The sequence below is a fragment of the Mytilus edulis genome, chromosome 5 (genome assembly GCF_963676685.1).
Source record: "Mytilus edulis chromosome 5, xbMytEdul2.2, whole genome shotgun sequence".
NCBI classification, from domain to species: domain Eukaryota; kingdom Metazoa; phylum Mollusca; class Bivalvia; order Mytilida; family Mytilidae; genus Mytilus; species Mytilus edulis.
The window spans coordinates 71578203-71650291 of NC_092348.1; the positions used below are offsets into that span (position 1 = coordinate 71578203).

Genomic DNA, 72089 nt, shown 5'->3' on the forward strand with positions numbered 1-72089 from the left:
CAACAGCCGAAGGCAACCAATGGGTCTTCAATGTAGCGAGAATTCCCGCACCCGTAGGTGTCCTTCAGCTGGCCCCTAAAATATGCATAATAGTACAGTGATAATGGACGTCATACTAAACTCCGAATTATACACAAGAAACTAAAATTTAAAATCATACAAGACTAACAAAGGCCAGAGGCTCCTGACTTGGGACAGGCGCAAAATTGCGGCGGGGTTAAACATGTTTATGAGATCTCAACCCTCCCCCTATACCTCTAGCCAATGTAGAAAAGTAAAACAATAACAATACGCATATTAAAATTCAGTTCAAGAGAAGTCCGAGTCTGATGTCAAAAGATGTAACAAAAGAAAATAAATAAAATGACAATAATACATAAATAACAACAGACTACTAGCAGTTAACTGACATGCCAGCTCCAGACCTCAATTAAACTGATTGAAAGATTATGTCTTCATCATATGAATATCAGGTACAATCCCTCCCGTTAGGGGTTTAGTATCATACTATCATAAAATATATGAGAAGAACATAACCCGTGTCATGCCAACAACTGTTTTTTTTAGAAATAAATGTGTTTAGTTCCGATGCAAAGACCCTATCAGTGAATCAATGTTAAAGCCAAAATATGCAATCTTTAATGACCTGACAACAGTATCGTAACTATATCCCCTTTTAATAAGTCTATTTAAAGGTTTTGTTAGTTTCTGAGGAGAATACTGACATTTTTGTGCTTTATAAAGAATATTTCCATAAAATTTTGGATGTGAAATACCTGAACGTATAAGATGTCTGCATGTTGAGTTATATTTACGAATTATTTCCTTATACCGGTGATAAAATTTAGTAAATGTTTTGACCAGTTTGTGATATCGAAAACCCTGGTGTAATAATTTTTCAGTAATACATAAATTTCTCTCGCTAAAATCTAATACATTGTTACATACACGAGCGAATCGTACAAGTTGAGATATATAAACACCATAAGATGGTGACAAGGGAACGTCACCATCTAAAAATGGATAATTAACAATAGGAAATGAAAAATCATCTCTCTTATCATAAATTTTTGTATTAAGCTTCCCGTTAATGATATAGATATCAAGATCGAGGAAAGGGCAGTGGTCATTGTTATCATTAGCTTTATTTAAAGTAAGTTCTACAGGATAAATTTCTTTAGTATACATACTGAAGTCGTCATTATTTAGAGCCAATATATCATCCAAATATCTAAAAGTATTGTTAAATTTTTGTATCAAATGTTGTTTTGATGGGTCTTTGCTAATTTTAGTCATAAATTGTAACTCATAACAATACAAAAACAGGTCCGCAATAAGTGGTGCACAGTTAGTCCCCATTGGAATTCCAATAACTTGACGATATACGGAATCTCCAAAGCGAACAAAAATGTTATCAAGTAAAAATTCAAGTGCATAAATAGTATCAAAGCATGTCCAATTGACATAGTTCTTTTGTTTATTGCTACTAAAAAATGATCTAAAAGAGTTTGAACATATGTACTCGCATTCCGACTTTTTAAATGCCCAGTTAATTAGGGATGTGAATTTTTTCTTAATAAGAATATGAGGCAAAGTGGTATATAGGGTAGAAAAATCAAAACTTTGAACAGATTCAAAATCACCAATATATGCATGCAATTTATCAAGTACTTCCAACGAGTTTTTGACACTCCAAAAGTAATTAATTCCACTATTTTCAAAGGCCTTATTTGAACAATTTATTATCAGGTTTTTTATTGTACCAAGTGTACTAGTAAGTAAAACAGACAATTTAGTAGTTGAACAATGGCTGGAAGATGAAATAAATCTATATTTGTAAGGTTTTTTGTGCAGCTTCGGAAGCCAGTACATAGTTGGGACTTTCATTGTGTTTGGTTCTGCTTGTAAAGAAGTAGCTAAAAGTTTATGTTTGTTACAGATGTCGTTTTCTGAAAATGGAGTCAGTTGGAATGTTGGTGAATTGGTGATTTCCTTTTGCAGAACCTCTATATAAAATTTACGTCAAACAATAATGATATTATTAGCAGCTTTATCAGCCGGGACAAAAACAAATTCCTTGGCTAGTTCTGTTAGTTTATTTTTGATACGCGAAATAGGGTTTTTATAGTTTTTGTTGAGGGTAAAATGTTCTTTAAAATGTTGTATTCGAATATCAAAGATTTTTTGTCAGCTTTTTCCCGTTTTACCCATTTCAAACAGTAGGCGCGGAGTGAGTCGTTGATGATATTACGACACTCATTCCAGTTAACAGTTGACGGGGGACGATATTTAGGTCCTTTACTGAGGAATGATTTTAACTCTCGGTCGCGAACGATGTTAAGGTCTCCTGTTATAACATGGGAAATTGGTCCATAGGTGTATTCTGAATTACTGCAATTACACGACATAGGTGTATTTTCAGTGATATTTACATCTTTACACAATTGGCTATAATTAAACACATATTTTCGGGTAGATTTCTTGTAAATATAACAAATGAGAGGGAGTTCAGTATTATCAAAATATCCAGGAATTTGGTCTTTAACAGAATGGTCGTTAAAAATACCGGCAATATTTACAAAATCAAAACCTTTATTGACATACTTTATTTTAATAAAATGTTTTTTATGATCTTCAGGGCGATCAATTTTTGGAAACAGTTTAGAATAACAATATGCCATTATAATTTGGACAATTTCATACTTAGGACTGTAATATGAAATTGTGTTGCAATCCTCTAAAATTTTATTTAATTTATTTATAGGTAAAGAACAAAGCTTGGTTAACAGATAATGTCTGCCGTTGTTTTTTGAAATGGAAATTAGGTCCGAAATATTTGTATGGTTGGTCCGAAATTTTCTTTGATTGCGATTTTTTCTGCGTCCATGAGAACGATTTTTACGAACAGTTTTAGAAACTATATCCAAAATGTTAACAGAATCGGTTCTTGATATATTGCCAATTCCCATGATATTATCATTAAGACCGAGAGGGTAGACTGTCTGTAATTTTTTAATCCAATTTAATTCATTTATTTTTCGTGATCGTACAAACTTGGAATGAGATTCACCAGGCTGCTTATTTACTACTTCTAAAGGTTGAACTGTTAAATATTTAATAGGATGACTGTGCTTCTTAAGATGTTGATAAATGATACTTTTGAATTTATTGGGTCTTTTAAAACGATACAGGTGTTCTTGCGTGCGTTTAGATAAATATCGCCCAGTTTCACCTACGTACTGAATACCGCATCCCGGTTTGTTTCATGTGAGTAAATAAATAATACTGTTAGTTTTTCAAGTAATATCAGTTTCAAAATTTAGAGAAAATGTGCGACCATTAAATGTGGACCTTACTGTATTGTTGGTGGAAAGACGGGGACACGTAAGTCATTTTTTGGCATGACACTTATCGATAGAAGGGTAACCACGATTTTTATTGTTAAAAACGTTAGCTATTGTAGTATTTTTAGATAAGCGATTCTGAAGATTGAGACGTGTAGATACCCTTTGAACGAGTTTAGTATTTAATATTTTTCCATTTCTAAGCTTCATATTTGTTTTTTGGTATGTAGATTTATTACAAAGGAGCAAAGACTGGCGTCCAGAATATGAACCATGTCAACATTGCCTATATCGAAGATCTTGATTTATTGTTACATCTTGACCATGATTGACTCACATGCATCATCTAATCAGGTAAACTTTGTGCTATTCAATTGTATATGTATCTGGGGATGTTCAAAGCATTTCGGCATACAGATTTTTTTTCACGACCTAAAGCTTTGCCACCTGGGTATTTAGGCCCAGGCAAGCTCAGGCAAGTGCCTATCATTTGTATCTAGTGGGCAAATAAGCTTTGCCGTAGGGAAAATTTTATGAACGAAAGAAGGGGGAGGGTAGGGTCACCCTACCCCAACTTTGGACCTAAAAAAAAGTTCCGTAACTTTAACCACCTTGGTATTTGGTCCCAAGCAAGCTTAGGCAAGTGCCTATCATTTGTACCTAGTGGGCAAAAAAGCTTTGCCGTAGGGAAAATTTTATGAACGAAAGAAGGGGGAGGTTAGGGTCACCCTACCCAAACTTTGGACCTAAAAAAAAAGTTCCGTAACTTTACCAACCTGGGTATTTGGGCCCAGGCAAGCTTAGGCAAGTGCCTATCATTTGTTCCTAGTGGGCAAAAAAGCTTTGACGTAGGGAAAAATTTATGAACGAAAGAGAGGGGAGGTAGGGTCATCCTACCCCAACTTTGGACCTTAAAAAAAAAATTTCCGTAACTTTACCCACCTGGGTATTTGGTCCCAGGCAAGCTTAGGCAAGTGCTATCATTTGTACCTAGTGGGCAAAAAAGCTTTGCCGTAGGGAAAATTTTATGAACGAAAGAAGGGGGAGGGTAGGGTCACCCTACCCAACTTTGGACCTAAAAAAAAAAAAGTTCCGTAACTTTACCCACCTGGGTATTTGAGCCCAGGCAAGCTTAGACATGTGTCTATAATTTGTACCTAGTGGGCAAAACAGCTTTGCCGTAGGAAAAATTTTATGAACGAAAGAAGGGGGAGGGTAGGGTCACCCTACCCCAACTTTGGACCTAAAAAAAAAGTTCCGTAACTTTAACCACCTGGGTATTTGGTCCCAGGCAAGCTTAGGCAAGTGCCTATCATTTGTACCTAGTGGGCAAAAAAGCTTTGCCGTAGGGAAAATTTTATGAACGAAAGAATGGGAAGGGTAGGGTCACACTACCCCAACTTTGGCCCTCAAAAAAAAAAGTTCCGTAACTTTACCCACCTGGGTATTTAGGCCCAGGCAAGCTTAGGCAAGTGCCTATCATTTGTATCTAGTGGGCAAAAAAGCTTTGCCGTTGGGAAATTTGATGAACGAAAGAAGGGGAGGGTAGGGTCACCCTACCCCAACTTCGGACCTCCGAAAAAAAAATTCCGTAAATTTACCCACCTGGATCTTTGTGCCCAGGCAAGCTTAAGCAATTGTCTATCGAGTGTACCTAGTGTGGTTAAAAGCTTTGCCGATGGGACTTGGCTATGAATTAAAGAAGGGGGAGGTTAGGGTCACCCGACCCCAACTTTGGACCTCCGAAAAAAAAATCCATAACTTTACACACCTGGATCTTTGGGCCAAGGCAAGCTTAGGCAATTGTCTATCGAGTGTACCTAGTGTGGTTAAAAGCTTTGCCGTAATGACTTTGCTATGAATTAAAGAAGGGGGAGGGTAGGGTCACCCGACCCCAACTTTGGATCTCCGAAAAAAAAATCCCGTAACTTTACCCACCTGGATCTTTGGACCCAGGCAAGCTTAGCCAATTGCCTATTGAGTTTACCTAGTATGGTTAAAAGCTTTGCCGTAGTGACTTGGCTATGAATTAAAGAAGGGGGAGGGTAGGTTCACCCGACCCCGACTTTGGACTCCCAAAAAAAATCCGTAACTTTACCCACCTGGATCTTTAAGCATAGGCAAGCTTACGCAATTGCCTATCGAGTGTACCTAGTGTGGTCAAAAGCTTTGCCGTAGTGACTTGGCTATGAATTAAAGAAGGGGGAGGGTAGGGTCACCCGACCCCAACTTTGGACCTCCGAAAAAAAAAGTTCCGTAACTTTACACACCTGGGTATTTGGGCCCAGGCAAGCTTTGGCAAGTGTCTATAATTTGTACCTAGTGGACAAAAAAGCTTTGCCGTAGGGAAAATTTTATGAACGAAAGAAGGGGGAGGGTAGGGTCACCCTACCCCAACTTTGGACCTAAAAAAAAAAGTTTCGTAACTTTAACCACCTGGGTATTTGGGCCCAGGCAAGCTTAGGCAAGTGCCTATCATTTGTACCTAGTGGGCAAAAAACCTTTGCCGTAGGGAAAATTTAATGAACGAAAGAAGGGGGAGGGTAAGGTCACCCTACCCCAACTATGGACCTCAAAAAAAAAAGTTCCGTAACTTTACCCACCTGGGTATTTGGGCCAAGGCAAGCTTAGGCAAGTGCCTATCATTTGTATCTAGTGGGCAAAAAAGCTTTGCCGTTGGGAAATTTGATGAACGAAAGAAGGGGGAGGGTAGGGTCACCCTACCCCAACTTCGGACCTCCAAAAAAAAAATCCGTAAATTTACCCACCTGGATCGTTGGGCCCAGACAAGCTTAGGCAATTGTCTATCGAGTGTACCTAGTGTGGTTAAAAGATTTGCCGATGGGACTTGGCTATGAATTAAAGAAGGGGGAGGTAAGGGTCACCCGACCCCAACTTTGGACCTCCGAAAAAAAAAATCCATAACTTTACACACCTGGATCTTTGGGCCAAGGCAAGCTTAGGCAATTGTCTATCGAGTGTACCTAGTGTGGTTAAAAGCTTTGCCGTAATGACTTTGCTATGAATTAAAGAAGGGGGAGGGTAGGGTCACCCGACCCCAACTTTGGATCTCCGAAAAAAAATCCCGTAACTTTACCCACCTGGATCTTTGGACCCAGGCAAGCTTAGGCAATTGCCTATTGAGTGTACCTAGTATGGTTAAAAGCTTTGCCGTAGTGACTTGGCTATGAATTAAAGAAGGGGGAGGGTAGGGTCACCCGACCCCGACTTTGGACTCCGAAAAAAAATCCGTAACTTTACCCACCTGGATCTTTAAGCCCAGGCAAGCTTAGGCAATTGCCTATCGAGTGTACCTATTGTGGTTAAAAGCTTTGCCGTAGTGACTTGGCTATGAATTAAAGAAGGGGGAGGTTAGGGTCACCCGACCCCAACTTTGGACCTCCGAAAAAAAAAGTTCCGTAACTTTACCCACCTGGGTATTTTGGCCCAGGCAAGCTTAGGCAAGTGTCTATAATTTGTACCTAGTGAACAAAAAAGCTTTGCCGTAGGGAAAATTTTATGAACGAAAGAAGGGGGAGGGTAGGGTCACCCTACCCCAACTTTGGACCTAAAAAAAAAAGTTTCGTAACTTTAACCACCTGGGTATTTGGGCCCAGGCAAGCTTAGGCAAGTGCCTATCATTTGTACCTAGTGGGCAAAAAAGCTTTGCCGTAGGGAAAATTTAATGAACGAAAGAAGGGGGAGGGTAAGGTCACCCTACCCCAACTATGGACCTCAAAAAAAAAAAAGATTCCGCAACTTTACCCACCTTGGTTTTTGGGCCCAGGCAAGCTCAGGCAAGTGCCTATCATTTGTATCTAGTGGGCAAAAAAGCTTTGCCGTAGGGAAAATTTTATGAACGAAAGAAGGGGGAGGGTAGGGTCACCCTAGCCCAACTTCGGACCTCCGAAAAAAAAATTCCGTAAATTTACCCACCTGGATCTATGGGCCCAGGCAAGCTTAGGCAATTGTCTATCGAGTGTACCTAGTGTGGTTAAAAGATTTGCCGATGGGACTTGGCTATGAATTAAAGAAGGGGGAGTTTAGGGTCACCCGACCCCAACTTTGGACCTCCGAAAAAAAATCCATAACTTTACACACCTGGATCTTTGGACCAAGGCAAGCTTAGGCAATTGTCTATCGAGTGTACCTAGTGTGGTTAAAAGCTTTGCCGTAATGACTTTGCTATGAATTAAAGAAGGGGGAGGGTAGGGTCACCCGACCCCAACTTTGGATCTCCGAAAAAAAAATCCCGTAACTTTACCCACCTGGATCTTTGGACCCAGGCAAGCTTATGCAATTGCCTATTGAGTGTACCTAGTATGGTTAAAAGCTTTGCCGTAGTGACTTGGCTATGAATTAAAGAAGGGGGAGGGTAGGGTCACCCGACCCCGACTTTGGACTCCGAAAAATAATCCGTAACTTTACCCACCTGGATTTTTAAGCCCAGGCAAGCTTAGGCAATTGCCTATCGAGTGTACCTAGTGTGGTTTAAAGCTTTGCCGTAGTGACTTGGCTATGAATTAAAGAAGGGGGAGGTTAGGGTCACCCGACCCCAACTTTGGACCTCCGACAAAAAAAGTTCCATTACTTTACCCACCTGGGTATTTTGGCCCAGGCAAGCTTAGGCAAGTGTCTATAATTTGTACCTAGTGGACAAAAAAGCTTTGCCGTAGGGAAAATTTTATGAACGAAAGAAGGGGGAGGGTAGGGTCACCCTACCCCAACTTTGGACCTTAAAAAAAAAAGTTTCGTAACTTTAACCACCTGGGTATTTGGGCCCAGGCAAGCTTAGGCAAGTGGCTATTATTTGTACCTAGTGGGCAAATAAGCTTTGCCGTAGGGAAAATTTTATGAACGAAAGAAGGGGGAGGGTAGGGTCACCCTACCCCTACTTTGGACCTCAAAAAAAAAAGTTCCGTAACTTTACCCACCTGGGTATTTGGGCCCAGGTAAGCTTAGGCAAGTGCCTATCAGTTATTCCTAGTGGACAAAAAAGCTTTGACGTAGGGAAAATTTTATGAACGAAAGAAGGGTGAGGTAGGGTCACCCTACCCCAACTTTGGACCTAAAAAAAAAAGTTCCGTAACTTTACCCACCTGGGTATTTGGGCCTAGGCAAACTTAGGCCAGTACCTATCATTTGTACCTAGAAGGCAAGCTTTGCCGTAGGGATAATTTTATGAACGAAAGAAGCTAGGGGGAGGGTAGGGTCACCCTACCCCAACTTTGGACCTAAAAAAAAAAGTTCCGTAACTTTAACAACCTAGGTATTTGGGCCCAGGCAAGCTTAGTCAAGTGCCTATCATTTGTTCCTAGTGGGCAAAAAAGCTTTGACGTAGGGAAAATTTTATGAACGAAAGAAAGAGGAGGGTAGGGTCACCCTACCTCATCTTTGGACCTAAAAAAAAAAATTCCGTAACTTTACCCACCTGGGTATTTGGGCCCAGACAAGCTTAGGCAAGTGCCTATCATTTGTACCTAGTGGGCAAAAAAGCTTTGCCGTAGGGAAAATTTTATGAACGAAAGAAGGGGGAGGGTAGGGTCACCCTACCCAACTTTGGACCTAAAAAAAAAAGTTTCGTAACTTTAACCACCTGAGTATTTTGGCCCAGGCAAGCTTAGGCAAGTGTCTATCTTTTGTACCTAATGGGCAAAAAAGCTTTGCCGTAGGGAAAATTTTATGAACGAAAGAAGGGGGAGGGTATGGTCACCCTACCCCAACTTTGGACCTCAAAAAAAAAATTTCCGTAACTTTACCCACCTGGGCATTTGGGCCCAGGCAAGCTTAGGGAAGTGCCTATCATTTGTACCTAGTGGGCAAAAAAGCTTTGCTGTAGGGAAAATTTTATGAACGAAAGAAGGGGGAGGGTAGGGTCACCCTACCCCAACTTTGGACCTCAAAAAAAAAAGTTCTGTAACTTTACCCACCTGGATCTTTGGGCCCAGGCAAGCTAAGGCAAGTGCCTATCATTTGTACCTAGTGGGCAAAAAAGCTTTGCCGATGGGAAAGTTTGATGAACGAAAGAAGGGGGAGGGTAGGGTCACCCGACCCCAACTTTGGACCTCCGAAAAAAAATCCATAACTTTACACACCTGGATCTTTGGACCAAGGCAAGCTTAGGCAATTGTCTATCGAGTGTACCTAGTGTGGTTAAAAGCTTTGCCGTAATGACTTTGCTATGAATTAAAGAAGGGGGAGGGTAGGGTCACCCGACCCCAACTTTGGATCTCCGAAAAAAAAATCCCGTAACTTTACCCACCTGGATCTTTGGACCCAGGCAAGCTTATGCAATTGCCTATTGAGTGTACCTAGTATGGTTAAAAGCTTTGCCGTAGTGACTTGGCTATGAATTAAAGAAGGGGGAGGGTAGGGTCACCCGACCCCGACTTTGGACTCCGAAAAAAAATCCGTAACTTTACCCACCTGGATTTTTAAGCCCAGGCAAGCTTAGGCAATTGCCTATCGAGTGTACCTAGTGTGGTTTAAAGCTTTGCCGTAGTGACTTGGCTATGAATTAAAGAAGGGGGAGGTTAGGGTCACCCGACCCCAACTTTGGACCTCCGACAAAAAAAGTTCCATTACTTTACCCACCTGGGTATTTTGGCCCAGGCAAGCTTAGGCAAGTGTTTATAATTTGTACCTAGTGGACAAAAAAGCTTTGCCGTAGGGAAAATTTTATGAACGAAAGAAGGGGGAGGGTAGGGTCACCCTACCCCAACTTTGGACCTTAAAAAAAAAAGTTTCGTAACTTTAACCACCTGGGTATTTGGGCCCAGGCAAGCTTAGGCAAGTGGCTATCATTTGTACCTAGTGGGCAAATAAGCTTTGCCGTAGGGAAAATTTTATGAACGAAAGAAGGGGGAGGGTAGGGTCACCCTACCCCTACTTTGGACCTCAAAAAAAAAAGTTCCGTAACTTTACCCACCTGGGTATTTGGGCCCAGGTAAGCTTAGGCAAGTGCCTATCAGTTATTCCTAGTGGACAAAAAAGCTTTGACGTAGGGAAAATTTTATGAACGAAAGAAGGGTGAGGTAGGGTCACCCTACCCCAACTTTGGACCTAAAAAAAAAAGTTCCGTAACTTTACCCACCTGGGTATTTGGGCCTAGGCAAACTTAGGCCAGTACCTATCATTTGTACCTAGAAGGCAAGCTTTGCCGTAGGGATAATTTTATGAACGAAAGAAGGGGGAGGGTAGGGTCACCCTACCCCAACTTTGGACCTAAAAAAAAAAGTTCCGTAACTTTACCCACCTAGGTATTTGGGCCCAGGCAAGCTTAGGCAAGTGCCTATCATTTGTTCCTAGTGGGCAAAAAAGCTTTGACGTAGGGAAAATTTTATGAACGAAAGAAAGAGGAGGGTAGGGTCACCCTACCTCATCTTTGGACCTAAAAAAAAAATTTCCGTAACTTTACCCACCTGGGTATTTGGGCCCAGACAAGCTTAGGCAAGTGCCTATCATTTGTACCTAGTGGGCAAAAAAGCTTTGCCGTAGGGAAAATTTTATGAACGAAAGAAGGGGGAGGGTAGGGTCACCCTACCCAACTTTGGACCTAAAAAAAAAAGTTTCGTAACTTTAACCACCTGAGTATTTTGGCCAAGGCAAGCTTAGGCAAGTGTCTATCTTTTGTACCTAATGGGCAAAAAAGCTTTGCCGTAGGGAAAATTTTATGAACGAAAGAAGGGGGAGGGTATGGTCACCCTACCCCAACTTTGGACCTCAAAAAAAAAATTTCCGTAACTTTACCCACCTGGGCATTTGGGCCCAGGCAAGCTTAGGGAAGTGCCTATCATTTGTACCTAGTGGGCAAAAAAGCTTTGCTGTAGGGAAAATTTTATGAACGAAAGAAGGGGGAGGGTAGGGTCACCCTACCCCAACTTTGGACCTCAAAAAAAAAAGTTCTGTAACTTTACCCACCTGGATCTTTGGGCCCAGGCAAGCTAAGGCAAGTGCCTATCATTTGTACCTAGTGGGCAAAAAAGCTTTGCCGATGGGAAAGTTTGATGAACGAAAGAAGGGGGAGGGTAGGGTCACCCGACCCCAACTTTGGACCTCCGAAAAAAAATCCATAACTTTACACACCTGGATCTTTGGACCAAGGCAAGCTTAGGCAATTGTCTATCGAGTGTACCTAGTGTGGTTAAAAGCTTTGCCGTAATGACTTTGCTATGAATTAAAGAAGGGGGAGGGTAGGGTCACCCGACCCCAACTTTGGATCTCCGAAAAAAAAATCCCGTAACTTTACCCACCTGGATCTTTGGACCCAGGCAAGCTTATGCAATTGCCTATTGAGTGTACCTAGTATGGTTAAAAGCTTTGCCGTAGTGACTTGGCTATGAATTAAAGAAGGGGGAGGGTAGGGTCACCCGACCCCGACTTTGGACTCCGAAAAAAAATCCGTAACTTTACCCACCTGGATTTTTAAGCCCAGGCAAGCTTAGGCAATTGCCTATCGAGTGTACCTAGTGTGGTTTAAAGCTTTGCCGTAGTGACTTGGCTATGAATTAAAGAAGGGGGAGGTTAGGGTCACCCGACCCCAACTTTGGACCTCCGACAAAAAAAGTTCCATTACTTTACCCACCTGGGTATTTTGGCCCAGGCAAGCTTAGGCAAGTGTTTATAATTTGTACCTAGTGGACAAAAAAGCTTTGCCGTAGGGAAAATTTTATGAACGAAAGAAGGGGGAGGGTAGGGTCACCCTACCCCAACTTTGGACCTTAAAAAAAAAAGTTTCGTAACTTTAACCACCTGGGTATTTGGGCCCAGGCAAGCTTAGGCAAGTGGCTATCATTTGTACCTAGTGGGCAAATAAGCTTTGCCGTAGGGAAAATTTTATGAACGAAAGAAGGGGGAGGGTAGGGTCACCCTACCCCTACTTTGGACCTCAAAAAAAAAAGTTCCGTAACTTTACCCACCTGGGTATTTGGGCCCAGGTAAGCTTAGGCAAGTGCCTATCAGTTATTCCTAGTGGACAAAAAAGCTTTGACGTAGGGAAAATTTTATGAACGAAAGAAGGGTGAGGTAGGGTCACCCTACCCCAACTTTGGACCTAAAAAAAAAAGTTCCGTAACTTTACCCACCTGGGTATTTGGGCCTAGGCAAACTTAGGCCAGTACCTATCATTTGTACCTAGAAGGCAAGCTTTGCCGTAGGGATAATTTTATGAACGAAAGAAGGGGGAGGGTAGGGTCACCCTACCCCAACTTTGGACCTAAAAAAAAAAGTTCCGTAACTTTACCCACCTAGGTATTTGGGCCCAGGCAAGCTTAGGCAAGTGCCTATCATTTGTTCCTAGTGGGCAAAAAAGCTTTGACGTAGGGAAAATTTTATGAACGAAAGAAACAGGAGGGTAGGGTCACCCTACCTCATCTTTGGACCTAAAAATAAAATTTCCGTAACTTTACCCACCTGGGTATTTGGGCCCAGACAAGCTTAGGCAAGTGCCTATCATTTGTACCTAGTGGGCAAAAAAGCTTTGCCGTAGGGAAAATTTTATGAACGAAAGAAGGGGGAGGGTAGGGTCACCCTACCCAACTTTGGACCTAAAAAAAAAAGTTTCGTAACTTTAACCACCTGAGTATTTTGGCCCAGGCAAGCTTAGGCAAGTGTCTATCTTTTGTACCTAATGGGCAAAAAAGCTTTGCCGTAGGGAAAATTTTATGAACGAAAGAAGGGGGAGGGTAGGGTCACCCTACCCCAACTTTGGACCTAAAAAAAAAAATTTCCGTAACTTTACCCACCTGGGCATTTGGGCCCAGGCAAGCTTAGGGAAGTGCCTATCATTTGTACCTAGTGGGCAAAAAAGCTTTGCTGTAGGGAAAATTTTATGAACGAAAGAAGGGGGAGGGTAGGGTCACCCTACCCCAACTTTGGACCTCAAAAAAAAAAGTTCTGTAACTTTACCCACCTGGATCTTTGGGCCCAGGCAAGCTAAGGCAAGTGCCTATCATTTGTACCTAGTGGGCAAAAAAGCTTTGCCGATGGGAAAGTTTGATGAACGAAAGAAGGGGGAGGGTAGGGTCACCCGACCCCAACTTTGGACCTCCGAAAAAAAAATTCCGTAACTTTACCCACCTGGATCTTTGGTACCAGGCAAGCTTAGGCAATTGCCTATCGAGTGTAACTTGTGTGGTTAAAAGCTTTGCAGTAGGGACTTGGCTATGAATTAAAGAAGGGGGAGGTTAGGGTCACCCGACCCCAACTTTGGACCTCCGAAAAAAAAATCCATAACTTTACACACCTGAATATTTGGGCCAAGGCAAGCTTAGGCAAGTGTCTATCGAGTGTACTTAGTGTGGTTAAAAGCTTTTCCGTAGGGACTTGGCTATGAATTAAAGAAGGGGGAGGTTAGGGTCACCCGACCCCGACTTTGGACCTCCGAATAAAAAATTCCGTAACTTTACCCACCTGGATTTTTGGGCCCAGGCAAGCTTAGGCAAGTGTTTATCATTTGTGTATAGTGGGGACAAAAGCTTTACCGTAGCTACTTTTTTATGAATTAAAGAAGGGGGATGGTAAGGTCACCCTACCCCTTCCGGGTCTTTGCCGTAGGGAAATGTTTACGGATTAAAGTTAGGTTTGATTCTAAATAAATTGTTGTTTAGATTAACCAAAATATTTATGTCAAATCGTTTTCATTCTATTTGACGTAATTGGTGTATTCGTGTGTAACTCTTACACTTATCGCTCTTATCGAAATGTAATAAATAAATTACAAGAGTGACTATTTACTTTTGAATAATTACGTGAACTAGCTATTTCTTTGGCGAAAAGTGAATATAATGGTTATCAGTTTTTCTTTTTACTCGTATAATTATATAAGCTTGAAGATCTTATTGTTTCGCTACAGTAGTATAGTGTAACCTGTTGTTATCAATTGTTATTATTATTATACAGACAATAACCAATCCCTTATCAAAGAGAAAGGAGAAAGGTGTTTTTTTAATTCCCGGCCTTAAAAAAAAGTTATTAAATACACAAATAAATTATTAAACTTTTCTGTGTTTAAATGGAATTGCATTTCATCTTCCTGTTGGAAATTATTTGTCATCATTTTTATTTATTTGTCATCATATTTATAAGTACGTGTCGTGTCATTGCAAATCTTCGGTTTTTAGGCATGATCATGTGGGTGCGTTTTCTTATTGTTCGCTGGCTTATTGTTCGCTAGCTTGATTCATCTTATTGTTCGCTGGCTTATTGTTCGCTAGCTTGAGTCTGGTGCTTTTATGGCAATGTTAACTATATAACTAAAATGACAAATTACAGTACACACAAGTAAAACTGCTAGCTACAGCTCACTGATGATACCCCCGGTGAAATATTTCGGTAGACAGGAAGTTGTTGAGTGTTAAGACTGAAAACGCATCACACGGTATAACTGACTATTATAAACCCTGAAACTAAATTTCAGAAATCGTTGTATTGTAGTACCTGAGAAAAATGCGACAAAATATTCACTGGACGGACTGACGGATGGACTGACGGACGGAAGGACAGACAGAGGTAAAACAGTATATCCCCACTTTTCAAAGCGGGGGTATAACCATTTTTTTCAAAGCGGGGGTATAATAAATGCAAGAACATTTAGGACCGAGAAATATACAATATAACATTTCGACAATTGTTTTGATGACAATTATCAAATTAAAACTTAAAACTTAATAGCACTTCATGTTATGTATTGCTAAGCAGTTATAAACACTTACAGTTCTACATCCTGTCAATACTCGTAATTCAGCATTGCATAATGTCATGTTTTCCAAGGCTATACACCAAAGTCATCAGATGTAAAATGATTGATACTTTGTGAATACATTATTTGTCAGTAGTTCTTATTGGCTTTTAACTAGCTTTTCGTAACAGCGAATACTTTCTGACCGGTACTTTGTGTCTGGCGTGATGCTTGTTTGATTGTTGTTTTGTGCTTTGTGCTTTGTGCTTAGTGTAAGTTTTATTTTTAAATCCTTTTTCAGATGATTTTTGTTTTGTATACTGTTGTTTGTCTTTTGTGAGTTTTTCATTTTTTGACTTGGCATTGTCAGTTTGCCATCGACTAACAATTTTGAAATTTTTAACAAACTTAGATATGGCATTAGACAAGCAATGGTGAGTAAATTTCTCAGAAAGATATGTAATGGCGTTACACTAAGTTTTTAGAAAAGTACACACTTATTCTAATGTCGACCAGTATACTTTCAACGGATACATCAAAGAAAGAACGATACAAATCAGCACATTAGAGAGTTTGAAATAACGATATATTATATTATATCATTATAAAGGGAAAATTGACCTTTACATAAAATTAAAACAAACAAAATTATACCATATCAATGAATGATTGCAGTATATGCAAGCAAGATAAGAGCTCTAAACCTCCTGATCTGAAATCCTGATGCCTTTTGCTCTAAAATGTATTGTTCTACTTGATAATTACATGATAATTACAGTATTTTTCAGAATAACAATCATTAAAAACAGACCAAGAACAGCTACCACGGTTATGGTACATAGGCATAATACCAAGTTCGTCAGATTTTCTATAAAAGTTGTAACTGAAAAACAGCAATCATGAGGATACTGGTTTTTTACCCTTTCCGATATTAAAAAAAAATACAATATCCAGGATTGCATACATGCGATCCAATATTTTCTGCCTGTCGATCTCCAAACATTAGGATCAAACTACTACAAAAAGTTGAATGAACCAGAATGTTTTCTTTTTTGGTGGATGATAATTGTTTCAAAACATTTAAATTAGAGCCAATAGTGGTTAACTGATAATCAAATCTCATAAATTTATTGAAAACATGCAAACTTATGTGAACAAAACCTGAGGTAATCAGTTGAACTCAAAATAGCGCGAGAAAGTGTGCGTCGACAGTGTTAGCGGCTTCTGAGAAGTATGCATCATTTGCCATTTAGTTTGAGAAAGGATAATGTATGATGAGGCCACGTGTTTGGACCCACGCATTCGAAAATCAAAAGTATCATAAATGAAGAAATTTTACACCTCAAAAGTACACAATGTATTGTTGTTTATGCCATCGGTATTTCTATTTTAAAATTTTATCTTACAGTTTAGTGTATGGGTTGAAACTTCTACCATACTTCCAACAATTGCAAAAAAATAGCTTTATTTTATAATCTCGCATCAAATATGTGGATATTAGTAACAGCTTTGCTCATGAAGATATTTTATAGATGTATTTTACTAATAGGTTATTCAGTGTTTGATATTATTGTAAGTAAAGCTGAACCTTATATTTATAAATATGTTGACCGGACTTTTTGGTATTGCTACATAAATTATATTAAAAAATACTATTTTTTTCCTAAAATACTTTATTGTATTAACCTGTCTATTTGGAGGTAGACATTTTTTTTAACAAATTGTCGGCATTCCTATGGAAATGAACTGAGCGCCTTTCCTTGTCGACCCCTTCTTATTTTCTTATGAATCGGAGTTCTTCAGTATTCAATGGTATTCTTATATTTGTCTTTATGGATCTAACTTTACCTGTTTAGTCTGTTTTGAGTGGTATTCATTTGACGTGGCTCTGTACTTATACACCCCGTCATTGTGTTATTGTTCTATGATAATATTCGTATTCTTATCTTTCATTTTTGCGTGTATGCTTTGTCTATATGCCTTCTTGTTTTTCTGTGTTACATATATGGCGTGGCTCTTTACACAATGCTTTACTTGTACATCCCGTCATTGTGTTATGGTGCCATGGTAAATGTTTGTTAACATATTTGTTAACATATTTGTTTGATTTTGTAGTGATTAGGAGAATAACACAATGTTGACTGCTGTACCCCTATGTTAGACATGTTTACCTTTTATGTCTGTTTGTTTTGTTCACACATCGTTGTCAATATAATAGAATTTCATGAGACTGTCAACAAGTGCGAGGTTTCGTTAGCTTTAAAACCAGATCTAGGCCATTTCTTTCTCCTTAAGAAAATGCCTGTGCCAAGTCAGGAATATGACAGTTGTTATCAATTCGTTTGATGTGTTTGAACTTTTGATTTTGCCATTTGATTAAGGACTTTCCGTTTTTAATTTCCCTCGGAGGTCAGTATTTTATTGTGATTTTACTTTTTAATAATAAAAATAAAAAAACTGAATTTTCAACAGCTTTGATGTGCTTACTCTTATTTTAGAATTTTAGGGTCCGAAAACATGTGCTTCTCACTAGTTGAGTAGTCTGCACTTCTTTGTTGTCATATTTCTCAATTTGCTAAAAAAAACAACTTTGTGTTGGCTAAGTTACTATTTCCAGTTACTTTTGATTTCGAGCTATTCAAACAGTGCGTACATATAGTGTAAACTAATTGCAACTTGCATTTTCACCTTTTATGTCACATGTATTCATGAAACCCTCTATGTTCATAAGACTATATATTTATCAGTGCAAAAGCTAGCATTTACAAAAAGACTATATTTACACTTTACCCTTATTGTAAGTATATTCACAAAAAAGGAATAGTCATTCATAAGTAATAATATAATATTGATACAATATATTGGTGTATACTTTCATTTAAATATTATCTTGTTCTGCAAATTTTTGTGTTGCTATATTTTCATCAGAATCTTTCATGTGCATACACATTTTTTATTGGCCTGCAATAAAATCAAACAAATAGAAAATAAGAGCAGTGCATCAAAATTGTAGTATTAAAGCAAGCTTCTATAAATGTACAAAAGATACCAATCATTAGTTTTAAAAGCCGTAGAATAACGTTCACCATTAATGTTTTAACATTCAAAATGAAAATGGCAAAGGACTAGATCTTCTAAAATTGAAAATCAGAAAGATAAAGTCAATTGTTCCAATTAGAAAAAGATAACGAACTAATTTGTAACATCTGTATTAATGATCATGTAATTGACAAAACATATGTATTAATCTAGTTATATTCATTAACAACAATGGTTACATTTTGTACGATGCATTTGACAGTGTTTCTTCTCTACAAGTATCGAGAAAAATAATACACTTACATGCGCCAATTCTGATTTTATGCATAATACAATAATTATTAATTCAAATGTTGAAATATTAACAAAAACAGGGGACAGTATAGTTTGACTTAATTGTACAGACTGTTTAATTCAGACAGATTGATTATTACACAAAACAAAATTACCGAACTCCGAGGAAAATTCTAACTGGAAAGATCCTAAGCAAATGACAAAATTAAAACCTCAAACACATCAATAAAATGGATAACAACTGTCATATAAATAATCATAATCACAATAAACATTGAAATTACCAGATATCACTACGATCGACAGCTACGAAACCTATTCACAAGTTTCGCATATTTAAGGAGTTTTGACGACCTTATTCTTACACTTTCACATACCTTTGGCACAAATTAACACTTACATACTATGCTTATTGTAACTCAAAATTTGCAAGAAAATATGAAAATACGTAGTTAACATTATTTGTTTTGGTTATTTGGATGAGAGACATAGGTTTAAGCTCTCGAGTTATGTATGGATGGACAGCAACTCAAATTAAACCTAATCAAGTAGAGAGCTGTGCTCCACTTGTGTCATTTGTATTAATATATCGTTCAATCAATTGCTAGTTATTTCTTTGAAAAGAAAAAATGGAGTAATCATTTTTTGTTAAATTATTCGATTATTGATAAAATAACATAAAATAACCAAAGGGTGATTAAGAATTTGTATAACTTTAATTAAACTTGATCTTTATATTTACAATACATCATTTGTACATACTTATATATAACGCATGTGCATTTCATTTTTTATTATTCAGTGTAATAACGTATGAACAAAACCTATCACAAGCCAAAAATGTATACTTTTGTAATGATGTTACAGAAGTGATAACAAATATTGAGTGCATATAAGTATATTTTATAAATGAGTCTATGATGAGTCATTGAAAGTTCCTGTACCTAGTCAGATGAACTTCAGTCAATTAAAAAACGTTCTTTTATCATCGTTCGAATACATTGTAAATGTATTTTTTTTCATGTTTATATGTTGTAAGAATTTTCTACAAAAATCTCAAAAACAGCTGTAACTTCTAGTAATCCTTTGTTAATTTATTTATCACTGTCATTTTGCTTAGTTTTACTTTTGTTACCAATTCTGACATCGCACTCGGACTCGGACTTTACAGTGTGCATTCCAGTGTGTTTTTTTTTTCTACATTGGCTAGGGGTATAAGGGGGTTGAGTATATAAGTTGTCATATGTTGTACTGTGATATAAGTTGTGTTGTATTATTCTTACTTGAGGATATTTTGTCTTTTTATAATAGGGTTTTGTCATAACGTACTGATGTTTTGATATAACATGTATAACTCAATATTGAATAGTCATTACTTAATGATATTTCGATATTACATGATATGGTTTCGTATGGACTTGATATAGTTTTGTCATTACTTAATATGGGTTTGTCATTACTCGATGTAGTTTCATCTTTATTAAATGTGGTTGTGTTATTAGGCAATGTAGTTTTAACATTATTTGATGTGTATGTGGTTTAACGTAATGTAGTTGTTTCACTACATGATGTGTTTTTGTTATTTCGAAATGATGATTTGTCAATTCCTTATATGACTTTAAAATTACAAAATGATGTTTTACAAATTGACGATTTCACACTACCTGATGTGTTTGTTCCAGTATTTGATGTGGTCGTGTCATTCTTTGATGTGATCACAATACTTAATGAGTTTAAACCACGTGACTATTTGGTGAAAAACAGTTCTATTTTTTGCCCGATTTCCATGAGTCGTTTGTTTAAATGTATTTCGGATTAGTGTCTCTACCCATTGAGTTAAATTTCAAATCAATTTATAAGTTCCAATAACTGTTCGAATTAAACTGCGAGGTACTAGTAGTTTTCGATTTAAACTTCGAGTAATTTTCTATATCGAGTTAGAATTCATGTCATAGTAAGAATTTAAGTATTAAGCATTGAGTAATGAGTTTTGAGATGAACTTCGAGTTAGGGTTATCTTTTGATGTAGAGTTTGATTTGAGACTATTAAAAGATTGGTATGTGTAAATGTTCAAATAATAATACACGCTAAAACAAAAAGAGAGAGAATTCTTATTTTAAATAATTGATGCTTTCTGGCTTAGTCCGGTCCCTCCATTTCCCTGTAACTTTAGTGTGAGTTGATTTAAAGTGTCTTATCTGTTGAAAATAGCAAAGTACAAGTCATTTGATTTGTGTTCAGCCTGCGACATTAATATCGCGGAAGTGAGACAAAACAAACATATATTCTGTTGTCGACGTCTTCATCATTTAGATCGTTAGGTTTCTTTTTGAATTGTTTTTACATTTGTCATTTCTGGACCTGTTATAGCTTACTATGCAGTATGTGATTTGTACATTGTTGAAAACCATAGAGTTTAATTAGTTTAAACATATTTATTTATAGTGGATTGGAAAACAAGGTATTACAATTTATATCAATCCCTTTCCACTTTGCGGGTGCGAGTGCTGCCTTGTAGCGGCATAAGCCTGCTCTTTTCCGAAATCTACAAGAGTGTCTTTTACGTGCAAGACCTAATAACACAACCATATTAGATATCGATGAAACCACATCAAGTAATGACAAGACCATATTAAGTAATGACAAAACTTTATCAAGTCCATACGAAACCATATCATGTAATGTCGAAATATCATTAAGTAATGACTATTTACATATTGAGTTATATCCAAACATCATTACTTAATGTCAAAACCATATTATGTAAAGACAAAATATCATCAAGTAAGAATAATACAACATAACGTAATATCAAAGTACCACATAAGACAGCGGTGTTGTTCCATAGTTCAGACCTTACAAAAAATGTAAACTCCGCCGCATTTTGGCGTCCGTCCTTAGTCAGGAGCCTATAACCTTTGATAGTCTTGTTTGTTTTTTTTTTTAATCAAAGATCATATACAAGTTTTAGAGTTTAGTATGATACTTACGGTTTTGGTGTTGTCAGACCTAAAATTACAAAATATATTTTAAGATTTAAGACAGCTTTCCGATCAAATGTCAAATGATCTTGAGTTATCGGTATAATGAATGAAAAGGGCATTTACTCATGAAACATGAGATGACTTATGAATCAAATTTGATTTCCTATTTGCATGAAACTATTGAATGAAATATTAGGTTTAGAGGGTTAAAAAATATACCACACTACATCTAACGTAACCTTGTGGTGATGTATTCCACTCCTTATCACACATGTTTCATGTAAAATGGGCTATTGCTGTTCACTGTTCGTCTTTGTTTCCTATATCTATATATAACAAACAGAATCACATAAAGTATAAGAATGTGAAACAGACCTCGAACAACGCAAATACTGGGCTCCTTTGGAAAAAAAGACGTACACGCAAATGAATTTAAACAACAAAAAAATGGTTCCCATTGCATGACTTGGTAAACGCATAGACAGTTTGGGTGGTCAACCCATTATATGCACACACATATTCTCAATCCTGTCTAGAACTAACGATTAGTTTGAAAAGAAATACCTACACGGTCTAGTTACTTACCATTTAAATAACCACAAAGGAGAAGGTCCGATAAGGACTCATTTTGGTCTCAAATTTCAGTTTATCTGACGAAAGATTTTGACCACTTTTTAAACACTTAAGTGTCTATTTTACTTGATTCAATTAGTTTATGTGAAAGATTTTAACTGATTTAGTCATTAAAAACGATCCGATTCCAGCTCAAATATGAAATATCTACCGAATATGCTGAAAAATGTCACTTTACAGATGTTTTTTGTCAAAAATGAAAGTGGCCGCATCCGTGTTCATCCACAACCTTTATATATGTTATGTATTATCATAACATACAACTTACATTTCAATATTAAGGATGAACACGAGTGCGGCCACTTTCGTTTTACACGGAAACCGTCTAAAATTTAACTCAAATGCTAGAATTTTGAAGATTTCAGTAATTTAGCATGACTTAATGACGCTACAACCCGATATATGTGCATTGTATAGTCCAAAACAGCCCATATTTATGTGGCAGAAGCATTCAACTGTCCAATAAATAACTAAAAGTTTACATTTTAACAATTTTGTAAAACTGTTATATTTTGGGGCCAAAAAGGGGTCTTACCGGACCTACTCCTTTGAACAAGGAAATAAATTTAAGCAAATAATTCAAAACGAAAGCTGAACTATGATCGGTGCTGCAGTTAGTTGGCCACCTTATGGCTGATAAATACCGCCTAAGATAACAAATAATAAACAATCGTGAGGCGCAAAGGGGACCGAATCAGTCTAGTGGTAAAAGATTTTACAAAAAGAAGTATTTTTTATACAGCAGATCTATTTGTTATTATCTTACAAAAAGGCAAACATGCTTTTATTTACTTAATTAACAACAGTATGTTATAAAGGTTCATCATAAAATTTAAACGTAGTTGGGACTATTTGTGAGGGATCATTTTAAAATCGTCAGACGTTAATTTCCCTGAACGATTCGGTTGTTACTTTTTTATTTGGCATGAATCACTGTCCAGTGTACTTGCTATTGATTTACCATGCTTGGTAATATGTTCTGCAGTAATTTGGATCGTACAGCATTGTATAGCAAGCCTGTCACAAAAATTATTACTAAAGATAACTCAATATATAAATGCTATAAACAAACCCGAATGACTAAAGTAACGATTTTAGTGGCCATTTTATGTTTAAGGTGTTAATATGTTAGTTCATTGGTAAAAAAACAAGCCATTACAAAGATTCAAACAAAAGGCGTGATCGTTTCATATACCATTTATTGGTTATTTGAAAAATAGCATGACTTTTTTTTGTGCATTATATATCCTGGATATTCAGTCATTGTCCGTAGATACCATGCATCTTTTGGCATATGAACAAGGATATATGATCATAAATACTGCTATTGATATATGATTGCTTTGGCTGTAATAACATAAACGATACCGATTTTTTTGCACCAGACACTCATTTCAACAATTTATGTATATTCAGTGATGTACGAGGCTAAAATATTTGAAAATCTGAAACTTCTAAATAATATGAATAGATGTTTACCACAAAATACCAAAAAGTACAGCCAAAGCTGGGGAAATAATCAGAGCTGTAAATTCAAATGATATAGGCCACTTAGCAACTAAATTTTAGTATTTCTTATTCTTTTAAACTGACATATCATCTACTATTTACACAAAGTCATTCTTTTTTTGACATTTCAGATATCTGCTTTATTTCATAGCTGTCGTCAGTACTCACCTTTACGATTCTCTAAACCATCATAAACGTTCAACATGTCTTTGACACCAAGTGATTCATAGGTTGTATTGGATCTATAATACATAAAATCGAAATTTTTCTAAAGATATTGTACATTCGAAACATGGGTTTCAAAAAGTGTTAAGAAAAAAGAAAACTCCTACGCAAAAATTGATTAAACTTAATGTAATAAAAATAAAGGCCACCGTGGTTTTCCAACGTTCACCTAACCTTGTCTTGGTAAGAAAAAAAGAACAACATACAAGATACTAGGCATAGCATTTAGTACACAAGACGCATGTTTCGTCTACATCTAAGTCGCTAGTTTAGTTCGAATGAAAAGAATTGGAACCCCGAATTAAATACGAAGTTGATGAGCATTATACAATTCAATGAAACAGACGCAAACTGCAGTTCATATATCCGACTACTAACAGAATGAAATCAGGAAATGGAAATAAGGTGAAACAGTTGTCTTGATATATTCACTTCTTGTTTTTAAAAATGCAAAAAATCCTCAAATGGTGTTTTTGATTTATGCTTTTTGCTTTTTTTATTTAAATGTTTTCAAAACATTTTTGTATTGGTTGAACAATCAGATGGATACAAACGTTAGTGTAATTTTTTGAATCATATATCATGTAACTTTGGCACATTATTGCATTATTTTATTTTTTTATAACTAAGCAAATCATCATTCAAAAAAACAGATAACCATACAAACTCATTTTTTTTTTTTTTTACTGTATTGCATTTTTTAAAGATTTTAATTTGTTTTGCTAAAAATTGAGATCGGATGTTCTTTCGAAATATAAACAGTTCAATGTTTTGAATTATGATTTTTTTATTGAAACATTTTGTAAAATTTGTAATATTTTCACTACTGGGTATTGCTAATTTAAATTGATATAAAAAGGCTGTAAAAGGTGACATAGCAAACGAAAAGCTTGTCTCAAGTATTGGTTAATTTCAAAACCAAATAAATGTAAGAATAACAAAAGAAACAGAAACAATTTTGTGAGGTTTTTGTTTTGTCAATTTTGAATATGTGAAAAATATATATATATTTGTTTAGTGCACTTAACCAATGTTTGTGCTTTGTACAGCAGACGATTATTGAATAAAGTTGTAAAATCAATTGAGTTACTAAAGGTTTGGAAAGAACAGTATTTGTCAAAATGCTTTTTTGCCAAAACAAAATATTTTACCACATAGAGACTCTATGGGGTGCGAAAAAATTGCAACAAGATTTCAATTCGTATCCCAAAAATGTACTATAAAAATGACGCGGCTTTGAAATAAGCCATCAGACTAATCAAAATTGTTTTATATTGGCAGAGACATTGGAAAACAATATTAACAAGAGGCTGTCACAACGACAGCAAACTGGATTTATTAACATTTATTTGTGTCCCGGCAATATCACAAGAACCATTACTGATGAATGGTGAAAGTGAAAATCGTCAATATCAAATTTGACCTCCATTTTGTCATCAGTATCAACATATTAAAATTTGAAAAGCTTAGATTGAATGGTTCATGAGTAAATGCAACAACGTGAATGGAAACGCCATTTTACGATCTTTCAAGAACCATAACTCCTGAACGGTAAAAGTCGAAATCGTCATTATCGAACTTGACCTCTATTTTGTCATCAGTAACAACATATTAAAATTTCAAAAGCTTTGGTTGAATGGTTCATGAGAAAATGCACAGACACGAAGGGAAACACCATTTTTCAATCTTTCAAGAACCATAACTCTTGAACGGTAAAAGTCAAAATTGTCATTATTAAACTTGACCTCCATTTTGTCATCAGTAACAGCATATTAAAATTTCGAAAGCTTTGGTAGAACAGTTCATGCATAAATGCACGGACACGACTGGAAACTACATTTTTCAATCTTTCAAGAACCATAACTCCTGAACGGTAAAAGTCAAATTCGTCATTATTTAATTCGACCTCCATTCTGTCATTAGTAACAACATATTAAAATTTGGGAAGCTTTGGTAGAACAGTTCATGCATAAATGCACGGACACGACTGGAAACTCCATTTTTCAATCTTTCAAGAACCATAACTCCTGAACGGTAAAAGTCAAAATCGCCATTTTTAAAGCTTTGGTTGAACGGTTCATGAGTTAATGCACGGACAACATTTGATTGCCGCCCGCCCGCCCGCCCGCCTGCCGTACATCCCCAAATCAATAACCGACATTTTTGTCACAAAAATCCGGTTAAAAATAGCTTCCATGAAATTAATTGCGCTGACGACGATGATATCACACTTAATAATTCAAAATTTGGTGACTGTGTTTAACGCATGTATTCCATTGAACTTGAGATGAGGATACAACAGATACATACAAGTCTAATGTATATATTAACTTACATCAAGAAATTGACAATGAAGGTTGAAAACAAACTTTCAAGAAATAAGAGATGATTTCAGTTTCCAAATTGTGAACAGTGGATATGTTCCAAATGTATTTTTTCTCTGACATTAACCATCCAAATTAGACTTATTATCGGGTTTGTTATAACATGAGCAGCATGGCGGGTTACACGTCTGGGGCAGGATATGCTCACCCTTCCAGAGCTCCTCAGAACGCCTCCGTGTTTTGGTGGGATTTGTGTTGCTCAGTCTTTAGTTTTCTATGTTATGTTTTGTGTACTATTGTTTTGTGCGTCGGTCTTTTTCTTATTTAGCCATGGCGTTACCAGTTTATTTTGAGTTTAAATGTCTGTTTAGTTTTTTTCTCCCCTATTTTGACAAAAAATGTAAAATTAGATGTTCTCAAAACGATTGTTCAATTCTTAATCCAATATAAAATATACTCACTGTTTTTGCTGCATATCTGAAACTATAAACATCAATGCATAAATTTACCATGATTGACAAAATGGTGTCTTGAAAATAATGTACTGGCATTTTTAGGAATTTTGATGTTTCACTTTATTTTTCGGTATTTATTATTGCCAACTATTTTGGGTTTTTCAAAAATTCACTTACCACATTGGTTTCCTACTTCTTCATACTCATCATTGTTTTGCCTCTCCTGCAAGCCAGAGTTTTCATAGGATGTATCATTTCTAGAAGAAGAAAAAAGATATTCAAGGAAATAAGTTAGCACTGTTTATTATTAGTGCGCTTGCATTTTTTTGTTCAGTTATAAAAAAGATAAGGAAATGTGATTTGATTTTCAAGTGACAAAAAATATCCACCAGACCAACGTACGTGAATGTAAGCAACTATATGTCCATCGTATAGTCTTCCAAAATAAGCAAAACCTTTACTTTAAAGTAAGCTTTACCAGGTTATGTCATGAAAAAATGTTAAACAATTCCAATGAAGGCACACATTACCTTATTATTGAAGAAAAACAAATCTTTGTTGTGAAGTATTTCAAAACAGGTAAAGTGGTATCTGTACTCGTTTTCGGTTAACGTTTCTTATAAGTTATGTTTATGCTTTATTTCGTAAATTTATTTTTCTATCTATTCTATTAGCAAAAGCATTTACATTTACAATACAGCAAAATCACTGAATAGTTTATAAGCACACATGAAGTAACCCATCCACACTCGTTTGAAAACCAATAATATCGTTTACAACTATATATTTTTGGCTCTATATTTGGTACCGTTATAATTTATAATAAAAACTGAACAACATACTTGTCTGTTTGATTCTGTCCTGCAAATAAAAAGAAAAGTATATGTGTTTATAAGTTGAATTTACTCAATAACATTTTATAAATAACACATAGCTGAGAAGGTGTCAAAGCAGATAGTTACACCAAGAAAACTTTGCCGACCGAGGCGAAGACAGGGTTGACAATGTCTTTTCGAAGGGTACCAATCTGCTCTATCACCCTCTTAGCTAAGGTTTATCTTATTTATCATACTGACTGTTCTATCATAATTGTTTTTTTTTTAAATTCCATATTTTTTTAATTTAAAGTTTCTGAACTATAGCGTCATGCTCATAACAACACGCCAGAAAAACAACAATAGTAAGTAACACCAAATGTGTTTTTAACAGTATATTAAAGTTCTGACGTAGAAATGAAGCAATGTCTTAAAATAAGTGAATGTAAGTTGACTTAATTGACCTTTAAATTATCGAGTTTTGGTTGGTCTGCAAAAGCGGGTGACATTCAAAATATTTCTCCCGCTGAGCCATGGTTGGAGTAAATTATCTCCCTCGTATAATCCAATCAAATCTTGCATTTTAACGTGAAGTATAACATGTATAAATGATATAAAACCTTTAGAACTAAAAGATAATTGATTTTGGCATTGAAGGTCAAATTATTGGTTGATTATTATATAATTTGCATAAAACGTGTTATTCTGTCCTTTGTATGACTCCTTTTAACTGTATTTGACTTTTAATATAATTACTAGTACTCTTTCTTTTTTTTGCAGTTGTCCGGTAAGATTTTGAATCACAAGTCTCGGAATAAACCACATATATCGAAAATACTGCATATTAAAATAACTGTCGTTTTTTTCTGCGGAAAGGCGTTACTGCACAGCAAAATGAAGAGACTCTTTACTGATAACTTAATACTGAATAAAGATATATGGTATCCATACCGGTTGCTTATGACAAATACATGTGTATCCCATCGTAAACAAAAGACGAAGTTGTAGACTCAAACTAGTATAGCATTAAAAAATGAGCATAACAAATATCGTGAAATAAGCTGGAATGAAAGTTATGAAATATTTTCAAAAGGAGAACACACAGTCTCATTTCAATTTATTTTATAAACAATTACAGAGAAACAAATGTGAAAGACAGCAACCAACGACAACCACTGATTTACATACATGCTCGTTACCTAAGACTGACAATAAAATATGGTGGAACTTTTTTGTGGGCTAACTGTCTTCCTAACCTAGGACATTACAACGCGTTTTTTTTTTTGTAGAACAAACTGCAAAGTCCTGTGTTTTGTGAGAATACATCAAAACAGAAACAAACAACTTACAAATAGAGCATAATCACTACTAAAGCCAAGCCCGTTTTCAACTTATAAATAAAGCATGATGACAAAATAGAGAAGAAAACGGGCTTCCAAAAACAGTTTCTGATTTTTTTTAGATTTAATCATATATATATTCATAGGTTTTTAATTTTCACATGTGACTGAATTTAATGTCATTTATCATATTAAATGTGTTAGATAAGTATATGTGGTATACCAATTGGTCAACAATCTACCAAAGTTCAAATGAATTGATTGTAGGTAATAATACGCAACCATATGTCTTTTAAAACTGCGAACAACCCCAAAGAGTATAGTCGGCTATTAAAAGCTATGATATGAAAAATGTAAGACAATTAAAACAAAAAAATTAAAGTCATAGTCCATAACAAAACAGTATACAAAAATGTGTCATATAAGAACCATCGACAAACAATGAACTGCAGGGTCCTGATTTTAGACAAGTACATACAGATTGTAGCGGATATTAACATGTGTGTGAGCCCTTGACCTTCTCGTTAAATGTGGTGTAACAACCCAACATAAAAAAAACTTTAAGATTCAGTAGAAATTGTATAAAGTCAGAAGATCGGTACTATGTATGAAAACAACTAACATAATTAATAACAGTGGACACTAAGCACCGAAACAATAGAATAAAATTTTGAAAGGAAATTGGGATTGTGACAAATAAACTCATCATAGATACCAGGATTGAACTTTTGTATTTGTGCCAGACGCGCGTTTAGTTTACAAAAGACTTATTAGTGAAGTTCAAATAAAAAAAAAGAGAGACAACAACCCGACCAAAGAGCAAATAACAGCCGAAAGCTAGTTCAAAGCCAATTACAACAAATAAATGAATATATTGTTCACTGAGACTTAATTACCTATAAATACACACCCAATGAATTAAGTGTAAAGACGTCATTAACAATTTGAGAAACTCATGACCATATGCAATACACGTGAAGTTATAAGTTAACACTAATTGTAAAATAAACCATGGCAACTGTTATGTAACTTTTAGTATTCCGCCTTTGAAATAGTGTAATGTCATTTACTAATTTTAGCTAAAATTAACTACGTTGCATTTCTTTATACCTTTTCTCCTTTTCAAGAACAAGATCACTATAACAGCAGCACACACAATCCCTAACGTAACAACGGCACCTACCACTCCACCAATAAGTACACTTGTGTTTTTCGAACTTTCTGTAATAGATAAATGACAAGTTAACTGGTTTGTCAACATTGCTTAGGATTTCAATATAATATGTTGGTGAAATGCAACACATCACAACATAAGATTTTCATTGACTTGGGAAAATTACATCGTCAATTTGCAAATGATAATTAAGGAATGACTGTAATATTTTTTCTGTCTTTGAAGAAGTAACATCAAAAATGTGGTGCACACTGAATAACCTGCGTAAATATTCGTTCGACCAGATTTCAACCCTAAATCTAGACAGATGCTTAGCTGTTCATATAACTAAGGTAGTAGGGAATCTACTTATATGATAAAACAAAAACAAAAAACAGCATTAACAAATGGTGAATTATATATCTAAATCTGTACAGATTTATATGTACCTGAACTGTCGGTAACGGCAATGAACACGTCTGTGAAATTACTTTTCCCTACTCTTTTCTCAGCATACATGTATTAAAATAGTACATTCTATACCCAATTGAACTAACATTTGCGACTGCTTTTAAATAAATGACACCTGCATTCAAAATTAATGTTAAATAGAAGACCAAAATAAATTCGTAAACGTTAGATAAACCGAAAGAAAATTGATCTTAGGAGCTAAGAAAGAGTAGGCAGATATTGTCCAACATGTGGCACTCGTTGTGTTGATAAGGTAAATGTTCAGTGACAAGTTTCATTCCATAATGTCATGTTTGGGAAAGAGATGACGAAAGAGTGACTACGAAAATTTAGACATATTCATTCTAATCTGTGACACATATATATATTCTAGAATGGTAAAATGACGAATGATGGCGTCCGTATAACTTTCGAAGGGATAGTTCACCTTTACTACGAGGAACTTCAATGTTTTATAAGAAACGTAAATGGAGACGAGCTTTATAACTTGAAAATGAACTTAACATATAAGCCAAATCCATTTAAGGACAATTTTCTGATGGAGTTTGTAACATTAATTTCTTGATTTTTTTAATTTATGAACGGACTATTTGAGAATTAAAATTGAGAATTGAAATACCAAACGTGTCAAAGAAACAACCCGCCGACCCTAAAGCAAAAAACAATTGTTTTGTTATTAACCGTGTCAATACTGAAGTATGACTACTGAACTGCTTATACTATCGGTAACTGATAGTCAACCTGCAGCGGTAAAGACTTTGCACTTTAAAACAAACAGAAAACAGCATGCACTATATAAACCAGGGGCCTCTCGAGAGCTACATGTATTCCAACTACCGTATCACTAGGCTGTTGATGTGTTGTTGTAGTGAGACTGAATACCATAAGTGGTAGGTGCGTTCGACTCAAATCTGAAATGACTAGGATTGTCGGTTTACCTGCCGACGAAAACAAACGACAACCACTGGATTACAGGCTCTTTACTTAGAAAAGACAGTTTAACAAATACAAAAGTGTACACATCCGTTTTTGATTTATGCCAAAACTGAAATTTATAATAATTTTTAGTGGTGGTTTTGTATATTTTTATCAATCAAATAGATCGAAAAGTGGTTAAATCCTTAGGTTGTTGTTATCGGTAGGTTAGATAGACGGATGAACGGATAACATCCATCAATCTTGAACTATCATAAAATGTGGAACTAAGTAACACATAACCAGCAAACTTACCGGCAGATTCCAATACAATTGTGTGTGTTACAGTTCCAAATCCATTTATTAGTGTAACAGTATAATCAGTAAAGTCCTCTGCTATCAAATCACGTATCGTCAGTGTTACATTATAACCATCCAGTTGTACTTCCTTCCCGTGAATCTTATCCTTAACAATAGTAGATGAACTTGATGTTTCATATTTTGCCGAATTTTGGGTGGTAATTTGTGTTCCATCACGTGACCATATAGAACTGTTCAATTGTGGAACACTATACACGTTAACATATATATCTACTGCTTTACTGATTTCACCAAACTGTTTGACCTTGTTAATAGTATCAGATGTATATACTGGTTGAGCTGAAGAAATAAAACAATATATGTATTAATTACATTACAAAGTTTCCTATTTATAAGTGTTCATAAATGCAGAAACTCGCAAATGATTTACCGTACTAAATTATTCCATTAAAATGATTGATTTATAATTGATTCAACACACGTATTGCATGATTGAGAGGTTTCATTTGTGCTAGTATCAAGTAGACGCGTGTTAGTGTCGCTCAAATAACAAAGATAAAAAGTTAAAATGTAGTACGAAGTTGAGTAGTACTGAGGACCCAAACTTCCGAAAGGTTTATCAAAAATACAGCCAAGGTTATCTTTACCTTGTGATAAACCTCCGAATTTTCATCTTTGTGAACAATTAATGTATAATTTTGACCATCATGACTGTATCATTGTGATTCATTCAACACAGACGAAATCACCACAGGATTGGCCTTAAGTTAGGAAAGAAAACCTCCACCAGCAGTGACATCGACCCAATAGTTGCAAATAAGCGTACAAAAAACACCAGATTTAAAAACCACACATTGACCACGTGTGTTTCATTCATCAACATAAAACTCATCTGTGACATTCGAAAAAAAAAGGAAAAAGGTCAAATGATTATTGAAGTTGAAGATCATTGAATATCAAAAATCCCGAGCGGTTTATAATTTAGTCAAATACAGCCAAGAGAAATCTATTCCTGGCGAGCAGATAATTACAAACTCTTCAATATTCAGCACTTTTACTCTAAAAGAAAGATTGAAGTACAATCTTATAAATATCTAGTACTTTATTCTCAAAGGAAAGAGAGAAATACGAACTATTCAACATATAGTAATTTAACACCAATAGAAAGAGAGAATTGTAAACACGTTGCACATTGAGTATTTGTAATCAAAAGAGGAGAGATCATGCAAAGATTGTAAACTTTGTTCTTTCATTATATTTATTCAAATTGAACGTACAAGATGTTGAACATCTAGCCAGTTTATTCTTAACAAATGAAATTAAAACGTTATAGATTTATGTGTCCAAAGCACTTCTCTGGATTTACCTTCATCGGGAACGCTCAAAGCCGAATATGTGAAAGTCAATGATCTATAAGAATAGAAACAGAAAGAAATAGTAGTTCACTCTTGATTATTTTATCCCAAAGAATGGACAGAATTAAAAATGTTTTAGTCTCTTAATTATTTATTAGTTCTATATGAATAAAGAAGAAATAAACAGTTTAATGGTGTACTGTATATCAGTGAAAAGAAACGTTTATTGAAACTTTTGAAATCATAGATAAAGAAAAAACAGAATGCATAACAGATAAGATCAATACAATGTAATTTGTTTTCATCAAACAATGAATATAGTGCATTACCATTCACAGTAACTAATCCAGAACCAGTCTGTTCAAATTTATTGTACTTGTCCTTAATACCATTACTGGCTATACACACATATTCTCCAGTATCCTGATATATTAACAACTCTGGAGCATCAGGTAACCTCAAAGTTTTATTTCCGTTAAACTCTCGTATAAGCTCTCCATATTTGGACCTGTGTTGCCATTTGTGGTAGGTATAATTGTCTGGCTTACCACTAGGATAACATGTTACTATTCTGATATCATCATTCTGTGTATATGTAGGACTGCTCACTGTAATATCTGGAGCATCTGTAATCATATAATAACAATTACTAATAGGAAGAACAATTTCACTTTCAACAAAAAATGATTGAAAAGAGGTACTATAGGCTATGTATGATCCGTTAATATTTTCTAATATACCAAAGGAACAAAGTTAGTTGTAAGTTTCCGTTCTTATCATAATATTGTTATTGATAGTTTGTTATCAATTTATTCACTCAATTGTTTTTAATTATTTATTTTTCCCTCCATAAATACAACGAAATATTAGGAAAGAAAGACATAAAAATATCTGGAACAGATTAACCATTGCCCATATGGAAATAAGATATCTAGTGATAGGTTTACTAGGAACAATGTAGGAATTTTTGCCATTTGAAACGGCGTATTTTTATGTATCATGAGAAGGAGGTAATTGTGTTGAATTTGATGTAACGTTTGTTTTTCCATCTCCAAGCAACCAATATATTAAATCAATTAGGCGGTTTCCTGTTGATGTACAAGATATAACAAGTGGTATGGTCTTCTCCGTTTAACTGAGTCACTAACAAATAATACAAATCATGTAAAATTAACTAACTGTGTTTGTACCAATATCAAAATGATTCCTACTAAAAAGGGACTTTACAATTTCAAAAGTCTCTCTTTCTATATTCTATATTAACTTCTAAAATCTGTTAATGTCACGTGAGCTATTAAAAAACTCAATGTTGATCAAGAGAACCGATGAAGTCATATACCTTATTGTGACTTGGTAGCGTCATGGTTGTGAATATATGTTTCGACCGTATAAACTGTTCCTTTCTTAATAATTTAATTTTATAGGTAACACGTCTTCCGATTGGAGAATTTCGTTCTTCAGTTCATAGACATTATTTTGTCATGTGACCGTGACGTCATCAACGTTTTCCCCTCATGATTCAGTCCTCAAAAATGGAATTTAGAATTTCATTTTAAGGACTGATTATGACAAAACTTGATTAGTATGCTTGAAATAACTAGTATTGCATAGGGAAAACATTCATATTCAGTTTACTCAAAATAAAAGTCTAGTTTAGGTGTGTTAACACCAAATCATACTACTCGTTGCAAACCAAAAAGAGTCGATTTTTTTTTAATGTACAGGTGTAGGCAATTAATCTTCCTTTTCATTTGGATTAAAAATTTCTGAGTTATAAACTTTACTCATGCCAAGTATGACATGACAAGGACTAATAGTGTATAATGACGTTTTCATGACGTTTATATTATCACAGTTAAATTTCTATAAATAGAATAGATTTGTTTTATAGAAGACACTTACAAATTTGGATTAAGTTTGTTGATGGTGTTTTTCATTAATGTATTTTCTAATCATGACAATAATATAAAAATGAAATTATTTTTGTAATGGTGTTATTATATGTATTGTGTAACCATGTAAGCTTTTCTTTCTGTGCATTTAGTATATTTAGTTGCTTTAAACAAACGAAACATAAAAATGAAATAGCTAATTAATCATTTATTTTATCAAATCATTTATTATACGGTAGCCAGAAAGCAACGACAACCCCTGATTTATTGGTTTCTTGATTTCATATTCCATAAAAAAATCATGTGTATTTCAGGTGAAGATTTTTGGTGTAGTTTTCAAAAGATATGAACATTTTTTTATACATAAAGTATAACCCATTCACATGTTGTGCGCCGCTCCAAGGTCAGAAAGTGTCAGAAGTAGTTGTGTGTTACAATGAAATTATATTGTTATTACACGTGTTATGAGAACTTGAATTTAATTTAGATTATGCAGAGGATATGCATAAAATAACAATAAACTATATTCTGTTCATATTTTGAACGACAAATTATTTTATTTCAACCTGCGTGACATTTACATGCTTATCAACTGATTTACGTCAAACGCGCGATGATTCTACGTCAGAATTCATGTTAACCTAACCATGTGCCTGTTAGGGTAAGGATTCGGTCCCGGTATTAAAAATATTTCAATCCCTTATTAGTGGATTGAATAAGGATAAACAAGAATGTGTCACAAGTACACGGATGCTCCATCCGCACTATCATTTTCTATGTTCAGTGGACCGTTAAAATGGGATGAAATCTCTAATTCGGCATTAAATTAGAATATCATATCATAGGAAACATGTTTACTGTGTTTTAAATTGATTGGACTTCAACTTCGTAAAAACACTACCACGACCAATACCCTTAACCTGAAGCGGGACAGACGGACGAGCGATCGGACGGACGGACGAACGAACGGATGGCCGAACGAAGCCACAGACCAGAAAATGCCCAAAAATGGGGCATAATAAAATCGTATATTAAAAAAACAAAAAACAATGATAAATGAGTTTGTTAAATTTGATATATGTCGTTTGGTGTTCTTTATTACATATTTGTTTGTTTTGATATTGATTAAGATTATAACACAATGTTTACTGCTGTACCGCTATTTTTGACATTTTTACCTATTATGTCTGTGTGTTTTGTTCGTTGATGGAATTTGTTGCGACAGTTTCAATCCACCAGAAAATGTCTGTACCAAGTATAGAATATGACAGTTGTTATCCTTTCGTTTAAATTTGCTTGCGTTTTTGATTTTGCCATTTGATAAAGGACTTTCCGTTATGAATTTCTCGGAGTTCTGTATTTTTTTTATTTTTTTCTAATATTTCCGTATATTTGATTTTTTCTTGTAATATTTATTCACAGCTTAAACTCAAATCAATGTATTTCTTTACATTCGTATAGACAACTGTTTAATGCTAAAGACTGTATGTTTCCCTCGAGATAACATTTGAAATATTTTTGTCGTTGTGCACATGTATCTTTGACGCAGACTCCTTGTCTCATTGTATATGTATGATAATTATTGATCTTACAGTAATATTTCTGAAAATAAACTATTTAAATTTTTTATTGGAATTTTCCAAACGTACTCACATTGCAGAAATGTGACAACGACGGAATCTAGGATCGCTATGTCCCGCTTTGTTGACAAAAGTCGAAAGCTTTACAAAAAGCGACTGCTGGAGATAAAATATTTTTATATTTATGCCAGCCATTATCATCATTATATCTTGGATTTATCTGAGTATACAGCATGTCAGTACTTAATTTTTGTATATATATATATATATCACATAGTTAGAAAACGTGATGTTGATTATTTAGAGTATCATAATAATGAGGTCTTGTGATTCTTTTCAGATATTTCTTTAAAGAAAGATCAAATAATGTCTTACTGAACTCAGTTACAACTGCAGCATTTTCCTTCTAAGTACAAAAAAATATATAGCAGTCTTCATATACATTGAATTACATATACATTGAATTACATATACATTGAATTACATTGACATATGACTATTTATTAACTTTCCTGATGCATTTTACAATGATTAACTTTTATATTAAATCAACAGACTCTTACGTGTTAATGTAACAGTGCCAGTTTTCTCTTTGTCGAGGACCTTGGAAGTAGTTGTAATTCCCGTAATTTTGCAACGATATGTTCCTTCATCTGATAATTTAACTTGATGAGCTGGTATGTCAAACTCTAAACCAGACGAAGAAGTAACTGGTTCCACATATTCCCTCAAAACAGAGGCACGATTTCCCCATTCACTCTGCTGATGCCAGATGGTTTGATTACGCCAATTTGCGGTATTTGGTGATGAGGTATCCATTAAAACTGTTACTATGTCCTTATATGTTCCAGAAGAAGTATTTTTGGAAAGAATAACAGTATTTATAGATTTCCACAAGTTAGAACTTTGGAGATTACATGCAAATTTCAGTTTTTCATGTTCATATTTGGCATTTTTTGTAGTAACAATGGAAACATCTTGTGACAATGTCAAATCACCTGAAAAAAACAAAACATTGATCATTCATTTTTTTTTTAACTATATGTAACATACAAATACAAATTATTTTCAATTCTATGTATTTATGAACAGTTTCATACAATTACTTTAAATTAAGATCGAAATGGTATAACTGAATGAATGCAATAATTATACATGTAACACAGAAACAAAGACATGTTCACTTGGAATGCTTCAGAAAAAATAAAGGAAGCATAGTTTTCAAAGGTAAAAAAGAAAGAGACGGATAATGACATTGAAACTCATAAGTCGAAAATAAACTTACAATGCTATCGAGAGACACAATGATATTTCGATAACATGAAAAAACCCAACAAGGGACTGCAATACGCAAAAAAAAGGGATAGACGAACCTTACGAAAAAAAAAACTCGAAAAAAGCAGGGGAGTATTCAGATATTTTTGTGCTCGACAACCACCGAGTCTAAGTCAATTAGGTTGAACGAGGAAGGAAAACATTGCAAATAGTGAAATACAATTATTTAAGATGAAGAGATTTAATCGAATTCTTAATCACCGGACATGATATGTAGATAATTTTTTCTCGGAGTTTAGTATTTTTGTGATTTTACTTTTTAGATATTACTATTTCAACTATTTTTTTACAAATAAAAGATGTAATATTTGGATCATAATTGTCTTAAAATTCAATGAAATAATATAAAATGGGGAATTATGAACATCAAAAGAATTTAAATTGATTGTACGCTTGTCATCTCTTAATTGTATTCATTCATTCCATTTTATCTTTAAAGTGTTGTATTTGAAATAAATCGATTGTTGTGCACTTGATATGGTTGATCATTAAATTTTTCCTGCAACTTGTCTTCACGCGTCATGCGTTTTTTTTTCTCGTTCAATTCCTGAGAAACAAAACCCCAGAAGAAATATGGAAGTAAAACATGTAAAAGGAGAGGACGTCATTTGAAAATATATATAAAACTTGCCATTATTAGCTTATATACATGTAACTAAATCATCCTCAGTGTCCGCACTAAAATTGTATATATTTAAATACACATTTGGTTTTAATTCAAAGTTTGAAACAACACAATCACAATATACGACTTAAGTTTCTTTTTTAATTTTTGCATTAAGAATATGCATTCATTGTCTTTGTCCATTTGAGGACGACAAATGCAAATAAAGGTATTCATCATGTTCATTGAAAATATTTAATGCAGTCTGAGCGCACGCAAAAAGTAGGATAAACGTGCAATGCTTCTTTGAGTATGTGTATTTATACATGTCGTTTACCTCCAACTGTACTTTATTCAAGTCTATTGGTTTAGTTGAGCTACTGTTTAAATGGGATTGCATATAGGATAACATTCATAAAGTTTATCCATAAAAAAAATTACATATTTGAGGAAAATGAATCCTAACAAAAGTTGGTATTATTTTGCTCTTTTCATATTTTTTACATGTTGAACAATATGATTAGTAAGATATAATCATCTAATAGTCCATTCTGTAAAATATTGAACAGGTCAATACGAAGAAGATGGGTTTCTTTTTCCAATTCCTCTTGTATGGAACAATCAAAAATCTATTGTTGAAGGACAGTGATTATAAAACAAAATTGTAGACAATGCCCAACTGGATAATTTTGGGCTCAGAACTCTTTCAAAGATAAATTAGGTACATCTTGCTTTAATTTTTATTTTTTTCTAATAATTATAAATGAGGTTCAAGGTGTCAATAAATTAGTTTTTATTGAAAATTGAAAAGAACATTCAGTATGATAAATTGCTTTAACACATGGCTGAAAAAGTGATAGAGCCGATTCTTACTTCTTGAATCATTGGCAACCTTTGATTCGATATGTATGATATATGAAATGTCTTTATTGTACACAACATATAGAAATAAAAATTATGTAGATAAAACACATGAGCGAAAAGGTAAGACAATAATGCAAAAATTAACTATAGCACAAAAACGCAATGACGGGATTTCTAAGTACTGAACCACGTCAAATGGACACTATCAAAACAGTAAAAAGCAATTCATAAAGACAATAAAAGAACACTATAACACGTAATTAAGATTTTAAACAACGTTTATACATTGATCCTATACTTCAACATCATTGTTTGTTATTTTAGAAGTTAATATGGAATTGTTATCAACAAAGCGTTCTTCTATGGTGACGCCAATCAGATTCTAAAAAGATCACGGTTATATTTTTTTATCAAATGATCATTATTAAATTATTAGCCATGTTAAAGTTTAATTCAATTTTAAAATTTGTTTATACCATTTCTAACCAAGAAAAATATACTCTGTAAATAAGGTGTGATCAATGTGGACCAACATATTAAATGTGCAAAATTGAAAGTGCCGCTAGACAAAACAATTTTCTGCTGTGTAGGAGCTACAATCATTCTTTCTAATATGCTACCTATTTAATCTGACGGTTTCATTTAGTTAGATATTGGAGGCTCGCGGGTATAAGATTTTCACAAAAAAATTTAACATTTATTTTACATTACAAATTTTATTTTTTACCTTTAGTAGTTGTGACTTCATCATATTTTACAAAAATCATTAAAAAAAATCAATTCCTGTTGGCCCCATGTGACTTTTAAAATGTTGATATCATTGAAAATGCTCCAAATTATCTCCCTTTGGTGCAAAAATGCCCTTTTTTGGCATTAAAATTGAAATGTCTTTTTTAACTCATCGGTGACCTATATTTTTATTGTTGTTTTCGAAGAAGCTGTACATAAAAATAATTGTAAAATTTAAGCGATTTCTGTAATTTCGTTATTTTTTTATTTCGATATTACCGCTATTTCTGCTATTAGTTCAACAGAAAAAAGGGACATTAACAAAAATGTATGCTTCTTTCGAAGGCAGATTGTAAGCGTAAATGAACGGTGACCCCATTATTTTATTTTAATTTTTTATTAGGTATAAGATAAAGTTCATTTATAGAAAAATATAACGAAATCCTAAATTAAACAAAAAAAATTGATTTAGACCCGCGAGCCCCCTTAATCGTGTTATTTCACACGACGACAGTGCCATGTCGACATATTTAGATAAATTATTTTGAAAGTTAACCGTACAGTCGTCGTTGCCTTTACTCACAAATGCTGTATGATCAGCAGAAACAACAAAACCTCTCATTGTCAAAGCGAGAAAACTACAACATGAGCCTGGTTGTTATCTAAATGATTACTGTTTTTACCTTATTTTAAAATGTTGATATAAACTGCGTCGATTGCATGATAATATTAGTAATCATATTTTTTACATTTTAAAAACTCTTCCTACTGTTAAATTTTTTTTCATTTTAAATAGAAAAAAAAACAAGTGTCAAGTGTACGATGTTGAACAAAAAGAAAATCGGACTAAAGAAGCCAAGATCTTGTAATTCAATGGTTATCTATCATCTGTTTTTCGTTAACAGAAAAATATTAATCGGGACGTTGGTTTTCTCGTTTCATTGTTTGATGTTTGTCATGCCGGGGGCTATTATAGCTTACAATACGGTAAGGAATATTCCCATTTTTGAAGTTTGCAATTTGCAGAATAGAAATGGACATTCAAACTCATAATTTGAAAACAAACTGACAACAATGTAAGAATAATTACTAAAAGGTATTGCCATTTTCATTAACAATTGATATCTGTTAATTGTTTAACCCTAAATAATAGTCGACTGCAGTTTATGAATGCTCAAACATCTAAACCCCTATTTGAATATACTAACATAGAGAGAAAAACATGAGGAAATAGCATTAACTGCAAACGAAGTTGTCATGGTTAGCATCTCCTGCGTTGCGTGATTGCGTGCATCATCATCCATGCTACTGCATGATGAAGTATATAGCAGAATCAGATTTTCAAAAGAATCTGATCTTACCTGAAGGCATAACCAAATTCATAAACATCGGTCCAATAAATTTTCTAATCGAAAAACTTGACGGAGTATGACATTTTGAATTGAAACACGCCTTTCATAACACTGGACTCTGGTACTTGGTTGTCTAATTAGCCACATCTCCTTATTTTATATTCAGATCTCATACGAGTTTATTATCAAACCAAAACAGGTACCTGTTATCAGAAGAGTCATATTAGAAGTGGGACATTCAAAGACGTATCGTATCCATTTCTGATACGTTGACGTATCCAAACATATATATTTATCTTACTTCCTATTGATGAATAAAATTGAAATAAATTCATAAAACACATTTAAATCGAACAAGTTGTTATTGTTGGCAAATGTTTTTGTAGGATCAATGAAAGTAGTTTCTTAATTCTAACAGTATTGAAGACTTGCTCATTTTAATAGGTCACTAGTCTAAATTTAAAACGTAAAGATAGTCGGTAAGATAAATTCGTTACATACTTCGCTCTCAACCCATATGGAATTACTGACCCCATGTATACCGTATTTGGTCACTATCACACTATGTAACTAATATTCGCTCTCACCCCATATATACCGTATTAGGTCAGTAGCACACTATGTAACTTATAATATTGGTTATTTTTCAATTGATTGTTTACGTGCTAAAGGTTCCACTAAAGTCAAAATATAGGACACTTCATAAACATCTAAACTTTGCCTGTCTTTTTCAAATTATAATGAATAAAATCCTTAACTATGGGATGATATGTTCGTTTTAAATATAATTAACATATACACACTATGTAAATTGTAAATAAACTTGAAATTGTTATGTGGTGGCCGAACCGGTTCTTGTGGGGGGAGGGGAGTACAAGCTAATGCTGATTTTTCAGAAAATGTATTGATTTACGAGTTTCTATTAATTTAAAGTGTCTAGGTGAACGAATATCTAAAGTACAATAGAGAAGTTGGACAACTATGCCATTGAAACATATTTATGTGACAAAACAACAATAGCCTGTACTTCATTACATGTAACAGTATCTTACTTCCTATTGATGTATAAAATTGAAATAAATTCATAAAACACATTTAAATCTAACAAGTTGTTATTGTTGGTATCTGTTTTTGTAGGATCAATGAAAGTAGTTTCTTAATTCTAACAGTATTGAAGACTTGATCATTTTGAAAGGTCACTAGTCTAAATTTAAAACGTAAAGATAGTCGGTAAGATAAATTCGTTACATACTTCGCTCTCAACCCATGTGGAATTACTGACCCCATGTATACCGTATTTGGTCACTAGCACACTATGTAACTAATATTCGCTCTCACCCCATATGGTATTTATTGACCCCATCTATACCGTATTAGTTCACTAGCACACTATGTAACTTATAATATTGGTTATTTTTCAATTGATTGTTTACGTGCTAAATGTCCCACTAAAGTCAAAATATAGGACACTTCATAAACATCTAAACTTTGCCTGTATTTTTCAAATTATAATGAATAAAATCCTTAACTATGGGATGATATGTTCGTTTTAAATATAATTAACATATACACACTGTGTAAATTGTAAATAAACTTGAAATTTTTATGAGGTGGCCGAACCGGTTCTTGTGTGGTCGGGGGGGGGGGGGGGGGGCAGTACAAGCTAATGCTGATTTTTCAGAAAATGTTTTGATTTGCGAGTTTCTATTAATTTAATGTGTCTAGGTGAACGAATATCTAAGGTACAATAGAGAAATTGGACAAATATGCCATTGAAACATATTTATGTGACAAAACAACAGTAGCCTGTACTGCATTACATGTAACAGTATTCGTCCATACCAATTTTAATCAAATAAAGTCGTTTTGCAGGCTTCTAGATATTTTGGAAAATTTAGTGTTCACCCCAAAAACAAGTTTGGCCACTCATAACAATTTCATGTGTATTTACAATTTACACAATGTGTATATTTTAAGTATATTTAAATGAACATATGTTCCCATTGTTTAGGTCTTTATTCATTATAGGAAAGGTCGATGCAAAATTTTGATCTCTTTCAATTTTGATATATAAATTGTTCGTTTAATAATGTTGAATAATTATATTTTTTGCCCTAAAAGTGATGTTTCTACTTTATTTACAGTACCTATAATACAATTAAAAACCAATTGTTCAGAGAACAGTTGAAGGTCTTTCCACCAAAAACAATGTATTTTAATATGAAAGTTGTAAAATTAAGTTTAAAATGTCATTTCAGTCGTCAAATGATAGCTTACTGTACGCTTATTCCAAAAATATATGGTTTATAATGCAATAGTTTTTAAATAAGGGAGATAATTTGTTACTTACGGTTTGAAAAATGTTACTTCCGATAATATTTGAATATTTAATTGACACTGATTCAAAAAATATTTGGTTCTATATATTTTTATATTTATAAAGTACAAAAAATAGCTACTTCCGGTTTACACAAGGTCACTTCCGGTTGTTTTTTCAAGGTTAAATGGTTTGATACCTTTTGCCAAAAGTCTCATGGCTTTATCATGTATACATATGAGATAAAAGCAAAGGTCAAAATCTAGAACGTCAAATTAAGATATGACCTTGAGATCAATTTCAAGGTCATAAACCAAGGACCTGAAATCAAAAGACCATAGGTCTTAATTATATTTGGATTATGAGTTATATCACCATACGCATATTTTTAAATGCAAGAGGGGAGAAAACTCCCTTTTACGTTCAACGTACCCTTGCTATCAAAATTTACGTGTTACGATATGTCCCAACTAACAATTTACAAAAAATAATTTGTCGATATCTTATACGGTTACTGGAAATGAGTGTAAATAAGCCAAATTCAAAAATTAGAATATGACCTTGACCTTGGACCTTGACCTAATTTTCATTTTTTTGGACCAAGGACCTCAAATCAAATGATCCTAGGTCTCTATTACTTATGGTTTACAAGATAGAAATGCATATCACTTATATCAAATGCATAAGGGGAAATAACTCTCATATGGAGGGTTCATATTGCTTGGTCAAAATAGGACAAATCATGCGAAGGATATAACGAGCAATTTTGTAAAATAAATTTGACGTAATCTTTTACGGTTGCGAAGGAGTAGTGGACACAAGGAAAACAGTGTTTTGGGAGATAACTCCTACAAAGAAAAGTATTCGGTTACGCAGGGAAAATTTCAAAAGCGCATAAACTGTTCGATATCATGTACCAAATATCTAAGCGACATATTTCGAAACAAACATTTATCGCAAGAACAAAATTAGGCGGAAGAAGAAAAAAAATAATCAGAAGAAAAACTATAGTTCTTTCCACAGAAAAAGTGGAAAGACCTAATTATAAACACATTGCATGGACGACAACAGAAGCTAACATTTTTAACACATATAACAATCACGGGATTTTCGTGTCAATCTATATACTTGGACATATTTTAAAACTTGCTATTTACATCATTTGAACTACCCAGGCGTGAAGTTGAATAATAAACCTAATAAAGTTAACGTTAACACTATGCATACACGTACTTTAAATTTGCTTATAAAAGGGAATGGAATCATCCACATCATATGAGTCGAATTGATTACTGATACCAATAAAAATAAGTTTATAAATTAGCAGGCAATCCTTTTGTCAAACCTTCATGGGTGCGCTCGACTATAGTGACTTAATACGAGTTTTGTTTTCTAATGGTTGTTAATGAATTTTTGTAAACAATAAACGCTAGCTCATCAAAGTCATGTATTTAGTTTTGATGTTATATTTGTTATTCTCATCGGATTTTGTCTAGTGCTTAGTTCGTTTCTGTGTGTGTAACATTTTAATGGTGTTTCGTTGTTCTCCTCTTATATTTAATGCGTTTCCCTCAGTTTTAGTAACCCGGATTTGTTATTGTCTATCGAATTATGAGTTTCGAACAGCGGTATACTACTGTTGCCTTTATTTAACTATATTTGCCACAATGTCCATATTTTCTGAACGAAGTTTCCCCTGTATAGATGCACAATATGGCAGATCTCTATTATACCTTTGCTGTTTTGATTTGTATTGCACTTCGAAAAGTTCGTAATACACATGACTACAGAAGGACTCATCAATTTCAAATTCACGACGGAGAAGTGGCGATGGTTTAAATATCGAATGTTTAGATATAAAAAAGTATTCATAAATTGAAAACATTCATGTAATGAAAAGAGTGTTTTAATAGGTATCAAAGACAGAAAGATATCTAACATAGAAAAACACACATTTAAACATGACAATAATCTATTAAACAATAACACATAGATATCTTCAGATACATCAACGTATCAGAAACGAATACTACACGTCTTTAAATGTTTCACTTATATTAAGATCGTCGTCCGGATGGTACGATAGAAAAGACGAAAATTACAAAAAAAGGATAAATATGTTCAAAAGTTACTTACGGAATACAGCAAGGTTAAAAATTAAACAAATCGACAAATACATATACACCGCCATGCAGCTAACCCTGTACTTCCTGGTAGGATCTATATTTATATTAATGTCGTTTTTAAATTCTGTGTCACCATAACAACGTAAATAAACTTGGCGATTTAAAAAGATATGCATAACGATATTTGATGGTATCATCAATTCAAATAAAGTTTTAAATAGATTTAAACACTATTTTTATATTGCATTTCCGTTTCTGTTAAAACAAAAGACATACATATGGAAGCCGGAATGTGTCTAGGGGAACTTTCCTTTTCCTTTTATTCTTACTCGTTATAAGGGTACGGCTTCCGTACATTAACAAAGATATTTCAATTTTATAAATTCAATATGTAAAATCCAGCCGACTACACTCAACTCGATATTAAGAAGCTCTTTGTCGGAAGTAATGAAAATAAACATTGTATATGATGGTACATCATGTCTAATACAACTACTATGTACCACCAATTCCAGTCACTATGTGAATCATTTACAATACATTAATTTTCGTTTTCTTTTCTGTTCCCTATTTTATTTTTTATAGGGGGCGGTGATATTCTTTTGGCCCAACAATTTGAGTAACGCTATAAATCACTATTGTTAGACCCAAATTTACAATGTACAGATGTCAACCATTATCAATTTGCACATGATTAATACAGACGCCATTAATTGGTTTTTATGACTAGGGCATGATATATAATGTTGGTCTAGATTTATTGCACTTGTTGATATAGGTTCATTTAAAAAATGTATACGGAGAAAGAGAAGGTATGATGAAGACTTCAAAAATTAAAAAGTATTATAAATCTACCAAATAAAAACCTTCAGATATTAATAAGGCAGTCTGTCGAAATTCAGTCTTAATCATTTTTAAGTGTGTATAACATACTGTCATTAGGGCTTGAAACGTCTCAAACTTTGTGCAAAAAGGCCAAATTATTAACTAGTGTTATCGTGAGATCGTGTCATCATTATTTTACATACGAGTAACAGCTTTATCCATAAAGATTTGTTGCTTCAAATTGTATTATTCAAAGATATATTTTTTTTTTAATTTGACAAATATATTTGTGGGTTCACTATGCACCAAATGGCCTTTTTGGGTCAAAGACTTAAATGTCGTCATGCTGTAACGGCAATGTGAAATTGTACTTGTCCTTTATGCACCAAAATATACATGAACATCTAATACTTTACAGGATCATCTAAGTGCGATTTTTATATCCGAATTAAAACATGTTGATATTTGAATTCTTATTTATACTGCACTCGTTCCATTTGGCAAAATGTGTTGAATGTATATTTCCATGTCATATACAGTCACTGACGCGATATCATTTTTCCTCGTGAATATTCAAATAGAAGTTGCCGAAACTTTTTTTAAGTATTCATACGACCTCTTCAACCTGTTCCTGTTTCCAAAGTATACAACGAATCGTGGAACGACTCAAACTTGTTTCTTTTACAATTTGTGGACAAAAATATTTCGCTTGTTAATATTTTTGTTCAAAACCTATGAATCGTTATGTTTTATGCGTATTGTTGATATATTAGTATATACTCAAACGAGTTCGGTTAACATTATTTGAGGTTTCAACAGGTAATGTGCATTTCATTGTCAGCCTGATATGAGGCCTTTTTAAATGAGGATTTTCCCCAATATTTAAATTAAATAAATATCATTAACACATTAAACAACAATTAAAAATGTTTTTTTTCTAGATTGCAGTATTAAGACAATAAAAGTGCATTGACCTGAAATATCAACGATATAAGGTTTCGGCCCGAAACGGGAAAACTCGGCAAAGCCTCATATTTACCGTTTCTAAGCCTCATCCATATATCGTTGATATGGCTAGTCAATGCATTATTATTTTCTATGTACACTACACATATTTGTTCTGTATATATACTTAAAAGTTATTACACCAGGGTTTTCGATATCACAATTTAGTCAAAACATCTACTAAATTTTATCATCGGTACAAGGACATCATTTGTAAATATAATGCAACATGCAGACATGATATACATTCAGGTAGTTCACATCCAATTATTTATGGTAATATTTTTCATAAGGCACAAAAATGTCGGCATTTATCTCAAAAGCGAACAAGACCTTTAAACAGACTGATTAAGAAGGGATATGGTTACGATACTTTTGTCAGGTTATTAAAGATTTCATATTTTAGCTTTAATATAAGGGATGGCAACGAGTACTCGAGTACTCGGGTACTCGATCGGAAGACCTAGTACTCGAGTACAGTTTTAGTACTCGGATACTCGTTTGCCTGTTATACATCTTGAGATATGTTCTCTTCACATTTCCACTCACTTTAGTTCCGTTGAAATATCACATTCCTAATACTAAATAAAACCAATTAAGAGCATAAATATGTTTATCATGAGGCTTCTATTTGTTATAGTAGTACCAGCAAAGTTCTTTTCTTCCGCGGGAATGTTTTCATGTGCACTACTTGTAACAAAAAAAAATGGAAAGTCAAACAGTCTTTCGTCTGCAATTATTGACCATATCATATTTCTAAACAAGAACAAAATCAGAGTGACCTGCGATAAACCATACGCAACTGATTGGGGACATTTTTAACTTTCACACTTTCATGGATTCATAATTAACTCATCACAAACCGTAAAACTTATCTTTGTTTGTTAATCAAGACTTCTATGTAAACGTGTTTGGTATGCGATTTACATTTAAATTAATCTAATTACACAGTATTTGAAATTTAACTATAATTGTTTATTTTACATTTAAAAGATAGGCGAAATATTGAGAGCGACATTCAAACTCAAATGTCGAAAATAAACTGACAAAGAGAATCAGAAAAACGATGGTGCCAAATAAAACCAAACAAAACAGAACAAGTAAGACTGTGCAGCACGAAAAAGCACAAGTAATTTGAAGTCCAATATTCTTGTTGACAAATTAACGGACAAGTCGTATCATAAAAAATTGCAACTCCTCAGGAACAGATGATACATATATTGTATACTGTGTCGGACTTTATATTCAAATATTTTTGATTTTATTGAAATTTGGTTCATGAACACGTACACAAACAATGATTGGTATTATGATAGGTTATGTGTAGAAACAGCGGTCGGTAATTCATTGTTAAATTGACACAAACAAAAAACAGAGGAGCAAGCTATGTTTGTAGTACGTTTGACTTATGTTTATGAAAGGTAATAACAAAAACACTGCATCCCACCTTAAATCTAAACTTTTCAATAGACGTTTAAGATTCATCCGAGTACTCGCGACTACTCGAGTATCTTGACCGAGTATCCGAGTATTAAATTTCAGATCTTTTGACATCCCTATTTAATATTGATTCACTTAATATTCGTTCTTTGCATTTGGAAAAAAACACATTTATTCTTAACTCAGTTGTTGGCATGATACGGTTTATGTTCTTCTTATATGTTTTATGATGGTATAATGCTTAACCCCTAACTGGAGGGATTGTGCCTGATATGTATATGATGAAGAATTCATGTATCATTTTCATTTTGTTTAGTTTCTTTTGTTATCTATTTGACATCGGACTCGGACTTCTTTTAAACTGAGTTTTACTGTGCGTAATATTGTGTAATTGGTTTTTTTTCTACATTAGCTAGAGGTATAGGGGGAGGGTTGAGATCTCAAAAACTTGTTAAACCCTGCCGCATTTTTGCGCCTGTCCAAAGTCAGGAGCCTCTGGCCTTTGTTAGTCTTGAATGATTTTTAATTTTGATTTCTTTTATATTTTTCGGAGTTTAGTATGACGTCCTTTATTACTGAACTATTATACATTCTTGTTTAGAGGCCAGCTGAACCTCGAATCAAGGTGTGGGATTTTCTCGCTGCATTAAACACCCATGTGTGACCTTCAGCGGTTATCTGCTTTTTGGTCGGGTTTTTTTTTATGTCTCTTTGACACATTCCCCATTTCCATTCTCAATTTCATTATCATAAATACCAGGTTTGAAATTTTGTTTTCACGCCAGACGCACGTTTCGTCTACAAAAGACTTATCAGTGACGCTCAAATCAATCTTTTTCAATTGATAGCCTCGTAAAGTATTGTAAGTTGTGAACTATTGCATGCTAATATAAATATTGTATGGTAATTTGTTGCTAATCCGAGCGGACTTCATAAGTATGGCTTACTTTTGTCAATTCAATTTTACTTTCAGTAAATAAACTATGTTTAAACTAAACAAAAAACAAAGAAAAAAGGTCAAATAAAGTACGACGTTGATGAACACTGAGGACCAAACATTCCTAAAAGTTTTGCCAAATACAGCTAAGGTAATATGCCTGAAGTAGAAAAGCCTAAGTATTCTAAAGATTCAAAAATTAAAACAGTTAATTTATAATTATGACCATATTAATGATTAGTCATTTATCTGAATGAAGACTTCATTTCATGTTAATGAGTTTCTATTTGTTGAGCTGCGTGATTTGTATTTTGATATTCATTAGTATACGTGCCTCCTTATGGACATATGTACCAAGAGTAACAGTTACAGATTCTTATACATCTTTGGATTTTTAAATTATCCGTTCATAAAATTAAAATTTAATAACAAACTGATTTCAACTTTTTCAGACAACGTTGAGCTAAGATGAATTTGGCTTTCAAATATTCGGATTTGAGTGTTCCTGATGAAAAACTCTTCAAAAGCATTCAAGTTATAAATTCAGAAAACGCCTTACATTACTGTTGATTGCCTTCACTGTACCTCTTAAGATAATATAACACAATTTATTTGAAATTCAATCCATTTCAATATGAAAAAAGTTAAGTTCTCAAAAAAATGGAATTGATGCAAGCATTATCAGCAACATTGGGTCAAAACAATCAAGCCTCTGATTACACGTCGACCTTTTTTTGTGTGTGTTAAAAACACCTTATGAATGATCGACAAAAGCCGTTGTTGAATATCTATCATCTCTTCAAGATAATTGTAGATAATGTGTTTCTGTTTTTGTTGAACAAAGGTACAAATGATATTGTCTGTGTATGTTAATCGTACTACTACGAGTGTCCTGTAACATGCTTAGACATAAATCAGCACTGAAGTAATTCCACATTGAAATAATTGTCATTTGATAATGTTGAGATTTTTGTGAATCATAAGTCCTTTGTAGATTTAATGAAAATTTCATTGAACATCAAATCTGAGGACTTGCCTTGTTTGTAATTACTAAAAATAAGCTCCGTAAAATTCATTACAAACAACAGTACATTACCGGCTCATCTGCATGCTGTACAAAGGAATTTTTCGTTAGATTGACATAAATACAGGGAAAATGTTTACTTGCGCAGTGGTTCTAACCATATGTGGATTCTAAAATATTGCGAAGAACAATTTTAAATCTCAATCCTTCCCTGAAATTTAGAATTCAGAACTTCTGATTATTTTTACCAATGAGAAATTGAAAATCGTCTACAAGAAATAATCCACAATGCTTTTCTATAAACAAGTGATAGCCTACGCTATAAACTTATTACTTTTGGATACCATACGGCATATTTTGTTAAAAAGGAACAAAAAGCTACAAAGAGGAACAAGTGGTCAGTATACCGGTGTTTTAAATTGACAACATATTTGTTGGTAGAATTTTTTCTTCAATTGTCGGAATCTTATGGGAATGACGTGTGAACTTCTGTTTGTCGACCTCTTCTTATTTGCATATGGATCGGAGTTTCTTCAGGAACCAAGAAAACCAATGAATCATTGAATTTCAAATTCAGAAATTGATTATGTTCGTTCCATTCTTGATTCAAACTTGTTTTATAGGGTTTCTTTGATATATCCTTCTGAACTAGAAATAGATGAAACAAAAAACACAGCTTCTTTTGCCTAATGCTTATGTTAATAACTCGAATTTGACATTAGCGGTCATCACATTACCAGAAGCTATGACAAATAAGATGAATTTCCACCTCAGTAGCAATATAAAAAAGTCACCTGCATATCAGCTACACATGTCAATATTCAAGAGCTTGCATATGCTCCTCAGACTTTATTAAACGTCACCAGTGTCTGAGCAGAAAGTTGATGAACCAGGGGTATGTCAAAGAAGGGTCTAAACTTTTTTCTTAAAGAAATCATTGGATATTGCCACTTGATTTTATATTTTCTTTGGATTTCGGATTTTTTTTAAAGTGTTTTCGCTTGAAGTATAGCCTAAACATGCAATTTATTATTCTCAAAGTACCAAGAAGTCAGATCCTGATAGTCTACATGGTGAAGAGCCATCATATTCAACTCTATTGATCTTGATGAGGGATTTGATAAAGGACAATACAAAGACGACATATTTCTGTTTCTGATAGACAATCATCACCGTCAAACTATCATCCATTTTCTACATCATGAAATGCCTGTATCAACTAAGGAATATGACACTTGTTTTCCGTTTGTTTCGTGTGTTTAAGATTTTTATTTGCCATTTGATAAGAGACTTTCCGTTTGAACTTTCCTTTGAGTTTGGTATTGTTGTTATTTCACTTTTTTCCTCTAAAGCAGAGCCAAGTGACTGAGCTCGTCAATATTCAAATTATAAGGATCACAATATTTTTGTTTAGTAAAATCAAAGTTCAAGTATATGAGCAAACAATAAATTTGTCATGTTATTCAATTGCGTAACCTTCATTAGAAAATAAGGAGCTGTAAAACGATAGCCAGGGAAACATATGTTGACAGAGTCAAACTGATATCATTGTCAGGCGGGCTTAAACCTGCATTTGGAGTCGTCTACAAAAAATGTATGTGTATATTGTGTAAAGGTTGGCAAAATTTACAGGATTGGTGTAAGTGTTAAAATTTGCTTAATTAGAACTTTGTTTGGTAATTCGCAATCATTCTACAACTTCTTCTTGCCTGATAAAAATTCTCAAACAATTGAATCAAATTGGGAAATTTATTTTTTGATGATATTCTTGTATTTTGTATTCACCATCTTTTTTTTATCGTGAACCTTTCTGGAACGTTCGGTAATCTGAATATTTAATTTATGCAGAAATGTTGATTTTAATTTTATTTTTTTTAATACCATTAATGAAGTGTTATCATGGTTTTTGTTTTAAAGTCATTTGTTTAAATTGCAAAGCAATAACTTGTTTCTTAATTCACTGCAAATAAATATGTTTAAACTAAATTCCAAATCATTCGAAGTGTGATAGTTCATATTTAGACAATTCGAGCCATATTCCGACATGACACGTGTTCCTAGTACTCCAATACTGATAGCTGTCAAACCTGTATGAATAGAACAAAAAGAGAGTTTAAAATGTAACATGTGTAAAGAAGAAATTTGCAAAAAACAAACGCTACAATGTTAGCTAAAGAGAAATAAACGTGAAAAACAAAACGTATCTGTAAAAAAAATTATTTTTAAATCACAAAAAATACAAGGCTTATAACTTCGTTAGGCTGGCGCGTTTTGTCATCACTGTTGCTCGAATGATTTCACCTAAAAGGCCGAATTAAGTACGAAGTCGAAGAGCAAACTTGTTTGATATTTTGCTGTAAGTTGAATTTATTTGTAACGATATATATGCTCTGTGCATACATTGTCCTTGCTTTATAGTATGCAAATGCGAAGTCAATTAGAGACAGATAACCGCCAGGAAGTCACGTTTTACTTAAACGGCGAACTCGTTTCCTGAGTACCTTAGATGGGAATATCCTGTAGCAAATCTACCATCCAATCTAAATACAAAACCAGAACCATGAAGAAATTCTTATAATAATGTTCTTGATGCTGATTGGTTTGAAGGAGTTGAGATTAAGAATAAAAAAAATCTGGTCTTGGTAAGTCTTGTATGATTTTAGTTCATTTATATGTTTTGGAGTTTAACGTGACGTCCATTTACACTGAGCTAGAACACAATTTTATTTAGTAGCCAGCTGAGTACCACATCCGGGTGCGTGAATTTCATGTTGCTTTGAAGACCCATTGGTGGCCTTCGACTGTTGTCTGCTCTGGTGTCGGGTTGTTGTCTATTTGACAAATTTCCCATTTCCATTCTCAATTTTAAAGATATATGTATTTCAGTTGCTATACTTTTTTTGTTTGTTATATTGTATATTACACACTTTTACTTTATATGAATTTAAATACGTTATGAACTTACTAATTTAAAAAAAGGTAAAACACATTTTCGATGGATAGAGAAAATTAGTATTCTGAAAAAATAATTGTTATCCTTCAACAATTTAATCTTTCATATGTGCAGAAATCTATATATTGTTGGCCTTATTTAAACAATATAGGTTAACCAACAAAAATAAAATGTAACTAGCAATCTTTGAGAAGAAAGTAAACATATACATATTAAACAATACCCCGCTTTGAAGCTAGAAATGCTTTTAGCACTTCATTTTACTAAGGGGTATGGAATCTTATTTAATAAATGAATGTGATTTGCATTAAGCAAATGGCGAATAGTAGCTCATTACATGTACATTGTGTACTTGAGCTTTCAGTACAGGCAAACCACGATTTTGTGAAACTACTTCTTTTCCCTGCAGTATTCTCAGAAAACATTCTCAGCTCATATGTCTCTCCTTTCTGTAAGTTTGTTACTTTATATTCTCTTCGTCTCTTTTGTTCAATTATACCTTCTTCAACAACTGATACTGTAGTCCACTCATAAGACCCTTGGACTTTATATTGTATGTACAATTGTTGTCCATGTCCGCCATCAGATTTTGAATCCCATTGCATTGTAATACTAGTAGTGGATGTTGTTATCTTACTAAAATTACCGGGAGTCTCTGGTACACCTACATAATGAATGTTTTAACATATATGCTTATAGTTCTTGTGTAAAGCAATGTAATAAACAAAATGTAGAATCTCTAACTAAGGTAACATTAAATTGCATAAGCGAAGAAAGAAAAAAAGAAAAATCACAAAAATACTGAACTCTGACGAAAATTCAAAACGGAAAATCCCTAACCAAATGTCATTTTCAAAACGCTCAAACACATTAAACGAATGGATATCAGCTGTCAAGTGCCTGACTTGGTAAAAGCATTTTCTTGTGTAGAACATGATGAATTAAACTGGTTTAAAACTTAAAAGGTATTCAAATGTTCTGTTGGTCAATTTGATATTCCCAAACTGGTTACTGTTTCATATGTGTTTTTCTTTTAGCTCAGTCACCTGAAAAAAATTAAAGGAATAGTCAAGCTATACATTTATACATCAGCTTTTTTGCTTGAAAATGTTTAAAATTAATTTTGTTAAATAAGATGAATTTGATTATTATATACATGTATTCAAGTACACATATTTGAAGTTTAATATAATTTTTTAGAGGATTTCACATTCAGGACTTCATTTACATTTGTAGTGGGAGATTAAAACCCTTTTTGCATATCTGGAGTACATGGTCTCATTAATTTTTGTGTGAGTGTTATCTGTGTTTTAATTTTTTCTCAAATTGAGCTGACACTGGTCATCTTATAATGTTTAACAGTTCAATTGTTATGCATTCTTATTCTGATTTTCATTATGTATGTACTGCTGTAGTAATGTCTAGTAAATATACTGGATTTAAGATTTCACATACTTTATCTTATATGGTACTTTATCTAATTAAAGATAAACATGTAAAAATGTACTTTAAGACATACTGGTACTCACTTTTGAATTTTCATATTAATGCAGTAGGTTAACTTCAAAATCAAGTTCATCCATTTCTCTAATTATATTCTCCTCTACATGTAACTCTGTCATCTGATGTATCTTTTATCTGTTTAAAGAAATAACAGATTATAAGGTGATCAATTATTCTTTGAATTGAATTTGGAAAGTTATATTTAAAATCAAATTAGTTATTTTCTTATCTTAAGAACCCGTGGAAAATATATAATGATCTTTTAGCATTACTACATTAAAACATAGAAAACTTATTCAACCTTTCAAAGTTACAAGACTTTTTTGTATGATTAATTCAATTTTTTATAAAATGGACAGGTTAATGTATCAAATATCTAAATGAACACTTTAGAGCAGAAAGGTAAATTGTGATTTACTTATTACTAAACAAGTTTACTTGATATATTTGAGTCAAATAAACCTTATATGCTCATCATGATCATACATGTACATGTACAAATGTATCTAAATACTGATGACAAGATCTCAAAATACGCTATTTTTTTTTTCAGTTTTGTACTGAATGTTTTGTGTATCATGTATATCATTTGTCTAGATTTAGTTTCTAAGCACACGAAGGACAATAAACAACAAATTTATGAAACAAAGGTATTGCCGTCCCAAAAGATCCCATCTAAATAGTGGATTAAGAATCTACTTACCTTAAGATTTGATATACAATTTTTATTTTTCTAAATAAATATATATACAATAACCACTTTACAATATATGTGTCTTTTATATGTCATAAGGTCATGTAAAATATAGATACATTGTATATGTAGCCATCAAAATTACAGAAAATTTAAATTTGACTCTCATAATTTAAAAAGCAACAATTTGCTCCTGCTTTTTAACAAATTAAGTTTATTGTTTACATGTATATCTGACATAAACATATATGACTATCTTGATAACTGTAGGAATGTCTTTACTTTTATAAGTTGTGACTTGGATGGAGAGTTGTATCATTGACACTCATTCCACATCTTTTTATACATGTATCTATTCTACATGACATATACAAATGTATTCATTTGTAGTTGCTTACATGTACATTTATTTTGGTACATGTACATATTAATGATAAACATAATAAATAAGGTGACAGACATGTATGGTCTGTTGTGTATATTGAGGATAGTTGTACATGTGATTTTCTCATTGGCAATCATCATAATCATACCACATCTTCTTTTTTTTGTAACTTTTGAGTCTGATAGTTTTATTTTTTTTTATTTTATATTATTTATCCTATTCAAATAATGATTGAACATGATGAATAAAATTATATAAAATTGCATTCAGCACAGATCATACATTTGCAGATAACAATTTCACATTGTAACTAAACATATGGGGGAAAGGGGGATGTATTGAAATTATTGAACAGGCCTCATGATTGTCAGTTGGGAAAACATTGTAATTGGTAAATGACTTCTAGTTTTCAAGATAAAGCAGCATCAAACAACAATGTGTCTGGAAAATTCACACAATAATTTGATTTTAATTCCATTTAAAAGACATTTTGAAAAGTATGTTTAGTAAAATTAATTTAATCTTCTGAGTGCTTTGATCTTGGACTTTTTATACTAGTATAATAGTCCCAGCTTTGATTGATGCCTTTTTCTATCAATTTATCCCAGAAGTAATTTCAAACTTCCATAATTTAAACTATTACATGTTCCAACTGGTATAACTGTCGCAAAGAATTCTTTTATACACTATAACTATCATCTGCTTCAAAGTGATCCGCCTTTCCAGTTTTCAAGATTCCCAAAATTATGGCATTTAGATCTTTCTTTGCCTTTGGTGTCCATGATCATGATGATATACCATGTTTTAAGTTGGGAGCTGTATGATTTTCAGCTGAATCATCAAAAACTACTCACGGATGGCTTTAAATTCCTCATATTCCACATTTCCAGCAAATAATAAAATAATTTCAGTCTTTTTCGGAGGTATGAATTTGTAACTGCCTCTAACAATGTGTCTAGGAATTGATCACCCGTACATGTATGCAACAATCTCCTGATGAGGGAAATAAGTTTCCCAACACCACAAAATTATATACTTTTGTTAAATCGTATCAAAATGTTCAATTATGTATAAAAATATGCAACAGAAGTTCATTTTACAATCAAAACATTACCAGCTGATTACAACCTTTATCGGTTTTTAAATTGAAGAGCATCACTTTTGGTATGTCTTAACACCAAAAAGTCGGAAATAAACTGCTGTTTTCGGACAGTTTACTGCATTAGAACATTTACATATCAACAGATACCAGAGATGTTAATATCATTTCCTGCTGTATTCATGGTCATCTTTTAGAATATATATCAATTGTTATATTGTAGGCTGTTTTTGTTGAGAAATTAATACTCGTATTTCCCTAAATAAGAAGTCTTAACTGTAAAATAAAATTAATTTTTTTATACATAATAACCCAATATGACTTTTAAAAACGTCATTTCCCAACAAAACAAGGTGCATACAATACACAAACACATTTATCCCCAAAAAGGTTGTTGAACAAAATTTCTAAGTTTTGCCTGGTTTTCTCTGGCATTGCCTCTTTTAAAAGAACTTAAGAACTGTGTAAAAAACTCCGGGGAAAAAATGACCTGAAAGATCTTAAGATTTGTTATGTTACAGTACATGATTTTCGGTTTTTATATTCATTTAAAGAAAGCTACATTTTAACAAGTAAAGAGGTACAGATCACACATTACTAACGTAGAAATGTGTTTACTTATAATAGAGTCACTAGAACCCATACATTTTTTGATAATAAGTTTAAAGACAGCCATCGTATTTTATTTCAGTTAATACTGAGAAAACAATCATAATTTTATGTCATTTAAAACTGCGGAGACAGTCTTGACCATGCTTGGGGACTTGAGTTCTCCAAATGATTGTCTTATTATCGCTGATGAAAGAACAACAAGCTATCCACTTTAAATATAAACATTGTACAACATGATTCTTAACTTACATGCAACATTTAGCATTTGAGAAGTCTCGACACTATCTCCATGTACAGACGTAACCTCGTTATTGGCGCCACAAATCAGGTTTCTACCATTATGTGTCCTATCTAGACTTAATTTTAATGTAGATGTAACAGTATATGTGTCAGTTACTGGATCATGAGTAGGTGGTAATTGTGATGCATTTGTTGGAATATTAGATTTGTCATCACCCAAGTAACCAGTATATTAAAGCCATTGGTCGGCTTCCCGTTGATGTGGAAGATATCACGAGTGGTATGGTCTCCTCTGTTTTTACGAAGTTAGAGCTGAATGTAGGAGGGTAACAATAATAATTTGATTGCATCATCACAAAAATTTGGGACAAAATTGAATAGCCAGTAAATAATTTTTAACTTTTGATTTGAAAACGCAGTGATAACAAAAAACTATTTAATGAAACTATTTTCCCTGTGAATTTCGTGAATCTTTTTGAGATTCTGACCATTTACGTTCATTGGTTTCGTATAAACATTTGTTCATAGCTGGAGAATGTTGCCTTAAAGATTTCATTTTTTGTGTATGTGTGCTGCTGGTGTTGAATTGACGCAAACTCAATATTTCTATTTTATAACCGTATTATGTTTATTCAGCTCACAAGAAGTTACTTTAAGCTATAAGTGGACAACTTCATCAACATTCATTTGATTTACTCACATTTCAGATAGATTCTCGATGTATTATTCAGATAAGAAATCTCATCAAAACCAGCCGAACATGTTACATTCTGACCATCGTAAGATCTGTTTACTGATGATAGTGTATACTGTACAGATTGCTTTGCTACTGTAACAACAGATTTTGATATCAGTAACTTCACATCAGGTGCAGAATCTCCACCTACTGCAGAACATCTTATCACCAAATCTCGTCCCTCTATACCATTTAGTTTTTTGTCCAGCCCGACATTTTCTATTCTCACACTTGTTGAGAAATTGGCTGAAACATAAGTTATAGTTAATGATATTTCGAATTATACTTTCAAGCTTAAAATATTTATGATCATTGGATACAGGTTATATCCCAAAACACAGCTAACATTTTGTTAAAAAAAATGTTAATTTAACATACACAAATATACATGTATATGGTGCCAAATTTTGTGACGTATTTAAAAAAAAACACAACTTAATACACTATGTATAAGAACATTTATATACAAAAATATACGTATAGCCTATTTAACCTTGTAAATAATTTCTTAAACGTTTTACACAGATAGAGGAAAGTCACGTTAAAAATAATTACATCTTAGATTAAAAAAGATATATATATATATCGACTATAAAATATTATAAAATGATCAAAGTTGAGTACAAATTTGATAAATATAAGCAAAACAAAAAGATAATAGGAAAATTTTTCTGTTCTATGCATATTAAATTCATGTCATTATTACCAAAAGTAATACTGGATACTTGGACAATTCATAATTTCAATATTTTTGTTTATCATATATCAAGATCTTCAAAGTCTTCAATTAGTTTATGCATCCATTGAAATGATTGTATCGTACATCGTCATAAAATGAGCATTCTGTTAAAATGTGTGTTTTTAGCCATATTTAATGACTCTACCGTTCAAAACTTTATACCTCCCTATTTTGATAACATAGATCCACCTATAATTTCATACACATACAAAAAAAAACAGCAGAAGTTTAATGTTTAATTATACGTCGGTTACATCAGACGTGAATATGATAATAATACTCCCTTAACTTGAAACTGTGAATCGTCGAAGTTTAGATATGTTCCCTATTGTCATGTTATTACAGGGGACCTCAATATCGTCAGGACAGAGAGGTTCAAACCTTTTTGAAAAAAGGACCAAAATATCGTCCTCCATCTAAATTTAATTGGAAAGAGTGTTCTCAGGTCACCAAAGATGTTCTTTCGTCGTTTTGTAAAAAGTGGTGTAAACGGGGAAAATCTGATAAAAAATCTCTTGATTCTTATTTAAATGAATGTATGAATGTGGTAGACAAGAGAATATCACATTTTGAAAATAATTTAGAAGTAGATAATGGAGTACATAATACACCTATTTCCAGAATAAGAAATAAACTTCAAGAACTTTCAAAGCAGTTTGTGTTTGTACCGGCCGACAAAGCAGCCAACAATGTGGTGGTGGCATGCCGTAAATACTACACGGACGTTCTTAAGAATGACATTTTAAATTCATCTACATTCAAGTCCATCCGCTCCACAGAGAGTCATATAGTAAACAAACATATCACAACCACATCAAAGCTTAAGGCTTCTTCTAAACATTTGAAGGTCCCTACTATGTATTGGCTACCTAAACTACACAAAAACACATTTAAATATCGTTTCAGCTCGGCCTCTAGTTAGTGTTCTACTACTAATCTTTCAGTGCTTTTAACAAGTTCATTCACTACTATTAAAGAGCTTATCATAAACTATTGTAATACAATATATGAACATAGTGGTATAAACCATTTTTGGAGTTTAAAAAATTCTTTTGATGTTTTAAATAAATTACGTGCTTTAGATGGTCCTTTTGATTCTGTTGACAGTTTTGAGTTTTCTCCTCTTTACACCACACTTCCACACTATCTTTTTAAACAAAAGTTTTCCTATTTTATCAAATGGTCGTTTGGTAAAGTTGAATGCAAATATATTTGCTGCAACTCTTTTAAAGCCTTCTTCTCAAATGAGAAAGGCAAATATGCTAGATATACTTTCTGGAAGTGTGATAAGATGATTGAAGCTGTTAATTTTTTCCTTGTTAATATTTATGTACGTTTTGGCAACAAAGTTTATCGACAGGTTGTAGGTATCCCCATGGGCACTAATTGTGCCCCTTTATTAGAAGATTTGTTTTTGTACTGTTACGAATCACAGTTTATAACTAAACTCAGCAAAGACCTGTCGAATTGCATTCAATTGATAAATTCAACAACACTTACCGTTATCTTGATGATATTTTTAGTTAAATATATGAAGAATTTTCTCAATATACTGCTGAAATTTACCCCAAGGAACTTACTTTAAATAAATCAAGTTTATACGGTAATAACTGTCCTTTGCTGGATTTAGATATTTCGGTTTTAAACAGGAAACTCCACATTAAAATTTACGACAAAAGGGACGATTTTTCGTTCACAATTATTAATTTTCCATTTTTAGATGGTGATGTTCCTTTGGCACCATCTTACGATGTATGTATTTCACAGCTCGTTCGCTATGCCCGTGTCTTTCGTGACAGTTTTGATTTTCACGAACGCAATCTATGTATTACTGGTAAATTATTAAACCAGGGATATCGTTACCATAAATTACTTAAAACTTTTACTATATTTTTAAATAGATATAAAAATTTGGTTTTCAAGTTTGGTTGTACCTGTAGAAAACTTATTTCTAACGGGCCGGAATAGCACATCCTCATTTTTACGGAAATGTTGTTAACCGTGCCCAGAAATTTAGAAATGAGCCTTGTAAACTTATCGCTCCTTTAAATAAACTTATTCTTAAATGTTACCAAATCAACACTGTAATAAGATCATTGAATATTGTTTTTCTTGGTATAAATATTGATTTTGTTATCAATAAATTAAAAGCAAACTAAATATTACTGGTATGTTATATACATATACACTTTCATGGATCTACAATCTGTCGATACCTGTAACTTGGCATTGCACAAAGTCATGTTTTTCTCTGACTGTTTGTAACGTCTTTACACTAAATCCATTGGATGTTGGATGAGAACGGATTAATAGTTAAGTCTTAGAGGCATGATTTTTTTATTCGTGGCTTTGAACTAGCTGTCAGATAACTGCGAGTAGTATCAAATCTGTTTCTAGTGTCTTTTTGTTGTCGGGATGTACAAGTACCCGGACACGTCTACTTAGGGGGAGGGTTGGGGTCCCTCTAACATGTTTAACCCCGCCACATTATTTATGTATGTGCATGTCCCAAGTCAGGAGCCTGTAATTCAGTGGTTGTCGTTTGTTTAGGTGTTACATATTTGTTTTTCGTTCATTTTTATATATAATAAGGCCGTTAGTTTTCTCGTTTGAATTGTTTTACATTGTCATATGGGGCCTTTTATAGCTGACTATGCGGTATGGGTTTTGCTCATTGTTGAAGGCCGTACGGTGACCTATAGTTGTTTATGTCTGTGTCATTTTAGTCTCTTGTGGACAGTTGTCTCATTGGCAATCTTACCTCATCTTCTTTTTTATATTGCGTATCTTCCTGTCTCACCTGCAAGTTTAAGCGAACCGAAGCGAAACAGACCAATTGTACGTCGTTTAGTTTTGAAAATGTTCAGACGGACGTAGCGTCCGGTTTTCTCATCTTGATTGTATTGCATAGATTTTATTGAACGTAATTTGTTTCCGTTTCTATGATTTACGTCGATCACTGAACACTCCACATGTCATTCCTTGTTATCTAATACAGTTAATTTCATTTTGCACAAATTCTACAGCCTTTTCTTTGCCTTGTACGCTGCTCATTCATGTATCAGTGTCCGTGTTGGTCAAGATCCCTCTAAACTTACTTATAACAGATAGCTGTAGTGAAGTCGAAGTACCAGTTGAACCAAAACGTTCACATTCATAAGTCTCTTCATTACTCTTCCTGACATCATTTATACTCAGATGATATTCTCCTACAGTATGATCACCTTTGACAGTTAATCTGGATTTTAATTCTGATGGTAACAAAGCGTTTATAATTGTATTTTGTGTATACACTGTCGACGCACCATCACCTATTTTATACCATGAGATATGTTCTCCACCAGAAGCTCTGTATGGACAATGTAACTGTACATTGGATCCCTTAACTTTCGTAATTGCAGAAACTTCCTCTACAACTAGTTTATATCCTGAAATGACATCAGATAGTTTGAGCACTGTACTGTTACAGTAAATAGGTGAAATTAGGAATTACATGAAATTACTAAAATTTAGGAATTACAGGTAATTCCCGATGCACTTAGTTAATACAAGTAATTCCTTAAACGGCCCAGTTATTACCAGTAATTACTAAATTTAAAATGAATTTTTACACCTATTTACTGACTGCTAAAACAACCATAACTTTTGATCACCTGACAATAATACAACATTGTTTTAGCTGTGTAATACTAACTAGAAGATCAGTTAGTACTCTTAAAATTTTGAATGGTTGATATGTATAAAAAATATCTTGAATAAATATGGACTTTCAAATATTTGGTTAAATCAGAGTAACTTTAGTTTTAATCCAAAATGGTTTAAGTTGAGCATTTTACAGATAATTTTTGACCAACTTCAGCAGACATGGAAATCAGAAATGGAAAATTCTCCCAAAGCATTATGTCCTAACTTTTTAAAGAACTCTTTGAAATTGAAGAATATTTAGACTTATTACCCTATTAGCTGTAATTTTGGATAGAAATCATTGTCTTGCATACATATATTTACGGAGTTTCAAAACCTATAAAACAACCATTTTCCAGTTTCAATTCACAAACACTAAAGAATATGCACTTTGGATGTGCATTATATTCCTACATCCTTAAGTTAGCGCCCTTAAAATCCCTACCCCTTTACTTTCTTATTTGGTATCTTGAATTATGTTTTTAATTTTAAAACAAAAACATAAGATAGTAAGATAACGTTATGTAGGTTAAGAACACTGGAATGAACTGTTATGTGCATTAGCTTCGAGATATATATAAAAAATATCTTTTTTTTGTTGTTAAATCATTTATAAAAAATGAAATAGTAAAATCATAATTCACTGTTAGCAGCCATTCTGGTTTTATTTTGTTAAATTAGCTGAGAAACAAGGTTGATGAGTTGTGCACTTGCAAGAGAATATGTTGACCTCATTGAATACGTATTCATGTGACCTTCAAATCAACCCCTAGCTGTAGATGGGTTATCGATGTATTAAGCTATTAAAATTGTAAGGGTTTTGCAGAACAAATAGTCTCGGCTACTTTTGCTGTTAATCGCAGGCTCAACAAAAATGAGGAAAAAATGTTAAAATTTTCCTCTAGATACTGTCTTTTGACTAGTACTGTAAGAAGCTTCAGTCAAAATTGGGTAAAAATCCAGGATGGTCTTATAAAATCTAATGTTTTAAAAACTTTAACTACAGAGTGTATGTAATGTTAACTGGGAAAAAAACTAGTCCATTTATAAGTAACATACGAAAAAAAGGATTTTTTTTTCAAACTTTACTTTTGGATATTATTTTATGATCATAAACATTTAGCTTCTGTCCAAGTTTGGTAGAAATCCAGGATATTTGGAGAAAGTTTTTTTAAAGTTTTGAACCACAGTGCATGATGGAGATTTTAGTTTGATTTTGGATAGAAATCATTGTCTTGCATACATATATTTACGGAGTTTCAAAACCTATAAAACAACCATTTTCCAGTTTCAATTCACAAACACTAAAGAGTATGCACTTTGGATGTGCATTATATTCCTACATCCTTAAGTTAGCGCCCTTAAAATCCCTACGCCTTTACTTTCTTATTTGGTATCTTGAATTATGTTTTTAATTTTAAAACAAAAACATCAAGTTAGTAAATAGCTGTAAAAATGACAAAATAAATCAGTGATTACCAGTAATCACTGAAACAACTAGTAAATACATGTGATTACTAAATTGGCTGGTAATTACAGGTATTTACTGAAGTGTTTAGTAATTATGTGTAATTCCTAATTTCATCAGATAGTTTGAGCACTGTACAAATATAAATGAACTATGTATTAATTCAAGTAATGCTTCAATTAAAATAAACATGATAGAATAGTATTTGAATATGAATGCATATATATATAACCATGTATAAGCTTAATAAAGAAAAGCGATGTATCATGGCACACTCAAATATGCGTCGTCGTGTGCGTAGCTTCTACTATTACACATTTACAAATAGATAAATAAAATGTTTATGAGTAAAAGCTATATTTATTCTGGTAAATTCTGTAATGTTTTAATATGATATAAGCTTTTTTTAACATCCAATCGAAAATAGCTCCAAATAAAATTAAACAAGAAAAACATAATTCGCCACAGGTTTTGGTCAATACGGGTCGGGTCAACCTGAATGAAGTGTTGGAAATTGAAACTACCGCAAGAAAAACATGATATAATGCGTAGAAGCTGAACTTCAGTTTTCTATCATCCTATTTATCAAAAATGGAGGGCGATCTTGTACTTATATGTTTGTTTGTACATGTAAAGAACATGAACAGGGCTATAATGTTTTTCAAAGGATGTACTCTCTGCACAATTCTTGCTTTCAAACAAAGAATCCCAATTACAAACATATATGCATGCATATGCCCAACTCAACCATTCGGATTACCTAGTAATAAAGGCAAAAAAAAGTCGGCCACCATTGTTCTGATAAATAAAAACCGACTAGTCATTGCTTTCTATATAAAACATCAATGTAAGCAAAGAAGAAGCAAAAATCATTTTATGATTATTAAAATGTTTTAATAACATATTTTTCATTGAAAAAAGTATACAACAAAACTATTAAAACCAATTTGAAACACACACCAGTATGGTATACTTGTATCAACAATGAACTTTATATTTGTATTTTTTTATAGCCAACATAATACATTAAGTGAAGCCTGGGCAGCTCGAAATCATTTAAATAACAATACAAAAGTTAAAAAAAAAACATTTTTGAGAAACCTTCCAAATCGTTTAGATGAATTACAATTAAGTAATCCGAAAGGATATCGGTCTCTTGTTTATCAACTGTGTGATAATCATGCTGACATATATCGATGTATAGATAAGACCAATGGTTTTTCCGTTTGAATGGTTTTACACTAGTCATTTTGGGGGCCTTTTTTAGCTTGATTGACGCTGCGAGCCAAGGATCCGTGTTGAAGACCGTACTTTGACCTAGTATTATGGTTTACTTTTACAAACTGTGACTTGGGTGGAAAGTTGTCTCATAGGCACTCATACACCTCTTATATCTATCAAGTCAATGTCCGGCATTAATACTGATAGTGAAACTTGGTACACATGTTTTTACTTTTGTTCAGTCAAAAACAACTATTAAGATCAATACTACACCAGATCAAAAATAAAATAAAGTTATTGGAAGATGGAAACATAAGTGTTTTCACTGTTTGATTTCAAAATAACGAAGGAAGAACTACAATAAATCTTATTCCAACTTATAATCTGACAAAAGTCCAGGATAAGATAACGTGAGCATGAAATGCTGAAAGTTTCACAAAGTTTATTGATTCTTGTTAACTAAAGATTTATAAAGCTGTTTTGGTATCATCATCATGTATGGATACGCCCAAATGGTTGGAGAGTTTTGCGTGTCCAATTTCCCGATCAGAGGATAAAAAAACTTGAACATTATAAAGCAATAACTATACATAACTTGATACTTCATAACAGACTGGCTTATTGTCTTCTCAATAATGATGTTAAAACAAGACCCAAATTGTTTTCGCAAGGGAGCACGCTGCACTTGTCATAGTTTTGTTCTCAAATGCATAAAAGATAAATATTTAACCCTCAAAACAAATGTTGTACTTTCGCAAAGCATTGGACAAGTTATTCAGGTTGGTATAATGTACACATTACAAACTTAATGTATAGGTTTAATACCACCATTGATTTTCCCCTATTAGTCTTTGTTAAATGCACTTTTCAAAAACCTGTGCAGAATTTTTCTTTGTTTCAAATAAAGAAATACTTGGCATGACTAAAATTTTATCCTGTCCAGTGCGATAGACAAAATTTTACATAACATTTCATTGCATATAAGAAAATAACCATTACTTGAAGTTAACCAATCAAATTTCTCCACTTATTTAACCTATGTACAAGGTTTAGTAAACATGTAACCTAAAGTTTACACATATTCTATAGAAATCCCAAATAAAAAAAATAATGGTGCTTTGAAATACCCAAGACATATGTTGATGAAACAGAAATATGTTACTGCAATAAAATGAAGGATTAAGTGCCTACAACTGTCAAATTCAAGGGAATATTTTTTGACCTATTTTCGTATACAACTAGATGTGACCAACCATGATTTGGTGGTATTACACTTTATAATGTTAATGGGTTTTTTTTGTAAAATTTAGAAATTAATGTATAATCTATGCAAATGATAGACTCTGTGTTAGGGTTAACGATCATCTGAGGTCGGTGTACGACAGGACAAATCTAACCCCATGTCTTTTTATAACAAAATCCCTACAGTCATTGATGTTAAATCAGTTTCAATCATTTTGGATGGCTATCAAATCATTGCCTTTTATATACAGATGAACTATTACTATTTAAATAAAACTAAAAGGTCTTTAACAAAAGCTAGATATTTTACATAATGATTGTATGAATGATGTGTAGAAGTAAATGTAAAAAAACAAAGGTAATCATTTGTAACAAAACTGGTAGGCTAATAACATACATGCTTAATAATTTATTGGAACTGTGATCTGTGTCAAACAATACAATATTTATAAGTATTTGGGTCTTATAATTGAAAACACTGGAAAGTTTAATGAAGCCAAAAATAAATAACCTTAATAGGGAATTAAAGCAAGTTCCAAATTATATAGAGATATGAAATCTTTAGATCCATCTCTTAAGCCTCGGTCACACCTTACCGGATAGCCTGAACGGACGACTAACGGATGAAAATAAAAGTTGTCCGTTGACAAAATTGTTATCCGTTGGGAGTCCGTTGATGCACTGAACGAATAAAACGGACGAGTAACCAATGCATAACGGACACACAACGGATATGCAACGTACGAGAAACGGAAACGTAACGGACAGAACGGATGTCGAACGTACATTCAACGGACGAGTACCGCATAAAACGGACACCTAACGGAAGCGTACCGGATAAAACGGATGAACAAGATATACGGAAAAATTAAAGGCAACAATTATAATACATGTAAATCGCAAAAATATTCAAAATGTTTCTGTGTAACTGGTTTTGGTTTGTTCTTAAAAATTTCCTAAAAGGGCAGTTTCTGGCCTGAATAAGAGCTGCTTGATAGTGAAGACGTGCCCTTACTCTAAAATCGATTATGAATAATAAGAATTCATGAACCTTAAAAAATCTAATTGGCATTTCTGACGCAGAATTTTTTATTGGCATTTGTCCGTTTCAGATCCGTTCATCATCCGTTTTATCCGTTATACGTCCGGTAGAAGTCCGTTTCATATTCGTTCAACATCCGTTTTATCCGTTAGACGTCCGTTAGAAGTCCGTTGGTGAATTTATCTGCCAGACCTCCAACAGATGTATAACGGACACGTAACGGATACAAAACGGAAACGAAACGGACGAGTACCGTACAAAACGGACGCCTACCGGGCGTTCAACGAACATTTCATCCGTTGGACGTCCGTTTAAAGTTTTGAACATGCTCAAAATTCCACCGGACAAAACGGACGTCGACAGATAAAACGTACGCTAAACGGACATGCAACGGATATGGACGGACGTCTTACGGATAAGAACGGACGTCTAACGAACATGAACGGATTGATCGTTAATTTTCCTTCTTTTGAAGTTTGTGATTATCTCATACCCCCTACACTCACCCATTTTCTGAAATAAATGGTTTTGAAGTTCATCCAAACAAACTTCAAACCTAAGAGAATATTTTAATGTGATAAGTAGCTTTCCAAAACAAAATTTAGAAAATGAGAAAATAAGGGGACCAAAAACAGGCCTTATCGTACCTTGTCCTTTATAATATTTAAAATTGTAAAAACAAATATTTTGTAATGGTTTTGGTTTGTACATGTAACCCAGGGGTGGTGTTCTCGAAGCTATCTTAGGATTAGGATGTGTCCTAAGACCATCTTATGACAAGTCTTTGTCCTAAGTCGTGTTCTCGCAGCTCTCTTAACTTAGGTTATTTCACATTTTTCGTCCTAACTTTAGGACACCTAATTAGGTGTCTTAAGATCATCATTTCTTCATCCTAACTTTTTGCATACTTTTTTCTCAAATTTTTACGTGAGGATGAACATGAAATGAAACGCCCCATCGGATATTAACTCGTATACAGAAATTGTGCATGATTTTAAACTTTGAACTTCGTGTTTAACGATACGATGACACTACGAATTCATTATTCTCATTTCAAAACAAATTGTTTTCCAGTTTAAATCACGATCCGTTTTGATATTTTTTGATATTATTTTATAATTACATTTAAAATCATGCATTTTATTAAATACATGTTATTACGAAATTTCGTAAACAATTTCATCATATGGTTTTGTCTTTAATAAATGTTTTATCAAACAATTACTTTAACTATTTAGAATTTCGCACATAGGATATGTTTAGGACGTCTTAACATAAGATGTGTCTGAGATAGCTTCGAGACACAACTTAAGAGTGTCCTAAGTCGATCCTAAGTCCATCCTAAAATTGGTCTTATCTATGACTTAGGACGAATCTTGGGATACTTTCGAGAACACCACCCCTGATTTTTTTCTCACAATTTATGACTTTTGAACACCGGTATACTACTATTGTCTTCAATTTTAGACTTGAACACTCCCCATCTGATTTGTTGAGCAGAGCTTATAATGAATTTAAATCCAGTAATACACAGTCACACAACTTATGGTATATATAGATATAAGAAGAGTGGTGTGAGTGTCAATGAGACATCTCTCCAATAAGTCACATTTTATATAAGGAAACTATAATAGGTCAAGTAATGGTCTAAATAGTAAAAGTCCAGAAGAGATGCAAGTTATGTAAAGAACTGTACTAGATCTCTCCTCTCATGTTATAAGTTTTTAATCACAATTCTATATTTGATCTTAATCACTGTTTTAATTTAACAATCAGTATGCATGTTAGATTGCATGATTGTGTGGTCTGGATATTGTATGAAATTTGTAATTTGTATTGATTTGTATGCTTTAAATGAGTCCTTAATTAGAGATAAAGACATTAGATATAAATTGATTTATATCAATACAAAAACTTTTTTTAGTTATGAAGTTCAACATAATTATCCATAAGGTTCATAAAAATAGACGTTTGACATATATATGTTTTCCTCTGTGAATAGCCATGGAGTTACTACTACTATATAAATATAAGTAGGCGTAATTATTTTTTTTGTTGGTTTTATAGAAAATGAATTTGCAGAAATTTACAGCAAAATAATGTACGTTCGTTTTAAGAAATCAAACACATACAAGTATACCAATTGCCAAGCATTTTCTGTTATCATTATAAAAAAAAATGAAAAAGTTGTAGTATGATTGCTAATGAGACTTATATTCAACAGAAACCAGTGGATGTTATTGAAACCGAACAAAAATAGGTCACAATATAAGGCCTTCAAACGATGAGTAAGACCTATACAGTCTGCTCAGGTCAAGCATTACTTTCCTTAACACTTTGCATGATCTGTCACGATCAATTTACATCATGTATAAACAAATTGCTTCAGCAAACTATAAAATAAAACAACTTGAACCATTTCACGGAAATATCCATTGACAATCTAACACCAAAAAGATTTGTTTATGTCTTCTTTTAAAAAATTATTGCTTTGGTGCGAAATGATTCTGAGAAAGTCAAAAAAATTCCAAAAACCTATGTCTCTTTTCCACCTTTTGATAATACAACGAGGATATTTTACAGATTTGAAATTACATTTTAATAATTGCAATCACGGTCCATTAACAATGCTTGACTACCGTTAGGTATAAGTTTACGGTCATTATTTTCTCAATATAAAGAATGTAAGCAGTGTTAGAAAAATCAAGTTTTGAATTTTAATTAGAACAAAGAATTAGATGTACGTCATACGTTTATACTTTAATAAGATTATACCTACTGGCCATATTTCTGAAAACATTCGATTTACATTAAAAGTTGTAAATGTTTTCATATTTTACTTACGTAATACAAAAAGACAGGTGAATAAACGAGTCAACATATACATGTACATTCTACCACTTCAACCATGACTTCCTGGTTCGATCTATTTGGAAACGCTTATAAAATAGGCTATTGAAAAAATGCATTGCATACGAACATTTTATTTACGTTGATATTGGAGACAAAAATACATATTTTAAATTAAAACGAGATTTTGAAAAGATTTAATTACTATTTTAAATTCTTTTCGTTGATATATCCCATCTGTATACCATTGCAAGTCAATTTAAAACGGATTCAACCTAGCATATAGTTATTTAAAGTTGGTCTTTTGATGTTTGTATATATCATCACGCTGTCCTAATTTTACCGAACAAGCCTCAGTTATAATAGTTTTGTTTATATTTTATATGTTACGGCTCAGGCTCAAAGTAAGTGATTGTTATTTGATATTTGATATCAAACCCGACTTCAGTCGGTTAGATATACAGATTTTTTTTAGTATGTACTCATCATTGTTGTGATCACTGCAGATCTCAATACTTGGTACTAATAAAACATTGGAAAAAGTAAAAGAAACATAAATACCGAATTCCGAGGAAAGTTCAAAACGGAATGTCCCTAATCAAATGTCAAAACCAAAAGCTCAATCACATCAAATGAACGGATAGCAACTGTCATATTCCTGACTTGGTAAATGTATTGTTTTTATGTTTTTGTTCACTATTAACAAAATATGCCGTATGGTATTCAAAAATAATAA

General features: G+C 33.3%; 1 protein-coding gene across 2 annotated transcripts; it reads right to left on the reverse strand.

The window, feature by feature from the left end:
• Window positions 1-16973: 16973 nt before the first annotated feature.
• Window positions 16974-45770, reverse strand: LOC139524374 (titin-like). 2 transcript variants are annotated; one of them, XM_071319140.1, is made up of 11 exons: window positions 45665-45770; window positions 36891-37325; window positions 33185-33481; window positions 31495-31839; window positions 29751-29861; window positions 27328-27346; window positions 26663-26742; window positions 26492-26513; window positions 23650-23723; window positions 21346-21364; window positions 16974-17982 (listed from the first exon to the last, which is right to left on the reverse strand). In XM_071319140.1, exons 1-11 carry the CDS (start codon window positions 45717-45719, stop codon window positions 17946-17948), a joined length of 1494 nt encoding a protein of 497 aa, XP_071175241.1. In that variant the 5' UTR covers window positions 45720-45770; the 3' UTR covers window positions 16974-17945. The 2 variants fall into 2 exon arrangements, with proteins under 2 accessions (XP_071175241.1, XP_071175240.1); XM_071319139.1 differs by having other exon boundaries at window positions 36885-37325.
• Window positions 45771-72089: the final 26319 nt, after the last annotated feature.

What these genes read in the sequence shown, in the direction of transcription:
- LOC139524374 (XM_071319139.1), bottom strand. Translation starts at nt 45,719, where the DNA reads ATGGCGGTGTATATGTATTTGTCGATTTGTTTAATTTTTAACCTTGCT. An exon ending in TTTTAACCTTGCTGTATTCC is followed by an intron (nt 37,326 to 45,664) that starts GTAAGTAACTTT and finishes TGTTTTTTTCAG; the next exon opens with GTGATTTGACATTGTCACAA. An exon ending in AATTGTATTGGAATCTGCCG is followed by an intron (nt 29,862 to 31,494) that starts GTAAGTTTGCTG and finishes TATCTATTACAG; the next exon opens with AAAGTTCGAAAAACACAAGT.